This window comes from Macrotis lagotis, chromosome 1, assembly GCF_037893015.1.
Source record: "Macrotis lagotis isolate mMagLag1 chromosome 1, bilby.v1.9.chrom.fasta, whole genome shotgun sequence".
Taxonomy (NCBI): Eukaryota; Metazoa; Chordata; class Mammalia; order Peramelemorphia; family Peramelidae; genus Macrotis; species Macrotis lagotis.
The window spans coordinates 417,451,593-417,523,681 of NC_133658.1; the positions used below are offsets into that span (position 1 = coordinate 417,451,593).

General features: G+C 34.1%; 1 protein-coding gene and 1 pseudogene across 1 annotated transcript; one reads left to right on the forward strand and one right to left on the reverse strand.

Annotated features, from left to right (window-relative positions):
* Positions 1-20,411: 20,411 nt before the first annotated feature.
* Positions 20,412-54,737, reverse strand: LOC141504220 (heat shock protein HSP 90-beta pseudogene; annotated as a pseudogene).
* An 11,482-nt stretch (positions 54,738-66,219) lies between these two features.
* On the forward strand, positions 66,220-67,195 carry TUNAR (transmembrane neural differentiation associated intracellular calcium regulator). The gene has a single exon (XM_074230708.1). The coding sequence runs from the start codon at positions 66,220-66,222 to the stop codon at positions 66,364-66,366; it is 147 nt and encodes a 48-aa protein (XP_074086809.1). The 3' UTR covers positions 66,367-67,195.
* Positions 67,196-72,089: the final 4,894 nt, after the last annotated feature.

Genomic DNA, 72,089 nt, shown 5'->3' on the forward strand with positions numbered 1-72,089 from the left:
GCAAACAGGCTGGCCACATATCATTCATAGCTATTAACAAACAAAACCTGTCAATTAAGAGGTTTGTATATTTATTACCAATTTGTGTTCATTTGTCATTTCCCCCTGCAACTTATAGTCTTTTGTAAATCACTTTTAAAAAATCTGAGATTGTTTTAATACCTCAAAAGGCCAATGATTTTATTAGTTTGACTGTTCCTGCTGCCATTACTAAGTAACCCTAATTGCCAATTCTCACCACACCTTGCTAGGTGATTTTTTTTTCTTTTTTACAAGGCAATGGGGTCAAATGACTTGCCCAAGGTCACACAGCTAGGTAATTATTGAGTGTCTGCAGTCTTATTTGAACTAGGTCCTCCTGACTCCAGGGTCAGTGCTCTATCCATTGTACCACTTAGCTGCTCCTGGTAGGTGAGTTTTATGAGTTGCTGTGCCCCCAAACTTCGTCAACTAATGACTAAATTTCTAGTGACAAGTCCATTACTAAGACTCTCCCAAAGTCTTTCTAACTTGGGGGACTTTGATGAGCTAGTCTTCCTTTGGCATGGCCCTTTTGAGAACTCTAGATCACCTCTGTAGCATAATGAGGCACTGGAGCATTTAAGGGTCTTAGGCTAAATGAGCCATAGAATTTCAGATTGATTAATTCTGTGTTTTTTAAAAGGTTAATTGCAGAGGTTGATGTTGTTGCTCTTGTGTTAATGATCCATGTTTAGCTAATTTATATGTTAAATAGTACAACTATACTGACACCTTCATGCATAAGATATAGATTAAAATTATGAGTTTGTGTAATGTTATGTTAATTTCAGTGATTTATAAAAAAAAGTAAACAGTTTAATGATGAAATAATTGAAAGGGAGTATTTACTGTAAACTCTACTTTAGTTCTAAATGTAATTGACATAATCTATAAAAAGAATAGAGTTCTTTCTTTCTACATGATTCCTGATGTATTCTGTAATTTTTTTGAACTTTCATTCATTCAACTAATGTTTATTAAGGATCTACAATATGCCATTTACTGTACTGTGTACTATAAGAGAGAATAATAAAAATAAGACATGTACTTTGTCCACAAGCAACTTATATTCTAGTGGGGAGAAATAAGATAGGTATATATCTAACCTATTTAAATATATATATATATATATAATATTTAGGTTTATAAGATGGGTTTAAAAACTTAGGAGATCAGATGAGGCAAAAATCAAAAGTAGCTAGGGAAATTAGGAAAAACATATGGAGTTAATGGGGATAGCATTTAAGATACAGAAAATTTCTGTGGAATAGGGGTGAGGGTTAGGTAAAGTAGACTATTTCAAAGAGTACCAGGCTTGCAGCCAGAAAAAAAATGCCTTTGATATCAGACTGTATCTTTAACCAATTACTACCCTCTACTACAGGATCTTGATGAAGTCACTTGACCTTTTTGAGCCTCAGGTGCTGTAAAATGGCTCTGATATTTACTATGTGACTTTGGATATCTCACTTTTTTCTGACTTTCATTTTTCTTATCTGTAAAATGAGAGGGTGGATTATATGGTCCTTAAGCTATCCTCTTATTCAGTTCTGGTCATTGTGCTACTATTTCAGAGCATTTTTGTTAAGATCAAATAAGAAAAACATAAATATAGCACTTTTATAGCTTAAAGAGCCATATAAAATTTTTAGTGTTATCAATTTCATTTCTGGTGAACAGAAAATAGTCCTGATAAACTATAACAGAAGCCCCCCCCCCCACACACACACACATCTAAAAAACAACAAAATGCTTTGGTTACCATCATATGTGAATCAGGAATTAGCAATAGTCACATGTTTGTGTTTTTGTGACTAATTCCTGACTCATGTACCATAGTAGCCAGTCATTGTTTTTGTTTGTCTATTTGATTTGATCATATTTTATGATGGAATTTTCAGGGATAGACAATCATGCTACTAACATTGATGTGGCAAAGACAGGAACAACCCCTTTCCCTCGGCTTCATCAGATTCCAGAGTTAGAAAGAATTGGGGAAGGTATCTAGTCTATTGTCCTGTGAATAGTTTTCTTTTCTTATGGTTTTTCTGCTTCTGGTCTCTACTGTGGGGGAACTTACTTACTACCTTCCAATGCAGTCTTTACTATACAACTCTTTAATGTAATATGTTCTTTAGAATGAACTGAAACCTACCTCTATGTAACATCTAATAAGGGATTACCTCCCTTTAGAGATAATCAGAATTAATGCAATCCTTTTTGTAGAGTCAGTATAGCAGAATTAAAATAGTGATGGATTTAGAGTCATTGTAGCATCTTTATAGATTTAGGTCTGAATCAGAAACACTAGATGTCATCTGGCCTAACCCAGTAATGCACTATAGCAGCTACTACTGGCTGAAGAGCCCGCTGTCCTTGTGAGCATTTATAATTCAGAATTCAGTAAATGCTACAAACTTGGGCTTGGTTCATTACATTACTGATTGTTTAGATGGAGGAAACTAATGAAAAAAAAATGTTACTAATGAAGATTAAACTTAAAAGTGTGCTCTACATATATGTTTTTGGAGGTCAAACCTCGTCTAATACTTTTATTTAACAAATCTTGTTCGGACTAGTTGTATGAACCTTGGCAAGTCACTTAACCCCTCTAAATCTTTATATTCTCATCTGTGAAATGGGGATAAAAATGTTTATACTTTGTTGTGGAAGGGCAAAATACTTTTTAGACTTTAAGGCAAAATCTAGATGTGAGTAGTTTTCTTTTCCCACCTTAATCCTTTAAATAGTTTAAATCAGTTGAATTCAGAAAAGTTATCCCATTATAGGATGGGATCTGTGTTCAAACACACATATAATGTGTCCTAGGATGCCAGAATATGTGACAATTCAATTAATTGCATGTGCTCTGAAACCTCAGACACATTCTAGCTGTGTGACTCTGGACAAATCATTTAGTCTCTGCCTCAGTTTCCTCAAATGTGAAATGGGGATAATAAGAATAACAATATTCACAAGATAGGATTAAGCAAATAATATTTATAAAGCACCTAACACAGTACCTACCTAGCTGAATAAATGTTTATATCTCTCTTGTTTTGTATTTGTACACATATAGGATTAGGAGGTTCAAATATCTTTTTTTTTTTTTGCTATATGAATGCTTCAATGTAATTTAGGGATAAGAGGTAGAACATTAACAATGAAACTACCAAGAAAAGAGTTCTAAAGGAGATGGCATTTGATCTGAGCCTTGAAAAAAGTGAGGGCTTCTAACACCTGAAGGAAAGAAAGAACATTCCATTTATGGACAAGCACCCATTCAAATACTAGTAGGAAGAAAATTTAATTTCACATTCAAGGCATAACCTAGTTGGACCATAGGGTATGTAAAGAAAAATAATGTGAAACTTGTCTGAAAAGATAGGTTCGAGTCAAACTATGAAGACATTTAAATGTTAGTTTGTGTTTTGTCCTAGAAGACTTTGGGAACCATTGAAGCTTCATGAGCAGAGGAGTGATACAGCTGGTGTGGTGCTTTAGGAATTTCAGGTTGACTGCCTTGTGGTAGGTGAATTTGAGGAGGGAGAGACTAGCAGTACGAAAACTACTTCAAGAGTTCTTATTGGAGATGATTAAGGGCATGAAATGGGATGGTGGCCATGTGAGAGGAGAAAAAAAAAGAAATGAAAATGATATTGTGGGGATAGAATCAATGGCAAATTACTGAATATAAAGGGAGAGGGGATCACAAGGGGTAGTGAGGAAAAAAAGAATTGATGGTGATATAGAGACTATGAACCAATTTGGCTGGCAAAATGGTTTTTTGCCTAACAGACAGAGAAAGCAAATGAAGAAGAATAGGCTCCAGGGAAAACCAAGGATTTTTCTACTGCAGAATTTCCAACCAAATGTGGTTAAAAGCTACTGAGAGCAAGCCTCTAAATCCGAGACATTGCATTATTGGGGGTTGTTAAACATAAAAATGGATTACTTTAGAGAGGTTTGGGAATCTCTGGATGACTTTAAAAATGAATAATAATAACTTTTGTTTTTCCTATCAACTTTATCTCTGAATCTATCTCTCCCCATCCATTATCCAGTACACTATCCCTTTTAATAAAGAATACAAAAGTAAGGGGGGAAAAGACAGACCACTAAAGCTGATTAAAAAAATATTCCAGGACTAAAGCTCTATTTCTCAGTTTGCTTTAGGCAGTTTTCTGCAGGGACATAGATTAGATGATCATCTAAGTCATCTTTTGCCACTATAACCCTACTGTTTTATCTCTTCCAAATAAGTAGAATTATAGAGACTGACAAATATTATACATTTTTGGATCCATTTTGTTGTTGCTGTCACTGAATAAAAGAGAAACTGTGTCAGGTTTCTGAGTAAAAGATGTGAATATTTCTTTGCTCTGTTCTCGTTTGATGAATCTGCATGGAAATATTTACTATTTCTGAAAGGAAAGAAATGCAAACTCTTTGCCTAGATTTACCAGTGAAGTAAATTAAGTGAGTTGTGGGAAGGATAAATAGAGCCTTTTAGTTATACTGTACAACCCATGAAACCAGGGGTGGTTCTGGTCACAGAGCAATTCATCAATGTGAAAAAGATGACTACTTCCAAACTCAACTAGGTCTCACGTGTTAAAGAGAATTTTTTATTAATCCTGTTTTCCAACTTTGCCTTGGTACAGTGGCATAAGGTTGGATTTGAAACTGAAATAATTTACTACTAAATTAGTATAGTAAAATCCATGACCAGCAAATGTCCAGAGTGTTACCCCCAGATCAGATTAAAATGTAATTGGGAAATCTTTAACAAAATAAATTTAAAAAAAAACAACAACAACATAAATTATGTTAATTGGTGGTTTTCAAGATCCCTATATGGGCCAGCTGGAATTAATTTCAATTTGAGTTTGATACTACTGTCTTAGATCATCTAATGATTAACCAAATTAATATTTATAAGTATGTAAAGGAGACATTTTGATTCAACTGATCTTAACTACCTTTTCTGCCTATCTCCTGAGGAGGGGATTTCAATCCTTAGCAAACCATAAAGAAATTTTCAAACCCAAAGAGGTGTTCTCTGACACTTTTATTGGGCCTCAATTGGAGGTAAGTCTTCTAAAAGGTGGATCTGAGGATAAACAATAGTCCAGGTGTAGGGAAGAGCATGAACAAAGAAACATTAGGCAGGAGATGGAATCTCATGTAACTGAGAATAATCTGACTGGAATATAGGAGGACTCCCGTTCTGAGTTTAGGTGACCACAAATTCCACTAATATTTCAAGCCTTACCCTCCTGGAGCAATTGGACTTCAAGGATGGATTCACTACCTTTTAAGAAAAAAAACAACTAACTTCATGGAGATTTTGCAATCTTTAAAGAACAGGCATTGAATTTCAAACTTTTCAATAAGTACCTAAGGACTATATGGGTCCCTGGCAAAACCAGTGATAAGATCAATTTTAAATGTAGAGAGGAATAGATTTTAGCTACTGTATTATCCCCAGGTATCAGGGAGAATGATTTAGTGGATAAGATATTTGATTGAGAATTAGAGGACATGAGTTTGAATCTTGATGACATTACTTAGCAGTTAACATTGGAAAGTTCCTCTTTTCCATGGATCTCAATGTCCTGAGTTGATTAGGATCAATTTCTAAATTTTATTCTAGCCTCAAATCCTATGATATTAAGACATTTAACATCTATTACTCAGTTTCTTCATCTATAAAATGAAAAGAATACCTATTTGAAGCATATAGATCACTGGACTTGGAATCATAAAGACTTGAATTCTAATGCCACCACAGCCACTTAATAGCTGTGCTTTCCTGGCCAATTTACAGTGGCTGTAGTTGTTAACTATAAAATGAAAACAATATATAGAGCAGCCTGGCCCAGTGTTAGATTTAGAGTTAGAACACTCTAGGTTGAAGCCTTGCTTATGATAAAAACTTACTTTGCAAACCAAGGCAAAGTCATTTGATTTCTTAGAGGTCCCAGGCAATTCTCACATCTCCTTTCACAATTATAGAGGAGATACCAATGAAAGAAGAAGCCCCATTAAAAAAGAAAGTTCTCCAACTTGACCTCTAATGATGATAGCAAAGATCCAGTAAAAAATTATCTTTAGCATTTAGCTGACAGCATTTTAATGAGAACCAAAAGAAGGAATTATTCCTGTAAATTACTGCAAAAATTAAGGCACTAAATATCTCTGATGCAATTATTATTATTATTATTATCATTATCATCATTATTATTATTACTACTACTACTATTACTCTAACTGCATACTTCATAGAGTTGTGGGATGATGCTAAAGTACTAGAGAAAGGTGAGCTATTATTATTGTTTATTATGTGTACAGATGTTATATTGAATAGAGTAAATTGATGCTAATAGCTCATCACTTGGTAATAATAAAAAGTTTATAAAGCACTTTCCTTGAAGTTCTGCTGTAGGGCCATTTTTAAAATTTAGTATCCTATTTTTCAATGTAAAAATATTCAACAATCATTTTTAAAACTTTGATTTCCAAATTCTCTCCATTCCTCCCTCTCCACCTCCCCCCCCAACTGAGAAGGCTAGCAGTTCAGTATAGGATATACATATGAAATCAAGCAAAACATTTTCATAATAGTCATGTTGTGAAAGAAAAAGATTAAAAGCCTCAAGAAAAAGAAAATAAACATAGTATGCTTCAATATGTATTCAGATTCCTTTAGTTCTTTCTCTAGGGATGGATAGTATTTTTCATAATAAGTACTTCAGCATTGTCTTGGATCATTTTATTGCTGAGAATAACTAAATCATTCGCAGCTTATCACCTTACAATATTGTTGTTACTTTATACACAGTACACTTTGCATCAGTATGTTTTTTTCCAGGTTTCTCCAAGAATATTCTGTTCACCATTTCCCAAAGCAATATAGTATTCCATCACAATCACATACAGGTGGTCCAAACATTCCTCAATTGACTGGCATTCTTAATTTCCAACTCCCTACTACCAGAAAAGATCAGCAATAAATATTTTTGTACTTTTAGGTCCCTTATTACCTTTTGTTTTTTATTTCTTTTTGGAATACAGATCTAGCAGTAGCATTAGGTCATTTTCAGTCTTTTAATCATAGTTCCATACTGCTCTATAGGATAGTTGAATCAATTCACAACACCAACAATGCATCAATGACTTATTTTCCCCATATGCTCTCCAATACTTGACAGTTTCCTATCTTATTAGCCAATAGGTATAAGGTAGTATCCCAAATTTTTTTAAAATTTGCATTTCTCCAGTAAATAGTGATTTAGAGCATTTTTCCATAGGGCTATATAGATAATTTTGATTATCCAAAAACTGTTCATATCTTTTGATCATTTATCAATTAGGGAATGACTTTTATTTTTATACATTTGACTCAGTTCTCTATATGCTTGAGAAGTGAGTTCTTTATCTGAGAAATCTGCTTCAAATTTTTTTCATATTAATTATTGTCAACTTTATTTCTCTCCATCCTATTTCCCCCATTTATTCTTTTTTCTCTCTCCTTACACCCGACCCCACTCAAGTGTTTTGCTTCTGACTACTCCTTCCCCAATCTACCCTCCCTTCTATTACTCCCTCTTCTGTTATCCCCTTCTCCTCTTACTATCCAATAGGATTAGATAGATTTCTATGCCCAAATGAGTGTGTATATTATTCCCTATTTGAGTCAATTCTGATGAGTTAAGGTTTACCACTCCCACCCCCATCTTCTTCCTTCTTCCCTTCCACTCTAAAAAGGTTTTCTTGTCTCTTTTATGTGACATAATTTAACCTATTCTCCCCCTGCCTTTCCCTTTCTCTCAGTATATTCTTTTCTCACCCCTTAATTTTATATTTTAGACATCTTTCCTTCATATTCAACTAGCACTCTGTATAAACTCCCTCTAACTGCTCTGTGAAAGTTCTTATGAATTACCAGTATCATTTTCCAGTATAGGAATGTAAATAGTTTAATCTTATTAGGTTCCATATGATTTCCATTTTCTGTTTATCTTTTTTCTGTTTATTTTTAGTCCTATATTTGAAAGTTAAATTTTCTATTCAACTCTGGACTTTTCATTGAGAATGCTTCCATTTCATTAAATATTCTTTTTTTTCCTTTGAAGACTTATTCAGTATTGCAGGATAGGTGATTCTTGGTTTTAATGCTAGCTCCTTTGACCTCTGGAATATCATATTTTAAGTCCAGGATCCTTCAGTGAAGAAGCTGCTAAATATTGTGTTATCCTGATCTTGATTCCATGAAACTGGAATTGTTTCTGGCTGCTTGTAATATTTTTCTCTTTGACCTGGTCAGGAATGTGACTCTAATATTCCTGGGAGTTTTCACTTTTGGATCTCTTTCAGGAAGTAATTGGTAGATTCTTTCAATTTTTATTTTACCCTCTGGTTCTAGAATATCTTGACTGTTTTCATTGACAATTTTTGAAAGATGATGTCTAGGCTTTTTGTTTTTTAGGAAATTCAATATCTCTTCAGGGTCTATTTAATAGGTCAGTTGTTTGTCTAATGAGATATTTCATGTTGTTTTTTATTTTTTCATTCTTTTGGTTTTGTTTAATTATTTCTTGATTTTTCATAGTCATTGGCTTCCATTTGCACAATTCTAAGTTTTAAGGAATTATTTTCTTCAGTAAGATTTTTATGCCTCCTTTTCATTTTGGTCCTTCCCCTTTGAGGCATTCTTCTCCTCATCGATTTGTTATACCTCTTTTTACCAGATTTTCTTATATCATTTTCATTTCTCTTCCCAATTTTTCTACTACCTATCTTACTTGATTTTCAAAATCCCTTTCTGAGCTCTTCCATGGTCTGAGACCAATTTATATTTTGGACATAGGAGTTTCAACTTTGTTATCTTATCCTGGGTGTGTTTTGAACTTCCTTGTCACCATAGTAACTTCCTATGTGTCAGAGGTTTTTTTTCTTTTTTTTGTTAAACTTCCCAGCCTATGACTTGAATTATTACAATTATTATTGCAAAAAATCTATTACTTTTAGCTCTTTTAATGTAGGACTTTGCTTTCAGGATGGAAGGTATGCTGTCCCCCTGTACTTGAGGGGTTCTGTGCAGCTATTTTCAAGATAACACTAGATAACTGTAAGTTTTCACTTATTCCAAGATGGTATATAGAAAGAAAAGGGGGTTACTACTCTTCTGACCTATATTCTGAATGACCACAATCACTCTTTTCTGCTCTGCAACCGTGAGGAGAGTCCCAGCTACACTGTGGCCCCAAGATCCGATGAACTAGTGCTCTTCCTCATCCTGGGACCCAGTTGTGAGTATAGGCAAAACAAGAGTCCTGCCTCAATGTTAGTGAAAAGATCACTGTTGTCTCCTTCTGACCAGTTGTTCAACCCCCTTTCCATTTGAGGACTGACAACTCCCAAAGCAGTCTCTCCTCATGGTTTACTGGGGCCAGGTCTACATTTGATTGTGCTGACTTGTGACAAACCTTTCCTGCTGACCTTCTAAATTAACTTTGGTGTCTATGGATGGAGAGGTCTGCAGCTATTGATTCAGTTGCCTTGAAACCTACTCTTGGTTTTCTGGAGACCACTCTATAACCAATTTTTAAAAGAATATTGCAACTCAAAATGATTCAGTGACATGTCCCTCATCACAGAACTAGTGAATGAACAAACTCAGGTCTTCTGCCTCTAATACTTGTGGTCTTCCCATCATTTATCTCTCTTGTGCTCTCCCTGTTCTCCCACAAAAAAAATTATTTTTTAAATACTTTCTATATTAGGAGGAATATCCTAACCTTTACGTTCTTTCTCTATCCCCTCCCTCATAAAGGTTATATATTACCTTTCCCTTAAAAGGTATTGAGCCCAACCTGGAGATTTATTTGGCTCAGAGGACTACAAATTAAGAAAATTGATGTCATTTCCTCATCACCCAAGAACAAAATAGCCACAAGGTTTCAGGGGTGCTCTGATGTTTGTCTAAGAGACTGCATTAGGAGCTTCATTCAGCTGAATCAACTCAAGGGGCTCTAGATGTCCCTCCTTATAATATCCTCTTCCTGCCATGACTTAGTAAATATACTTTTGTTAACTGTTGGATAGCCTTTAAGTGTCTCATTGCAATATCAAACCTTAACTACCAGGGGAATGGTCTGAATCAGTCTTAGACCAGAATAACTTCAAATTCTGCTTGTGATTCACTTAGAGTGCATTCTGCTTATGTAATATGCACAGTAATAAATACTGAGGAGAAATGTTTGTAAATATGGATCATCTTCTTCATTTTCAAGTGCCTTTGGGTCATATCTCTTCCCCAAATGCTTTCAACTTCCACACAGGTCTCCACTTGTCAAAAGATTTATGCTTGAATTAGCTGACCAATTCCCCGGAGCTGTTTGTTGTCCTCTAGACTTCTTCCCACCCCTTAATTTCAGCTATTGAGGATATTATAAGACTTTCAAGAGAGAGTAATAGAGCTAATTGTTTTGAAAATGCCTGCATGACTATGAGGAGTGCAACTAATGTAAAAATGAGGCAGGCATTGACCCCATCATGATTCATAGAACTTTGCATCCAGTTTTTTCAGAAAACACTTTGGTACAGTCTCAAACTAATAATAATGCTGTCAAAGTAGCCCCTTACTTGAATTTGATGAGAGAGAGAGAGAGAGAGAGAGAGATAAACGGATAACTGGACAATAATAAAAACACACATAGAACCAAAAGAGACTTTAGATAGGATAAAATATTATCCATTCACTTTATGGGAGAAATCAAGTCCCCTAAGGAGGAAGTCACCTGCATAAATATACAAAACTAATAGCTTAGATAGAACTGGAACCCAGAATTTCAGATTAGCTATTCTCACTCTTCTGTGCTGCTTTCTCTAGTCTAGTCTCTCTAAAAGTTGAATAATTATGTACAGTCTGGAAATAGACATTAAGCATACTTACCATGGGTTTTATCTTATTGTGCTAAGCACAAGGGGTGAACATTAACATTGCAAATTTTCTGCCCAGAATATAATTTAATGGAAGAAAATAATAAAGTCACCCCCCCAATACTACGATGTGGAAGGCTCTTGAAAATCAAAGAAGTTGCCTCTCATAAATGACTAGATTGTGTTAGGGAAAAGGAGGTCCTCAGATCCTTAGGATTTTTGTTGGTCACTCATCCATAAAATTAACATCATGAGCTCTAAAAGCTCATCAATCTATATCCAACACTCTTGTCTATGGGGTTTGTTGTTCACAGTGACAAGAAGGTGAAGTAGTACTTTCTTAACCAGATAACAAAGGCAACAGGGTATAATAGCAAGATCCTTGAGGTATTTTCTGTCAGAGGAATTGGACTTTATTCCTAAATATGCTCCTTACTGTTTGTGCAATTTTCGGCAAATCCTTTTTCTGGAGCTGACTTTCCTCATCTGCGAAATAAAAGTTGGATTAGATGACCTTTAAGGTCTCTTCCAATAATAACTCAAATGAGCATCTGTGAGCTATGAGTTCCAGGTATGGTAATAAATATTATATTGTACTTCACAAATTTTTTTCTTTAAAATCAGTATGTTGTGTTTTGCAGATCAGGACAAACTTCATTTTATCTCCCTTTTAACCACCGAAAAAAAGGGGGATTCCCCAGATCACTGGGTAAGGATTCTGTTGTCCCCCCTTCCCACTGTACCCCCCACCCTAAAGAAATTTGGTCTTACAGAAATACCATCTTTTTTACATTGTCTATTTTCATATGGGGCAAACCACTGAACCATGATATGGATGAACCAAAATATTTGATTTGCTCCAATTCTGCCTATACTGTAATTTTTGCTGCAGCCCAACTGAACACATGCTACAGATGGGTCATTAAGTTGGCCAAGAGTCAGTCTACCTTAATAATTAGTCCTGTGATAGTGCTTTGTCTCAATTGGATATGACCTTTGAATGTTGTTAACACTATGGCATGTAAAAGACATCTGAATAAAATGTGGAAAAGCAGCCTATTTGCCTGGAAATCAGCTATTCATAGAAATTCTATCTCTTACATTGCTTCATTTTTTAAAATTATATTTTTATTGATATCTTTGTTTTTTATAAGGCCTAACTTTCCTTTTTTTTTGATTACCTCTGCCCCCTCACAGAAAGCTTTCCTTTATAACAAATAATGTTTTTTTAAAAGAGAGGAAGAAGGAAAACAAAATCCAGCAAAACCAGTTAATACATAGGAAAGTTATCTGACACTACATGCAATATCCTACACCTAAGACTTCTATCTCTTCAAAAAGGAGTAAAAAGAAGTTTCTTCTAATATCTCTTCTTTGGGTGTAATTTATTCTTTGTAATTTCAGCAACATTCAGTTTCATTTTTATTTTGCAATTGTTGTTGCATTGTTTCATGCAAGTCATCTAATGCTTCTTTGTATTTGTTGTGTTAGATATTTATGTCAGCATAGTAATATTCCATTACATTTATGTACCATGATTTGTTTAGTAATTCCCTAGTTGACAGACATCTATTTCGTTTCTAGTTTTTTTCTTTGTCACAAAAAGTTCTGCTATACATATTGTGATTCATATTGGACCTTTATTTTCTCTATGATCTCCTTGGGATGTATGTTTCACCATTTCTGGGTCAAAGGTTTGGGATATTTTAACTATTTTATGTGCATAACTCCAATTACCGTCTAGAATAGTTACCGCCTGTCTTTAAATAAGGGGGGGAAGCAAACTTTCTTATTTTCAAAAGCAGATCTTGTGACAGATATTAAAGATGAACGGAATTTTTAGGAATAGAACTTGCCTCTAAAATGCACTACCTTCTGCCAGTTGTTCTGTTATTTGTACATGTGTTTAACAAAATTTGAGGATATTAGTTCAGAGTCAGTCAAATGGACATTGTCCTTAAGCCCTAGGGTCTTTAGAGAGCTGGAACTGAAAGAAGCCAAATGAGAGTACTACTTGTTAGTTACTTTCTAGCTTTAGACATTCTATGCCAACAGGACAACATTGCTTGGATTCTATAGGTCGCATCAAATGCATAGAGCCTTCCTGTCTCCTTCTGACCAACCAATTGTGCTAATTCACTGCTGTTGCACTTTATGGAAGATGAATTCTTTGGTTGCCTCCTGTTCACTGTGATTGAGTACCAAAAAAATTTAAGTTTTAGAAGAATGATAAAGAAACCCTCTTGTTGTCCAGTGAATTTGCAGAACTGATGACTTAATTTGCTGCACTTTTGTTCAGTCATGTCTGATTTTTTCATGACCCCATGGACCATAGCATTCCAGGCCCTTCTGCTTTCCACAATCTCCTAAAGTCTGTGAGAGTTTTGAAGTATTGTACTGAAAATTGATCTTTTTCCAATTCAATGGCCACTGTTGTGTTTTCCAAATTGTTGACATATGGAGTGCAGTCCTTTAAAAGATCTTTTAGAATTTTTAGAATTTTTTTAGGATTTGCTCATCTTTTAGAATTTTATATAGCTCAACTGGAATTGCATCACTTTCACTAGTCTTACTGTTAGCAATGTTTCCTAAGGACCTTTAGACTTTATTCTCTAGGATGTATGCTTTTAGATCTGTTATCACAACATCATGGTTATTGGTGATGTTAGATCTTGTATAGTTCTGATTATTCTTGCCACTTTTAATCTCTTCTACTTTTGTTAAATCCCTATGACTTTTGCCTTTTATCATGCCAATTTTTGCATGAAATTTTCCCTAGATATCTCTAATTTTCTTGGAGAGATTTGTCTTTACCATTCCTTTGTTTTCCCCTATTTCTTTGCATTGTTTATTTAAGCAATAGCTTTTTGTTACTGTCTAGACTTCTGCATTCAGTACATCTTTTTCTTTTACTTTCTTTCCTTAGCTATTAATAAAGTTTTTATCAGACAGTCATTTTATTTTCTTGTTCTTTTTTTCTTTGTAGTTTTTTTTGTTGCTGTTTCCTGTACAATATTGTGAACCTCTGTCTCATAGGCACTCTTTTCACCAGATCTAATCCCTTAAATCTCTTAATTTGTTTCACTTAATATTGATAAAAGATGTTATTTAGGTCATATTAGGTCAACCATACAGTTTGATGTACTTTATTTGAAGTCTTATACCTTTGCATTTGAAGTCTGAATTTTGCAATAAGAAGCTCATAATCTGAGCCACAGTTAGCTCCAGATCTTGTTTTAACTGACTGTATAGAGCTTCTTTACAGCTGAGTATATAATCTATCTGATTTAGTATTGACCATCTAAGACTGACCATGTGTATTAGCCACCCTTTGGGCTGCTGGGAAAAAGGAGTGTTCGCTATGTGCAGCAAGTTATCTTGACAAAACTCTGTCTCTTCCCTGCTTCATTTTGTACTCCAAGACCAAACTTTCCTGGTACTCCAGTTATCTTTTGATTTCTTACTTTAGTATTCTAATCCCTTGTGATGAATTTGACATCTCTTTTGATATAAATTTTAGATATTGTCTCTATTTATAGAACTGATCAATTTTAACCTCTTTAGCTTCTGTGGTTAGAGCATGGGTTTGTTTTACTGTGATGCTGAAAGATTTGTCTTGGATTCATTCAGATATTATTCTGTCATTTTTTGAGATTATACCCCAGTACTGCCTTTCTCTCCCTATTATTGACTATGAGAGCCATTCCATTTCTTCTAAGGGATTCATGCTCACAATAGTAAATGTACTGATCACCTGAATTAAATTAATTCATTCCCATACATTTAAATTCACTGACATCCAAAATGTTGATGTTTGATGTTTGCATCTAGTTAACCACATTCAGTTTACTTTGGATCTTACATTCAAGTTTCCTATGCAATATTAATCTTTAGAGTATTGGATTTCCTTTTCATCACCAGATACATCTGCAGCTGAGTTTCCTTTTGGCTTTGTCCCAACTGCTTCATTTTTTCTTGAGTTAGTTGTAGTTGTATTTTCCTGTTCCCCAAAAACGCATTGGACACCTTCACACCTGTGGGGCTCATTTTCTGATTTCATTTTTCTATCATTTTTATATTGTCCATGGAACTTTCTTGGTGTAAATAGTGTCATGGTTTTGCCATTTCTTTCTCTAGTAGATCAACTTTTGTTAGAACTCTCTACTATGACCTATCCATCTTGGATAATCCTACTCAACATAATTCTTATCTCTTTTGAGCAAGACAAGTCCTTCTGCCATGACAAGGCAGTGATCCAGAAGGGACTGATAACTTGAGGACCTTTAGAAAAGGGATTGATTCCTCCCCAATATCTAATTTTCTTCAGTCTTCCTAGTGACATCAAGTAATTCTACGACTTCCTGTGAGAAGTAGAAGCAGTCAGGGTGGCTATATATGTGGCCTATTATGTATGATGAAAATGCAACTAACTCATTAAAAAAATTCCCTCAACTTGCTGCCTAGTTTCATTTTGCCATCTTCCAACTCTCTACAAGCAAATGGGTGACTTTCCATACTTGAAATATGCTATCTTGAAATTCTGTCTTCAAGGCTCAGCTCTGATATTGCAATCTAAATCAGTCTTTTTCAGATTTCTCAGCTGAATATGAAACCCTCAACAAATTTTTAAAAAACACTTTGTCTGAATTCCTGCTTTGTCCTTATTACATATGTGCATAAATATCTTCTGCTATCTTAAAGTTTCCTTAATTCCAGGCACTGTAGTATTTTTGTTATATTTAAGCACAATGGGGTGCATAACATAGAGTCTAGTGCATGTCCATTAGACATTAGACATTTAATGGAACCCTGAAGCTGTAATAGTTAGTTTCTTGGAGAAGTCCTGCCAGCATTCTCATATAAAATACTTGTCTTTGCTGTGCTTAATGTAGAAGAAATGGCAGCAAAGTTTCCAAGTTTTGTCATTCCTAAACTTGATGAACATAGGTTTTATGTTCCTTAAGAGACTCATAAATTACCATACTATTGGACAGAATTAATCTATCTCTTGGAAAATTTCAGGCTTCACCTACCCTGTTTACTATTATTTTAATGGAAAAAATGAAACAAAACAATAAAAAAGAAAAGGAAAAGGAAAAATCCTCAGGTACCTTAGAAAATTGTGTAGTATATAGAGCTCAAGAATTAAAACCAGAAACACTTTATTAGAATCATAGCTAGACCAGTGACTTGCTATGTGATAAGTGAAATCTTCTGAGAATCTAGGGAAATCTGGACTTTAGTCTTGCCCATTCCAATAGTTTCTTCCCTTTAGATTTTAATTTTCTTGTCTATAACATGACGGGGATGAACTAGAATATAATTGGTCTAAAAGGATTTTTTTTTTTTGCAAGGCAATGAGGTTAAGTGGCTTGCCTAAGGCCACACAGCTAGGTATTATTAAATGTCTGAAATCGAATTTGAACTCAGTTCCTCCTAACTCCAGGGCCAGTGCTCTATCCACTGTGTCACCTAACCACCCCCTCAAATGATTTTTTGAGCTCTAATGTTCCATCTAAGTATCCTTTCTACTTCAGATGAAACTTGTTTTCTTGCCTTCTCCTCTAGACACTATGTCACCACAGGAAATCAAGAACTAGGTCTCCAGTTTTTCTTCTGGGTAAAGGCAGCTACTATTTCTAGCTTGTCATTAAAATTAAAGACTGAGCATGAAGTCTAAGAATGCCAGAGATTTAAGAGATTGACTTTTAGTCCCATCTCTGATGTTGTAACCATAGACAAGTTAATTCTCCTCTCTCTACCTTAAAAAGGAGGTGTTCTAGATCAGAGATCCTAACCTTCTTTATGTCATAGATCCCTTTGGCAGTCTGATGAAACCTATGAGCTTCTTTTCAGAATTATTTTTAAAATTTATAATAGAAGAAAATACTAAATTTCACTTAGAGGTCAATCAAAAAAAGATATTTTTCCTATCCTGGTTCTCAACCCCCTTACAAATCTATTATAGACAAAAAGTCTGTGAACCCCAGGTTGAGAATCCCTGCTCTAAATTTTGTGGTTCTCTCTTAATTCATGCAAAGGTGATTTGAAATCTATTTTTCCTGTAGAAAAGGAGAAATACCTGGGGCAGCCATTAACAACTATAGTGGTCTAATAGATCAGTAAGGATTTCTTTAAAAATGCTAAGTGTTTTTCTTTTTTCATTATTTGAATTTTTTCAAAGCCTTTCCCATGGAACTCTGCAAATAATCACAAGAAAGAAGGAAAAGACTGGGACTTATGATTTTATTGGTATAGGGAACTCTCATCATGGGTGAGGAAACTCCCTCTATCATAAATTTAAACACTGTAAAGTTAACTGACTTTCCCAGAGTCACATAACCAAGATATGTCAGAAGCAGGATCTGCACTAAGATTATTTCTGTCTCTGAAGTCAACTCTCTATTGTTTATACCATGCTTCCTTTACTGGTAAGTACTGAATAGCAAAACGTTAGAATAAGAAGGGGCATTAGAAACAATCAATCCTAATTATCTCACTGCTATATCTTAAGGATGAAGAAACTAAGGCCAAGGAGTAAGAATGGATTTACCAGGTTTACACAGTTAGTGGCAAAAACACTGGCATTTTGATTTGAAGACAAGTGATCTACTATAAAGTGCTTTTTCCTCTATGCCACTTCTTGTGTGCTCTGTTGGACTGCAGAATGGCACATCATTAACAGCATGTTGTTCTCTTTTACTTCATTGGGGAGATGACCGACTTTTGAAAGAGGTCAGTGAAGATCACAGAAAACCCACAAGTGAAAGCAGGCTCAGATCTATTTATTCACAAGTGCTTTTTTTGCTGAAAATACAGAACTAAAGAAAAAAATTCTTTCACTATTTCTTTTTAAAACATGAGACTCATAAAAATCAGTACTTCAAGTATCTGAATTATCTTTTGCCCTCAAGAAATATTAAGGCAGGACTGGTAGAAAAATATGATGATATTGAAAAGGGTTGTCTTTTTATCTCCCTCGACCTCTTACCTAAAGAATGAAACATTTGGGACTAGATTATCTCACCAGATGATATAATCTCTGAAAGTCAATTAAACATTTTGGGGGGAACTGCAAAATCTTTTTCAGTAGATAAAAGTCTCACTCAGGACTAAGCACTTCAGTACAACACAATTCATTGTTTAATGAACAGTAAACAACTACCTTAATAAAAGCTTACATTTCTACTTTGTTCTACAGCATAATGTTTTCCTTTCAACAATTCTGCTAGGCAGCAATTCAGGTATTATTCTCCCCATTTTATAAATGAGAAAAGACTCAGAGAAACAAAGAGATTTTTTCAGCATCAAAAAGGTAGGAAAGAACTTTGAATTAAAATTCAATCAAATCCTGACTTCAAGTCCAGTGGTCTTACTATAATTCTACACTGCTATATTCTGGACTTCTGAAAGAAATTAAATTAAATAGTCCCACTGTATCAAAAGAGCTTTCTATCTATTTGGATACCAATAATTATTGTTCAAAATGGAACATAAGTACATTGAGTTAACTGAAGGGGTTGTGTGGAATCCAAGGAGAGAGAGATTTGAGAAGGAAAATTAAGGGTTATTGTGAAGAGAAATCATTGTGGAGATGGTATTAGAGCAAGGCCTTGAAGCATAGTAGAATTTTAAAAAGAAAAGATGAAGATTAAAGAGAATACTACAAGCATAATAAATGGGGTTAGCCCGAGACATAGATATGCATAATGATTGATACATAATAAGGGTTTAAACAGCACTTTTTGACTGACTGACTACTGGCAGATACATGTTCCACATGGATCTGTCTAGTATCATATAAAGGTTAATATTTTAACATATACTTTAGGCATAAATGGCATATTTATAAAATTTTCCGGTATTTGTTAGTTGGAGAATGGAAAATATCGATAAAGTTTAGTCAAGACATAATTCCTACTCATGTAGAAATTACAATATAATAAAAGGATAACGCACATAGATAATTGTTGTACAAGACTGTTGTTTTTCATTGTTTCCATCATGACTGATTCTTTATGAACCCATTTGGGATTTTCTTGCCAAAGATACTGTAATGGTTTGCCATTTCCTTTCTCAATTGAGAAAACTGAGGCAAACTGGGCTAAGTGACTTGCCCAGAGTCACACAGAAGTGTTTGAGATTATAAATGATCCCAGGTCTTCCTGACTGTAAGCCCAGAACTCTATCTATTATCCCACATAGCTGCCCTCATGATATTACAGGATAATGACAACAAAGAGGCCCAATCCAAGTGTAACATAACATCCAAAGAAGAAAGTTGACAAAGATGTAAAATCAGGATAAGCTTCATGAGGAAAGTGGCATTTGAGCTGGGCTTTAAGGCAAAAACTTAAGAACAGGAAACATGCCAAGTGCAGGCATGAGAAAATGGAAGCTGAAACATATCTAAAGTGTTTTCAGAAGATGTAAAGGAGTCAAATTTATTTTTGAAACATACACTCAAAGACAGCTGACCCGAGAGAATCAAAATGGTAGATAAAGATTCAGTTTGGAGATTTCTAGTAGAGTTCTATCAGGAGTCTGAAGGACAAACATGAAGAAATTTTACAATATCAATAAGTATTTTTGTGAAAGGATAGAAAATAGATAATAATAGAATAAGACAGGACAAAACTACACCAAAGTCAAGAAAGCTTAGAAAATGATGTTGCTAGAACTGCATGGGACTTAAAAGCATTGAGTGCTAGAATGTTGGCTTTGTATACAGGAAGACCTCAGTTCAAATGCTGTTTCAGAAAATTTTACTGACTGTGTAAGGCAAGCCACTTAAACTCTCAATTCCTAAGGTTCCTCATCTGGAAAGTGAGTATGTTGGATTCAATCAATTAGATAAAAAACAATGATAAAACAATTACTATGTTCCAGACATCATGCTTAGATGCTAGGACTACAAAAGCAAAAATAGTCCCTTCCTTCAAAGAACATACAAAGAAATGGGGGAAGCAACACATGGATAAATAGATACATACATCATAAACATAAAATAGAAGAAGAGTAATCTTAGAAGGAAGACTCAAGTGACCGGGTGAACTAGAAAGGCTTACTGTAGAAGGTAGCATTGGGGTGAGTCTAGAAAGAAAGCAAGAACATCAAAGTGGAAGAGAAACATGTAGTCCTTTTCAGCTCTAAATCTATAACCTAATCAGTTAGTACTTATTACAACTGACAATGAGATTATATAGTCTCTTTATATAAAACTTCATTCTCTATATTCTGAAACTTTATTTCAGAAAAAAACCATTAATAGCACCCAATACAGAGAAACCTACTCCCCAGATTGGGGGGGTGGGGGGACAGGAATCCTGTAAGCCCTGCCCTAATACATGGGAAAGCAGAGGGGAAAAAATCACTACTAGACAGTGAGAGATTGAGTCAGGAAGGACAAGATCTCTACTGCTCCTTTAGGAAAACACAAGGAACTATATAGAGGGTGGGATCTGATGCAGAAGTTTGTCTAATCTACCTACTTCATCTCCTTCAAGTAGAGGGATATCATCAGGAATAGCAGTACTGGATTTCTTTTTTTGCAAGGCAGTGGGATTGAGTGACTTGACTAAGGTCACATAACTAGAGAATTATTAAATGTTTGAGGTCCACCTGACTTCAGGGCTAGTACTCTATCCACTGCGCCACCTGTAGCTGCCCCTAGCAACACAGGAGTCTTCTGCTGTCACCTCATCCTCATCAGTGCCAAGGCCTAGCTTAATCATTGGTAAATATGATTTATGGGGATCTGGGAATCTTCAAAGGAGAAGACTGAAGGCCACAGAACTGACTAAAAAAGCAGCATCACCAGATCTTTCACAGTCTTGTCAGTCTCAGCCTTCTACCTGAGAGTCTCTACAATGAGTGAACTGGATTTATTTTCAAGTGTTTCTTGGTTATCATGTAACCCATTGTGGAATTGGCTCTCAATGCTTGTGCCTTCATGATACATTCCTTGTTGATTGTCCAGTCAAATGTGCTAGTCACAATGCAACAGAGAAAAGATATCAGTCAGTTAGAGATTGTCACTTTCTCAGCCTTCTTATCCAGAATTTCTTTCATATGCTTGCACAAGTTCTCAAATTTTGTCTTGCTTTCCTCCATTTTTTTCTTCATTCTCTAGAAGGTCTAACCCTTCATTAGTAAGAGAGACAAGGGCCTTCCTATTGCATGTAGTATTCATCAACTATCTCTGTCACATATACTACTTCAAAACTATATTTCCATACCCATTCCTCAAAAGGAGGATTGGCCATTTCTTCTTTACTCTCCCTAGTGATATAGTAGATGTGCTTTTAGACACATATTCAGACAAAGAAGTCATCTCATCTCTTGACTGAGATTTGTATTAACATATTAGTTCAGATAAATGCACTTCATGGATTGAGTCCTCATGGATTCCAAGTTTCAGGTTTTTTGAAAAGGTCTCATAGAACTTTCTGTAATTCTATGTCTTCTGCCAGTTCAGAGAAGAATTCTAGATACTTCTTGAAAATGTTCTAATGGATGACTTTCAAGATCTTACAGTGTTGGAACAACTCTCTGGAAATATTAAGGGGAAAATCCTCAGAGTCCAACACACTTAAGACAAAATTAAGATACTCAGCATTAAGTTCATCACAACTGTTCATGATGAACACAATCCATCCATCCAGCTTAATGTTGTTCTTTTTGTTTTCAAAGAGGTCAGTGGGAACCTGGTGGGGGTTTGAAGAGCAGAGCTTTGAATTCCAGCAGACCTTACACAGAGAAGTGCTTTACTGCCAAGTGATCTTCCCAATCATTGGTGAGGCTCTTACAAAACTTGCCATATTCCTCTTGGCTGATGTCATTAGATGTCCAGATGGGCTTGGTTTTGTTTATTTCTAGCTGTTCAATGAATTTCTTCATTATCTCAGGGTTTTTGGTCCATACCTTCATTTCCTTCATCAAATCTTCAATCTTCAGTTTCTTTTCACTTTTAGATGGCTATTCTTCTTTCTCTTTGTCTTCATCAACCTCATTACCACTGATTTTTTTCTCTTTCTTTCTCCAAATAAAGTGTGATGGGATATCCAATTAACTGTGAGTGCTTTTTTACAACCACCTTGACCCAAATTTCTTCCAGATACTCTGTTTCATCTTCTTTCAGATGTAAGATTACCATGGTGCCCCTACCAATAAGCTCACCATGGTTAGCATGGACTATGAGCCATCAGGACAAGATTCCCAGATAGATTATTTATCATTATTGTATTTAATGATAACAACTACTTTTTGCCACCAAGTAAGCAGAATATAACTGCACACCAAACTTACCAATCAGAGATGTCTGCTTCAGTCTGCAAAACCTCCATGAAATTCTTGTTGTCAGACTTGGCAATGGTTCCCAAATTATCGACCAAATCAGCTTTTGTCATGTCAATGGCAATGTCCAACAAGGTCAAAGTAAATTCCTGAGAGTTGGGGATGATGAGAATTTTCAGTTCTCTACTGCTGTCTGATTTAGAATGATCTGCCAAACTCTCATAGAGGATCTTTTCCAGGGCATCAGAGGCATTGGGAATGATTTCTTAAGGGAAGATTTCTTTATTGGATTAAAAGATGTTGATGATCAAAGACATAAACTGGGCAACCTCTGTCTGGAAGGCAAAAGTCTCCTCCTCTTCATGATATTTGTACTCCTTCAGACATCTTGAGTGGTTGTAGTTAAGAAGACTGGTTCAATGAAGTGTTGAGTGCAGTGATTCCAAAGACAGAGGACCACGAAGAGCTTGGCAGAGGAATGGGACTATATTCTCTTTTAAAAAGTTGGATTTTGGAGGGGAAAATGTGGTACATTTTGTACAATAGATGTCATTTATGAACACCTTTCTTTATCCTCAACAAAAATTTTACCATATTAATGTGGGATGGGAGAGATGGGCCTATGATTTTACTTGTTAAGGGTTTACTACTGTCATGGAGGGGCATTTACTTTAAAAATTATGGTATTAAAAAATACCATATGCTGGGGACAACAAGAAATTAAGTGACATGCCAAGTGTCATACAGCCTATGCATATATATATATATATATATATATATATATGCACAAAAATACATATATATACATATATACACACACTCACATATATACATACATACATATACCAAAGACTAGTCCTGAACTCAAGTCTTCCTAATTCCAAAACTAGTACTATATTCATTATACCCCATTACCTAATGATAAGTAAGAACAAAATAAATGCACAAACAACTTAAACCAAAAAATAGCCCATATTGACCAGCAACATGGCTATTTTAGCTGTCAAAGATCTTCACAACCTGATCCAAATATATCTTTCCAGCTTTATTATAAATTGCTTCTCTTCTCAAATTTTATGGTTCAGCTTAATTGGTCTTCTTGCTGTTATTCCTACAAGACACTCTATCTCCTACCTCATCTTTGCACTGGCTGATCCTCATGCCTTTATTTCATTCCTTCTTTATGTCCTTGAGCATAGTACCCCCTCATTCAAATCCAATTCATGTACTTATCATGGCATCACCTCCCTGATGTCAAGGTCTTCTTTGAGAATGAAGGAAAGATAGCAGCAGCAATGATACTTCATGGTCTCATTTTTAAGATTCTACCCAATCACTATCTTCTACATGAAATATCTCTTGATTCCACTAACTACTAGAGTTCCCTTCCAAATGATCTTGTAGTTATTTTACATTTATTTTGCATATACTTATACACATCAAGATCCCAAAAGATCTTAACAGGCTACAGAATTGGACTGAATCTAATGAATCAAAATTTGGAAAGGTTAAGTCTAAAGACCTCCACTGGTTACAAAAGTCACTTTCAGAAGTACAGGAGAAAAGCATGATTTAGACAACTATTGTGCTAAAGAAAGTCATAGGTTTTAGTGAATAGTCAGTATAATGATCAAAAATTTTGACCACAGAATCTTGGGATATATTAAGAGAAACATGTTGATGTCCAGTCATGTTTGACTTTTTGTGAATCCATTTTGGGTTTATTTATTTGTTTTTGTGCAAAGATATTGGATATTTGCTATTTCTTTCTCTAGTTCATTTTACAGGTGAGGAGCTGAGAAAAATATTATTAACTTCTCCAGCATCACACAGTAAATAAGACAGACCAGATTTGAATTAATGAAAATGTCTCCCTGATTCCAAACCCAGAGCTCTATTCATTGTACCATCTAGCTGCCTCAACAGGGATGGACTTCCTAGGTATAGAGAGATAATACTGCCACTCTACTCTGACAAAGTTCAGTTTCTGTTTGGACTACTCTGCCACTCTACTCTGAAAAGGGCCAGAACATGTCTGGATTACTGTGTTCTAATCTGAATACCATTATTTAATAAGGACATTAACAAAGTGGATAGTGTAAAGAGGAAGACTCATCTGTGATAGTAAAAACTCTCGAGTCCATCACATAGTATGATCAGTTAAAAGATCTAGAAGTGAATCATAGGTTTGTGCTATGAGTCTGGTGGACCATAGGAGAAGCAAGAGAATTGTACTTGTTGTTTGTAGGCTAACTTTAGTTCTGTATTTGTTGTTCATATTTCCTGTGACATAGAAAGAAAATTATCCTATCTCTGATAAATATTATTATATTTGAGGATACAATGGGATAAACCATCACACACCTGTATGTATATGTATATACATACATATATGTATATATGCATGAATAAATACGTACATACATATACCTTTAAAGGAGCTATTTTAAACTGGACTTTTAATATTGTCAGAAGCAACTTTAGCAGAGGGAAAATGAACCCCACAGAGAGATGAATTTTAGAGTGTTTTCCAGCATTGAATCTAGTTCCTGCAAATCTTAGACAATAGGTTTCTTTGAAGATTGAAAAAAGGCAGGGAATAGAGCATGGCTAGAAAAATAAAAAAAGGTGCTTTTTTATCTTGAATTTCCTGTTTTGAAGATAATGATCCTTCTCATCTCTTTCTAATATGACTACCAATCTCATCACTTAACTGAAATTTTTCTCCCCCAAGTTACTAATTTCTACATTGCCAGATCTAATTCTTTCTCAGTCCTCATCTTCCTTGATCTCTCTGCAGGATTTTATACTTTGATACCTCCTGGATATTCTCTGTCATCTGGGTTTTAGGAATAACACTCTCTCCCATTTCTCTTCCTATTTGTCTGATCACTTTTTCTGTATTTTTGTGGGGATAAGTATCTGTATCACATCCACTAACTATAGCATTAGGTTCTGTCTTGCACTCTCTCCTTTCTTTCTTTGGTCTCTCAATGACACTTTGTGGTCTCATAAATTTAATTATCACTTCTCTAGATTTCTTCTCTGAATTTCTATTCCACATTACCAACAACCAATTGGACATTTCAAACCACATGTCTGATAAATACTTCAAACAAAACTATTCTTCCATCTGAAATAGAACACATCTTCCTCTATCCCTCTAAACTTCCCTATTTCTGTCAAGGGGGTTATCATCCTAATGGACTCCTAGACTCTTAGCTTTGGCATTATCCTCCACTTGCCCTCCATAACACCCTCCATATCACTTGAGTTCTTATCCTTTTCACTACTCACACAGCATCCACTTTGGTTTAGGTCTTTATCACCTCTTGCTTAGACTATTGCGATGATATATTTGATGTCCCTGCCTTAAAATTTAGAGAAACAAGGAAACGCTTATGACCTGATATAGAATGAAGCAAGTAGAACAAAAGAACAAGAATATACACAGAATCCAAATGAAAAGACTAATAAAATGAGAAAATGCTGTGCAATTATAGTCATCAAGATTGACCCCAGAAAAGAGCTGAAAAAATGTTTCAACCATACTTTATTTCAGAAATAGAAAATTCTGAGTTTGTTATGTTGAATATACCAAAATTCCCAATGTGTAAATTTGGATGAATTATTTATTTTCTTTTTAAAAAGAAAAACTTACTAAGGAATGACCTCTTGGTAGGGATATGGGATAGGATGTATAAACAAAAATGGCAACTATGTATTTTTAATGATTCATACTTTTCCCCCATTCAAAATACATCCATTCTATTTCATATTTATTCTTCCCAAATGCTCTAAATAGATTTCATTGATTCATCCTTTTAATCCAAAATTTACACTCAAGCTTGTCAAGAAATCTCCCAGTGGCATGATGTACCAAAGGTGTTTCATGAATAGTGGTACTTTAATCTAATAGCAAGATATCTAACTTTATCTCTCCTTTCTGGAAATATCAGGCAATATAGACAGGTAAATAGAATATTTTTTTCACATTTGATTTATTTCTTTTTTTTATTCATTTTGAGCTTAAATATAAAAAGACAAAACATTTCATGTATATAATACATCACAAAAAAGATTTAATATGAAACTATGAATCTATTTCATACTATTTACTTTAAAAATATACATAAGGTATATATAGTATATATGTACATATATACTACAAGGTATATATGTAAATACTACACATCGCTTTCAAACTACTCTACTTTTTTCTGAGTTTTCTTTTGTTCTCCACTGTGCATTTTTCCTTTCCTCCTCACTCAACTCTAGAGGACACACCCACTATTAGATAATGATTGATATATATATATATATATATAAAATATATATGTGTGTGTGTGTCCATATGTATACATATGTAAATATATTTGTATGTATGTATATATACAAAACCATATTATACATACTTGCATTTATCTATTCTTTCTCTGCAGGTGGATTATAGCTCCTTTCATTGGTCCTTTCTAATTTATAGTACTCAAAATAAATAATCAGGGGCAGCTAGGTGGTGCAATGGATAGAACACCAGCCCTGAAGTCAGGAGGAGCTGAGTTCAAATCTGACCTCAGACACTTAATAATTACCTAGCTGTGTGACTTTGAACAAGTCAAGTAACCCCATTGCCTTGCAAAGACCAAACAGTTGTTTTTCAAACTTTATTGTTGTTACTGTATAGAATATTCTCTTGGTTCTGCTCATTTCACTCTTCATTATTTCATGTAAATCTTTCCATATTTTTCTAAAATCAAATAACTCATTATATCATAGCACTAGTATTCCATCACAATTATACATTACAACTTATTTATCCATTCCCCAGTTGATGGGTAACCCCTCAATTTCCAGTTCTTTGCAACCACAAAGAGAGCTGTTATAAATATTTTAAGTAAGTTCTCCTTTTTCCTTGATTTACCTCTCTAAATAGACCTGCATCAAAGGGTATATAGAGTATTATAACTCTTTGAGCATAATTGTATGATGTGGAGGTGAAGACGCACATCCTGTGATGTGAGCTTAAAATGAGATAATTGATATAATGCCCTTTACAAACATTAAAGTACTACATAAATATCATTTATTGTAGGTATTAGCATTATTCTACAGAGTGGTGATATCTTAATTCATCGAGTCTTCCCTTGCATTCTTGATGAGGTCAAACAATGTTTACAGACCAATACAGGGATGTGCTGGTAAATTTTAACAAATGAGAAAAATATAGACATATATACTTCCTAGTTTATCTGCATTGTTAATGCTTTCTATACTCCAGACAATCAACAAAACTATAAATCAAGTCCCACTTTATAGGGATTTCTGGTTTCTGAGAGGTAAATGACCACAATGGAAATTTAAAAATTGTTTTCAAGCCATTTAGAGCTGGCTCCAGCATGTCCTTGACCTCATTCCAAGTATGGGAGATGATTTTTTGAAGATACAGAGTCAGTCACTGATTAAGAAAAAAGCTATTGCAATAATCTATGGGCAAGGCTATTTGGCCCTGAACTCATGTGATGACTGTGTCAATAGAGAGAAAGAGTTGGGTGTGATAGATATTGTAGGGGTAGAAATAGCAAGAATTGGTAAAATGATATTAATAATAGTTAAATTTTATGTAATATTTTATAATTTACAAAGTACTTTATAAGTATTTTATCATCCCAACAGCCCTATGAGGAGGATGGTATTTCTCCATTTTGTAGATGAGGAAACTGAAGTAAACAAAAGTTAAATAATTTTCCCAAAATCATGAAGTTGTTAAGTTTGAGTCCAGATTTTAGAGTCTTCTTGACTTCAAGTCCAACACTGACGATTCATTGGGTATGTGAGGTGAGGAAGAATGAGGAGCTATGAATAATGTCAAGGCTATGAACCTAAGAGACTGTAAGTATGGTGATACTTTCTACAGAAATAGGAAAGTTTTAGGAAGGTGTATTTGGGCATAAAATAATGAGATTATATCCATTTGGAAGTGTTCAGCAGGCTATTGGTGGGACAAGAAGAAGGTTTAGGAAAGAGGACGGAGATAGATTTTTAAATCTGTGATTCCTATGCATGTATATGTAATGAGAGCTACTATAATCATACACAAAAAGAAAGAAAAGAGGACTCAGGGAAAGTCAGAATAATGCCCACATTATTCACATAACATTGTTGAGTGTTCTGCAAAGGTACTAAGAAGTAACAGTCCCAGAGAAACAGGAGAAAAGAGTGTTATGAAAACCTAGAGAAAGAGAATATCTAAGAGGACAGAGTAAACAACAATGTCAATGAAACAGTTCAAGAAAGATAAAGCCTGAGAAAAGACCATCAAATTGGAAAAATAAGAACTCACTGCAAATTTTAAGAGAGCAATTTCATTTGAATAAGGTAGAAGACTAGATTGCAAAATATTAAATAATGACTGAGCAAAACATTTTGTTCAGTTCTTGAAGCCATGCCTTATTTTTTAAATGTTTATTGTTGTCTTTTAAAGCCTATAGCAAGGGGCGGCTAGGTGACATAGTGGATAAAGCACCAGCCCTGGAGTCAGGAGTACCTGAGTTTAAATCTGGTCTCAGACACTTAATAATTACCTAGTTGTGTGGCCTTGGGCAAGCCATTTAACCCCATTTGCCTTGCAAAAATCTATAAATAAAAAATAAAAAATAAGAGTTTTAGCAAAAACTCCCCCAAAATATTTGTAACTATCCAAAAAGAGAACAGCTACTTTGAGAAGTAATGTACAACCCTTCATTGTAGGTCCTCAGGTACAGACAGAGCAATCAATTATCAGGCATATAATAGATAGAAGTCTTTTTCAGTTATGAATTGGAATATATGATTGCTTCTTCCAATACTGAGATTATACATCTCCATGAGGGAGATGATGCTATTCTCCTAAAGAAGGAATCAGGTGCAATTAGGCCTTAACATAATACTTTTCAGATATTTTGTATATCAGGGCTGTCACTCTGCCTGCATTTAAATGTATTATATGATTAGAAAAAGGTCTTAATTAAATTCAAATCACCAAGTACATTGTGTCTACTAGTGCTTTAAAATAGGAGACTGTGGAAGTTTTCCAGGTCATGTCATCAACAAGATGGTAGCCTAGGTAAATTCCCCAGATCTCATGAACTTATTTTCTTTGCTATTGTCATAGTCTTTATCAGAACATTCTGCAAAAGCAGCAGTCTTCGACTCTGCATTTCCCCTTGTGGAAGAGGTATTCAAATAGGATAAGGGGAACATGTTCTTTTTTTGTTTTGAAGAACATGTTCTTGAAGTAGATCACTAAAACGATCTTCATCCAGAGAACCAAAAAATAAAGATAACTGAACTAATTTGCCATTATATTTCTGTACTGCACCAGGTTTAAAGAAACGGGTCAAACTTCCATCATTCAGTCCCTCAGAAGCTACTTGAGGTAGAGGGTCTAAGGTTCATGAACGGTAAATTCCACAACACGAGAAGAAAACAGTTTTGGGATCCAACCCCTGAGATAGTCACCTGCAAAAGCAGAGTCAAAAAGTGTATATTAACAAAACCAAAAAGAAAATCCTTCAAAATTTTCAGAATTCACTTTGTTAAAAAAAATCACCTGTTTCTTTCCTCTAATCCTAATTAGTCATGCCAGAAATGACTAATTGGTAAACATGCTTAACACAAATGTGTATATACAATATTAACCTGATTGTTTGCTGTTGAGGGAAGGGGGTGGGAAGGGAGGGTGGAAGGAAATTTTGTAAATTAAAAATATACATATACATATACATATACATATACATATACATATACATATACATATACATATGGATAAATGTTGAAAAGCCTTCATAACATGTATTTGGAAAAAATAAAATATCAATTAAAAAAGTGTATATTAGGAGAACATTAGTGGAGAAAGAATGGAATTATCAAAGTTTTCAGGAAGAATAAAATTTAGTTAAAAATCCAGAGCATAAGAAGTTGAATCATCAGTGAAAATAGCCCCCAAGAAATCTAAACAAGTACAAACTTTTCTATATAAATATTGCATGACAAAGAAAACAGACCATTGCAGAGGATTCTGAATTTTAAAGGGAAAGCATCACAGGATGTTCCCAAATGCTTCAAGTAAGAAATAAGAATCTTGAAAGCTGAAATTAAATGGGAACCAAGGGCATCATTTATGACCTGTAGAACCTAAATTGTTAACAGAATAGAATAATTTATATCAACACTGGTAAATTTCTCCAAAGAAAGAAAAAAGGGAATAACAGATTAGAAATACAAAAAAAAATACTGAAGTAAAGGACAATCTAGAAGAAGAGAAGCAAAATGCAATACTGTTCAAAGAATAAATTTATCCCAGCAAATGCAAAACACATTTATCTTGTTGATAGGTTATACCATAAGCTTTAAGACTATCAGTCTCCCAAAGGAACATATCCAAAAAATTGAACAATGTAATGTAACAAATAATACAAAAGAACTGCTCAGGATTTCTGAAGACAGAAAACATAATGCAATCAAAGAATGGACAAATTGATTTTTAAATAGTATTTTATTGGAAAATAAAATACATAAAGACAATTTTTAGCATTACTTTTTAAAATTTTTGAATTCCAAATTATCTTCCACCCTCCCATCTCACCTTTCCCTGAGGTGGTAAACAGTTTCTATTTGCATTCATATTCCTTTAGTTCTTTCTCTGAATATGGATAACACTTTTAATCATGAATCTTTTGAAATTATCTTGAATCATTGTTTTGCTGAGAATAGCTAAATCATCCACAGTTGATCATCATTACATTTTTGCTATTATTGTAAATAAGTTCTCCTTGTTTTGCTCATTTTACTTTGCATCAGTGTGTATAAATCTTTCCAGATTTTTCTGAAATCATCCTGCTTGTTATTTATTTATAGCACAAAAGTATTCTATTACAATCATAATACTGCAGCATATTGAGTCATTTCCTGATTGGTGGGCATATCCACAATTATCAGTCCTTTGCCACAACAAAAAGAGGTGCTATGAATATTTTGGGACAAATAAGTGCTTTTCCCTCATAGATTGACTCTAGGGGAAAATAGAACTGGTACAAACTCCAACACATATTCATCAGATTTCACAATTCCAGGGACAAATAATAGATTCTACATGTGAACAGGAGAAAGACCTTCACATATAAAGGAAAGTAAATTTTAATAACAAAAGATTTTTCTGCCCCATCAGAAACCACAAAAAATCCTGAAATACTATGTCTTAAAAAACAAAAGTTTTATATGAAACTCAATATAGCATAGCCTGAAACTATGAACCTCTTCATCAATAAAAGAAAAAAGATTGACATGCAACAAGAGAAGCATTTCAAGCTTTCTAACACAATTGAATTGAGCAGATTATGTTTTGCAAACACTATTCATAAGAGAAACACAAGAAAGATAAATACAGCTGCCTAGAGAAGTAAAAAAAATGAAATTGATAATCCCATTTCTAGAGAGTATTAAAAGGAAGAAAACTAGAAAGAAAAAAATGATACCTATGTTAAAACTACAATAACACAACAAAGGAATTATTAAGAGTTTTCCCCCTAAAGGATTAAGAATTAAACTAAATAAGAGAAGTGATGGTGAAAATAACAATTGAAAAATTATATAATAAATATCATAACCTCTTTCCTTATAGGTCAATTCATCTTTCCTGTAGCCTAAGATGTATAATGGAGGGTTATATAAAAAAGGGAGAAGAAATTTATAAAATGAGAGACCTTTATCTGATAAATTATGAAAATTTTTTGCCAATACTTTTGCTTTCCCTCTGATCTTAGCTATATTTCTTTTATTTATATAAAACCCTTTTTAATTTACTGCAATCAAAATTATCCATTTTATGTAGTAAATTGGGAAGCAATTTTTACAACTAGTATTTCTGACAAAGGACTCATTTCTAAAAATATGCAGAGAACTGGATCAAATTTTCAAAAAAAAAAAGCCATTCCCCAAATTGACAAATGATCAAAGGATATTTTTAAAATGAGGAAATCAAAGAAAAACCATAGTCATATGAAAAATTGCTCTAAAACATTACTTATTAGAGAAATACAAATTAAAGTATCTCTGGGGTACTACCTCACACCTCTCAGACTGGCCAATATGATGAGGAAGAACAATGATCAATGTTGGAAGGGATGCGGGAAATCTGGGACACTAATACATTGTTGGTGGAACTGTGAACTCATCCAACCTTTCTGGAGAGCAATTTGGGATTATGCCCAAAGGACAACAAAAATGTGTATACCCTTTGATCCATCAATATCACTACTGGGTCTGTACCCTGAAGAGATTATTAAAAATGGCAAAAACATCACTTGTACAAAAATATTCATAGCAGCCCTGTTTGTAGTGGCAAAGAATTGGAAATAAAGTAAATGTCCTTCAATTGGGGAATGGCTTAACAAACAGTGACATATATATATATATATATATACATATATATATATATATATATATGTATATATATATATATATATACACACATACATCAGGGAACACTATTATTCTATTAGAAACCAGGAGGGATGGGAATTCAGGGAAGCCTGTAAAGAATTGCATGAATTGATGCTGAGCGAGATGAGCAGAATCAGAAAAACACGGTACATCCTAACAGCAACATGAGGGTGATGATCAACCTTGATGAACTCTCTCATTCCATCAGTGCAACAATTAGGGACAATTTGGGGCTGTCTGCAATGGAGAATACCATCTGTATCCAGAGAAAGAACTGTAGAATTTAAACAAAGACCAAATACTATTACCTTTATCTTAGGAAAAAAACTTATTTTTTATGTAATTTTGCTGTCTCTTATACTTATTTTCTTTCTTAAGGATATGATTTCTCTCTCATCACATTCAACTTAGATCAATGTATACCATGGAAGCAATGTAAAGACTAAGACTGCCTTCTGTGGGGGTGGGGGGAGGGAAGCAAGATTGGGGAAAAATTGTAAAACTCAAAATAAATAAAATCTTTCTTGAATGAAAAAAAGAACAAAATAAAACATTATAATCCTCCCCAAAATTATCCATTTTACACCTAATCTTACTCTTTATTTCTTGTTTATTCATAAATTGTCCACTTCCATAAGTCTGATAAGTAATATGTTCCATGTTCTTCTAATTTTCTTATAATAAAGAAGATATTTGTCCTTCATTCTCAAAGAGGACCATGGCATTAAGGAAAGTGATGCCATGACAAGCACATGAATTGAATTTGAGTGAGGGGGTGCTGTGCTAAGACACCAGTCTCACTTTCTCCTCCAGAGTCATCTGGGTTCAGGGGTTGGATATGGATCAGGACGATTGAATGCAAGGCAATCAGAAATAAATATGCAAAGTCACACAGCTAGTAAATGTCACAAGTCTGAGGCTGAATCTGAATGCTCTTCCTCCTGGCTTCAGCATCACTGCTGTATCCACTGCATTAACTAGTTGCCTTGTAATATCTATCTTTATAACTAGGTCACCTATCCATTTTGATCATATTTTTGCAAATGTTGTAAGATATTGATCTATGCCTCATTTCTGCCATACTGCTTTCCATTTTTTCCACTAATTTTTACCAAATAAATTATTTTTATCCCTAAATCTTAAATTTTGACTTATGTCAAATACTTATTTGCTGCTGAAAATTGCATGTCTACTGTATTCCTTTGATCTACCTTTTTTATATCTTAGACAAATAGCTTTGATAATTACTGCTTTATAATAAATAGAGTATAAGATCTGGTTCTGCTAAATTCCTTTGCTTATATTTTTAGACAGATTCTCAGATAAAGATCTCATATCTCAAATATATATATTATATATATATATTATATATAAATACATAAATTTTGTCAAATCTACAAGAATACAAATCATGCCCCAAATGATAAATGATCAAAGGATATGAACATGAAGTTTTCAGTGAAGAAATCCAAATAATTCTTAGTCCTATAAAAATGCTATAATAATTATTGAAGAAAAGTAAATTTAATAATTATTAAAGAAAAGTAAATTTAAAAACGTTAAAAATAGCATTTTACAGCTATAAGATTGGCTAAAATGATGAAAGGAAATAGAGACAAATATTGAAGGGGATATGGAAAAGCTGAAACACTAATTTATTGTTGGACAAGTACAACAGAAAGATAAACAACAAAGAAAATAGATAATTGAATAATCACTGGAGAAACTAAAAAGTCTTATGATGTCTTCTAAGTGGAATTGCTAAGGAATATAGGACTATCATATGTTAATGAAAAAGTTGCTGCAAATAAATATAAAAAAGTTTCTACCTTTTTTCTGCTGATTTGAAAATCCTTTACAGACATCATATAATAATAATAATACATTCAAACAATGAAAACAAAAAACAGAGACCCAGGTAAAATTTAACAATGGAATTCTAATTCATCAGTGAATCAAAGATCAAATAATATAAGCAATTAATTATTATGTGAAAGAAAATTATAATGACAAAAATAATAAGTCAAAAACTTTTGGGATACAGCTAATACAGTTTTCAAGGGGAAAATCGTATTAACAAAATAGGTAAAAAGGGATTAACAAATTGAATATGAATTTTGATAAATTCTAATAAAATTAAACCACAAAAGAAATAAAAGAATTTTGAAATAAAAGTCCAACCTAACAGAGGACCAAAGAGAAATGTTAAAATTAGTGAATATTAGAAAAGAAAATTGCAGTGGGGATGAGGACAACTCTTGGTCCTGATAGATTCTCTAGAAAATTCTATCAAACTCTTGGACAAATAATGCCAATATTATACAAATAAATCTCAAAAATTGAGAAAGGAAACACTATACCAGATGCCTTTTATGAAATAAATATAGACTTTGCACCTAAATCAGGACAGATTAAGCAAATTTGAGGAATTATAGACCAATATCATTAATGAATATTGATTCAATACATTTGTATAAATATTATTATATTAGAGAAATTCAGCCAAGAAATAACTTATCATGATCTAGTTGGATTTATACCAGAGTTATAAGGTGATTCAAAATTATGAAAATAATCAGCACATTTAATTGTATTAAAAACAAAAAATCCCCAAATTACATGATTATATCAACAAATATAGCAGTCTATAGTGAAAGGCATCCTTATTCTTCTAACTTTCTTATATCTATTCCATTTACCCAGAGTGCTGTCATTCTGAGAGACTAAAGAGTCTCAGAAAGCCTAGTCCAGTTGACACTAGATCTAATTTTCATCATATTCTCCATTGCTAATGTTTCTAACTCCTCTTATGATCTTACCAAAAAGATAATTAGTTCTACTGTAGTCTGAGTGAACATGAATATCCATTCCATCAAAGTTCAAGATCATTCAAAGCTTTTTTAATTTCTGAAATTCTTTTATAGATTCTCTAAAAGGAATTAATTGGGTGTGACTGGGTGTCACAGTGGATAGAGCACAGACCTTGGAGTCAGGACCTGAATTCAAATCCAGCTTCAGACACTTTATACTTAACTCTCTGTGTGACCTTGGGCCACTTGAACCCATTGCCCCACCAAAAATAATGAAAAACAATAAAAGCAATTAATTGAATGTGTTGGAAACTTTCTTCCAAATCTTTGTACATTTCATAGGCAAAAGTGCAGCACAGGGGCAATCTGTCTGTTGTCCCTATCTCTTGCCATTATAATCTGTAATAGTCACAGTAGAAAACATACAAGAAAAAGAAGGTAAACTATAATTCAATTTATCAAAATTTGTTAAGCATCTACTATTTGCCAGATCTGTGTTAGGTACCAGAGAAATAAAGATGAAAAATGATATGGCCAGGTCCCAATTAGTGTAAGTAATGAGTCCTCTGAAATAGCTGCATATATTCAGATTTTCACTATTCAAAGTTATAATTTTGTAAAATGTGATGATTAGTTCCATCCCAATGGAAATATGCAGTGCAGATCATGTAATGCAACTATTTCAGGAGAATTCATTATTTTCACTGAAATGATCAGAGCTGTAATCTCTGTCCTAAAAGACTACATATTCTCATAGCAGAAGCGGAATTTGTACGTATATCACCATAATGTGAGTTTAAATAGGATAAAGCTTTTGGTCTGGGATGATCAAGAGATGAATCTATGGAGCAGGAACACTTGAGTAGATACTGAAAGAGAAGGATTTTAATAGGTTGAAGTATGGATGGATAGTATTCCAGAAATAGGGCGCAGCCAGAACTAATTCCTGGAGACAAAATAGAATAAGATGAAATTGGAGAATATCTAGTCCTCCAGTTGGGCTTAGAGCATGGAGCTCAAAGGCAATTTGCCAGTCTACATATATTAGCTTATAATTTATGCTCAAGGCAATAACAAGACACTGCAGATTAAAAGAATTGATGAGAAGCCTCAAGGGTATAGTTTAAATTTTACAGCAGCTTTCCCTCTGAATTTGCATTGCACTTTATGTCTCTAACACACAATTTAACATTTAATTATCTGTTTTCATATATTCAATATTGTTTCATGTATTAGCCTTATATCAATAGCTAGTCCCCTAAACAATTTGAGCACAAGGATTATGTCCCATGTTTTATATTTCTCTTCTATCTCTCGATATTAGATGGGTAAAAGGTGATTATTAAAAAGTGATTGGGGGGCAGCTAGGTGGCACAGTGGATAGAACACTGGCCCTGGAGTCAGGAGAACCTGAGTTCAAATCTGACCTCAGACACGTAATAATGGCCTAGTTATATGACCTTGGGCAAGTCACTTAACCCCATTGCCTTAAGTAAATAAAATTAAAAAAAATAAACAGTGATTGAATTAGTAAGCCAATATCAATCATTTAGAGTTTATTTCTGCCTCTAGTGAGAAAAATCTTTCTATCTATACAGATTGGTAACTGTTCTACAATTTATAAACTTATTTTTCTTTTTTCTCCAGTTCTTCATTTTATTTTTTTCACATTCAACCAACATTATTTCAATTTTCATTTTTGTAAAAAATTTTCTTCCCTCCCTTCCTCCCCCCTTCCATAGATGGCAAGCAATCTAATATGTTATATATGCATAGTCATGCTAAACATATTTCCATAATATCATGTTGTGAAAGAATCAGAACAAAACAGATAAACCATGAGAAAGAAAAGACAACAAACAAATAAAAAAGTGAAAATAGCGTGTTTTGATCTATATTCAGACATCATAGTTGTTTTTCTGGATGTGGATGGCATTCTCCATCACAAGTCCTTTAGAATTGTCTTTGATCACTGTATTACTGAGAAGAGCTAGGTATATCTTAATTACTTATCACACACTGTCCTGTTCACTTCATTCATTTTCAGTTCATTTAAGTCTTTCCAGGGTTTTTTTTTTGATATTTGCCTTCTCATTATTTCTTTTAGAGCAATATAGTTCCTATTACATTCACTATATTGACTAAAAAAGTGTTTTCCAGTTTTCTGCATTTTTAATCTTCATTGCATTGATTCAGTTTGTGCAAAAACTTTTCTATTTAATATAATCAAAATTATCCATTTTGTATTTCATAATGTTCTCTATCTCTTGTTTGGACATACACTCTTCTCTACATCAATCTGACAAATAAACTGTTTCTTGTTCTCCTATTGGCTTAGGTGATTTACAAAACATGTTCCCATTTCAACCTTATCTTGATACAGGATGTGAGATGAAGGTCTTTGCCTAATTTCTGGTATAGTATTTTCCAGTTTTCCCAGCAGATTTTATCAAATATTAAGGTCTTATCCCAAATTAGATTAGTATAGATATTTATCTTTATGCCTTATGAACCTATCCTATTCCACTGATCTATCTTTTTGGGGTTTTTCTTTTTTTTTTTTTAGTAGCAAAAAATGTGGAAAGATTTTTATTAAAAGATGCAAACTAAAGAAAGCAGAGACAAGAAAATACAATAAAATAATTATGGCAATAGAAAAATCATTTAGAAAAAGCACAATATGGGTGAAATTCAATGATCAATGTTAATACCATATTGTCAAGTTTGAAGATTTATCCCTCCTTTCTTAGCAATTTCTAAATTAATTGTTTTAATAGAAATGTATTCAAGAAGGACCTGTTTCCTTTCCTCTGCCTCTCTAACTTTTACTGATTATCAAGATCCAGTTTAATTCCTGTATCTTCCAAAAAGTATTTTTATGATTTTAATATTTTATTTGTTTTCCAATTGTATACAATAGTAATATGTACCCATCATTTTTTGCAAGGCTCTAAATTCTATAATTTTCCCCCTCCCTTCCCCCCCAGGCTATCTGACAGTCTCTACATTGTTTCCATGCCATACACTGATGTAAATTGAATGTTATAAGAGTAAACATAAGAACAAACACAAACCCCCTCCCCTCCAAGAAGATGGAAAACCTCAAGAATAGAGAGAGAGAAAAAAATATATACTTTAGTCTGTGTTCAGATTCCAATGGCTCTGTCTCTGGGGTGAGTTGCTTTTCCTATCATAAGTCCACCAGAGAAGTTGCTTCAATATTTTTCCCTCAGTTGCTATTACTAGCTGTATTTCCACTCTATTTCTCCCTACTCTCATTTATTCTATTCTCTTGCTCCTTTCATCCTGGTCCTGTCCAAAAGTGTGTTGCATCTGAGTACTATCTCCCTCCATCTTCCCTCTCTTCTATCACTTATTCCCCCTTCCCTCCCCCCCATTCCCCCTCATCCCATCCCTTTCCTCCCATCCTTCTCCAGTGCAAGACAGATTTCCTCACCCTATTAAGTGTGCATGTCATTTCCTCCCTGAGCCATTTCCAATGAGAATGAAGGATCACTCATCCCCCCTTGCCTTTCCCCCTCCCCTCCATTGAAAAAGCTTTTTTTTGACTCATGTGAGATCTCTCAGCTACTTCTTCATCTCCTTTTCCTTCCTCCCAGTACTTTGACTCCATCCCTTTACCACATCATACCATTATATTCCACTCCTTCCTATGTCTTGTCTATATATGCTCCTTCTAACAGCTTATAAATGAGAAAGTTCATAAGAGTTATCAATATCTTCTTCCCATGCAGGAATACAAACAGTTCAACATCATCAAGTTCCTCATAGTTAGTCCTTCTCTTCCACTTCCTCTATGGTTCACCAGCATCCTCTACTTAAAGATCAAACTCTGTTCAGCTCTGGTCATCTTGTTAGGAAAGTTTGAAAGTCTCCTGTTTCATTAAAAATCCATTTTTTCCCCTGAAAGAGGATCTTCAGTTTTGCTGGGTAGTTGATTCTTGGTTGTAAACCAAGATCTTTTGCCTTCTGGAATATCATATTCCAATCCCTATGAGCCCTTAATAAAGTTGCTGCCAGATCCTGTGTAATCCTATGGAGCCACAGTAGTTAAATTGTCTGTTTCTGGCAGCTTTTAGAATTTTCTCTTTGATTTGGGAGTTTTGGAATTTGGCTGTAATATTCCTGGAAGTTTTTCTTTTGGGATCCCTTTCAGGGGGTGACTGATGAATTCTCTTGATTTCTATTTTACCCTCTGCTTTTAAGATCTCAGGGAAATTTTGCTGTATTATTTCTTGAAAAATGAAGTCTAGGCTCTTCTCCTGGTCTTAGCTTTCAGATAGTCCAGTAATTTTCAAATTGTTGCTTCTGGATCTGTTTTCAAGGTCAGTTGTTTTTCCAATGAGATATTTCACATTTTCTTCTAATTTGGGGGTTTTTTGGAAGAGTTTTATTTCTTCCTGATTTCTTTCAAAGTCATCAGCTTCCTTTAGTTCCATTTTGCATTTGAAGGAGTTATTTTCTTCAGAGAATTTTTTTATCTCCTTTTCCAGCTGTCCAATTCTGCTTTTTAAGGTATTCTTCTCTTCATTTGCTTTTTTGTTTTGCTTTTTCCATTAGGCCCAAACTGGTTTTTAACATATTATTTTTATCATTTTCTTCAGTATTTTTTTGTATTTCTTTCACCAAGCTTTTGATTTAATTCTCATGATTTTTCTGCATTGCTCTCATTTCTCCTCCCAATTTTTCCTCCACCTTTTCAAAGTCTTTTTTTTTTGAGCTCATCCACAGTCTGAGCCCATTTTCTATTTCTCTTGGAGGTTTTGGATATGGAAGCTTCGATTTTGTCATCATCTGAGTATGCGTTTTGATCTTCCATAGGATTGAAGTAATTCTCTGTGGTCAGATTCTTCTTTTTCTGTTGTTTACTCATTTCCTCAATCCAAGACTAATTTACAACACTTCCAAGGCTTTGAGGTTGTTGTTTTTTTGGGGGGGGACCCCACTAGGACCTTTATTCCTACAAGGTCATAGGCTCTCTAGCCAGTGCTTTGATATGTAGATGACCACAGCACTGCCCTCTGCCCTGAGGCTATAAGGCTGGATCCAGCTATCTTAGTATGGAAGCCCAAACCACAACCTGGGGCTGATCCGAGGGTAGGCAAACAGCAGAGTTCTACCCTAGGGAGAGCAGAGAAATCTTTGCAGACTTCCCTGACCCCTTACTGTCTCTGGGGGTGCAGGCTGCTTTCTCCTGATTCTCGCTGCAGGTTCTACTGCCAGTGCTCCTTACTCCATGCTCACCCAGGTGCAGCTGGTGATCTCTGGGCTAGGCTAGGCTGGGCTGGGCTTTTTTTCCAACTCCTGGTCCTGGTGAAACACACCTTTCCCATGGAACTTCTAAGTTCTCTTGGACTGGGAAAATGAATCACTCAGTCTTTTCATGGGTTCTGCCCCTCTAGATTTTGGCTAGAGCCATCCTTTGTTTTGGGGGGTTTGGGGGGGTCGGAGTTGTTGGGGAATGCTGCCTTCATGCTGCCATCTTGTCTCTGCCCCCCTATCTTTTTTGTTTCTTAACCAGTACTAAATACTATTGATGATTATTGCTTTATCATATAGTTTTAGATCTGGTCCATATTCCATTAAATTTTTTTCATTAATTCCTTTGATATTCTTAACATTTTGTTTTTCCATAATAACCATGTTATTTTTCTAATTCTATAAAATAATTTTTTTGTGATTTGATTGTATAACCCTGAAAAAGAAGATTAATTTAGAATTGCCTTTTGGGCCTATCTATGAGCTATTGATATTCCCCCCTTATTTAGATCTCACTTTATTAGAGTGAAATGCATTTTATAATTGTATTCATACAGTTTCTAAGTTTGTCTTGGCAAATAGACTCCCAAATATTTTATGTTGTCTACAGTTATTTTAAATAAATATATCTCTAGCTGCTGGGCTTTATTGGTAATATGTAGAAATATGATGATTTATATGAGTTTATTTTATATCCTGCAACTTTTCTAAAGTTGTTTCAAGGGGTTTTTTTTAGGTGATTCTTTAGGATTCTCTAAGTATATTACCATATCATCTGCAAAGAGTGAAAGTTTTGTTTCCTCTTTGCTTATTCTAGGTGCCTCAATTTCTTTTTCTTTTCTTATTGCTGAAACTAACATTACTAATTCTATTGGAATAATAATGGTGATAACAGGCATTCTTGTTTCACCCGGATCTTATTGGAGAAGTTCCTAGCTTAATCCCATTACTGATAATGCTTGCTGATTGTTTAAAATAGATACTCCTTTTCATTTTAAGGAAACCCCCATTTATTCTTTTTTATTTATTATTTATCTTATTTATTCTCTGAGGTAATCATACGATTTCTGTTAGTTTTGTTATTGATATGGTCAGTTATGCTGATAGTTTTCCTAATATTGAACCAGCTCTGCATTCCTGGTATAATTACTACCTGGTTTTAGAATATTATTCTGATGGTAATTTGTTGTAATCTCTTTGCTACTATTTAATTTAAAACTTTTGTTTCAATATGCATTAGAGAAATTGGTCTATAATTTTCTTTCTCAGTTTTGAGTCTTCATGGTTCATGTATCAGCACCATATTTGTATAATCAAAGGAATTTTACAATACTCTATTTTTAAAAATAGCTTATATGGTATTTAATTAATTTTTCTTTAGATGTTTTGAAGAATTCAATTATAAATTCATCTTCTCTTGGAGATTTTTTCTTAAAGATTTCATTGATGGCTTATTCAATTTCTTTTTCTAAAATGGGGTTAAATATTTTATTTTCTCTTCTGTTTATCTGAGTAATTCATATTTTGTAAATATTCAACCATTTCTCTTAGATTGTCAGATTTATTGGCATATAGTTGGCAAAATGGTTTTAAATTATTGTTATAATTTCCTTTTCACTGGTGGTAATTTCATACTATTCATTCTTGATATTGGTAGATTGGTTTTCTTCTTACTTTTTTTAAAAATCAAACCAAAGAGATTTATTTTATTGGATTTTTACACAAATCCAATTCTCAGTTTTAGTTATTAGTTTAATAACTTTCTTACTTTCTCTTTTACTAATCTCTCCTTTGATTTCAGAATTTCTAATTTGGCATTTAATTGGAGATTTTTAATTTGTTCTTTTTTTCTATCTCTTTAGTTGCTTGTGCAATTAATTAATCTTCTCTTTCTCTATTTTATTCATGTAAGCATTTAGAGATATTAAATTTTCCCTCAGAACTGCTTTGCCTGTATCCCATAAGTTTTGGTATGTTGTTATTGTCATTCTCTTGGATGAAATTATTGTTTTCAAGATGTGCTATTTAACTCTCTCAGTTTTTAGTATTAGGCTATTTAGGTTCCAATTAAATTTAGACGATCTCTCCAAGGTCCTTTATTACACATAATTTTTATTACATCATGATTTGTAAAGGATACAATTAATATTTCTGCCTTTCTGCAATTGTTTTTGAGATTTTTAATGACCTAATACATGATTAATGTTTTGTGTAGGAGCCACGTATCACTGATAGTGTCTGTTATATTCCTTTCTATCTATATTCTGCATTCAATTTTCTCCAGAGGTCTATGTTTTATAAAATTTTATTCCCCTCTTTAACTTCTCTCATTTATTTTGTGGTTATATTGTTGCTGTTGTTGTTTTGGGGGACTATACAAAAGAGGTTCCTTGATTCTTTCCTTTTTCATCTTCTGCCTTAACCACTGAGATACCTTGAGCATCGTAACCTCCCAACACTTTTTCTCCTTCTTCTTTTGGAAGTGCTTAATCTTGAACTCTTTGACTCATCTCTCTTCTACCCAATCTTTTTTTGTTGTTTTTTTTTTTAGTTTTTGCAAGGCAATGGGGTTAAGTGGCTTGCCCAAGGCCACACAGCTAGGTAATTATTAAGTGTCTGAGGCTGGATTTGAACTCAGGTACTCCTGACTCCAAGGCCAGTGCTCTATCCACTGCACCATCTAGCCACCCCTCTTCTACCCAATCTTAATGACTGAATGGACATTGCTCCAGTCAAATTGTGACTAGTTTTTAAAAAGTCAAAGTCTCCCACTGTATCTGGTTCCATCTCCAGTTGGTCCTGACCTATATCTGGCTACTGGATCCAGATGGCTCTGGAAGAGAATGTGAGGCTAGTTACTTTGCATAGCACTGCCACTCAAATCTAACTGACTTGTATGCCATGGCATCAACTCCCTGATGTCATGGTGTTCTTCAAGAACCGAAGACAAACAACAGGTTTATCTAAATCTGAAAAAGGGAGGTTGAGGTCCTGTCTACGTTTTCCTGTGACTTAACTTCTCCACTTGGTGCATAAATATTTAGTATTGATATTACTTCATTTATGAAGATGTAATTTCCTTTCTTTTCCCTTTTAACTGGATCTATTTCTGCTTTTTCTTTGTATGAGATTAGGATTGCTACGCCTATATTTTTTAACTTCAGCTGAAGCATAATATATTTTGCAACAGCCTTTTACTTTTGCTCTGTGTATATCTCTCTGTTTCAAATGTGTTTCCTATAAACAACATATTATAGATTCCCTTTGAGCCAAATCCAATGAGAGAAATCCAATCAATGCTCATTGCAATTTATAGTCTTAGAGAGTTGCCTTGAGCCTTGAGAGGTTAAGTGATTATCCTGTTCTTAATTCTAAGTCCAGTTCTCTATCTACTCTACCCCTGTTAAAAAGACTAGAAATACAAAAATAAAAAAAAAGAAATCTCACATTTTATCAGGCTAGGAGGAGAGCAATATGTATACATAATAAAAATAAGGTAATTTAAGGAGAGAGAGAACTATCTTGATCTAGAGATGAAGAAGAGAAAATAGATTCAATGTACAGAAGACTATTGGAAGAGAAGGGAAACAGAAGAACAAATTCTGTTTTAGGATGAGGTAAGAAGTCCAGAGTGCCTGAAACAAGAACTGAATAAAAGAAAATAAATGTTAAATGAAACTAAAAAGTTTGAGTTAATGGAGCCTTTAAATACCAATCTTAAGAGTTTGTGGTTTATATTAAAGGATTGAAATCATAGATTTAGAACTGGAAGTGACTCTGGAGGTCATCTACTCTAGTCTTTCCATGGTACATATAATGACCTGAGGTGGGAAAAGGTTAAGTCATTTACCAAAGATTGAATATAGGCAGCAATTAGCAAAATCAGGATTCCAACTCAGGCTCCAAACATATTTAAACTTTAGAAAGATTATTTTGGCAATTATTTGGACTATCTTTTCCCTCTGTTTTGTTTCTCTAGCATTTAGCAAAATGTTAAATACCTGTCATTTAAGAAGCATTTAATAATTTATTCACTGACTGATTACCTTCAGGAGTTTACAATCTAATGGAGGAGACGACAAGCAAATATATTATAAACAAGCTATGCATTTAAAAAGTAGGAAATAAATAAGAGATGGAAGGGTCTAGAATTAAGAAGGGTTGGAAAAGTCTTCCTATAAAAAAGGGATTTCTGTTGAAACTTGAAGGAAGTTGGGAAAGGCAGCAGACATGTTGAGTTTGATATGTTTTAGTTAAGATGTCTGAAAGGCCATTGGAGATGTGAGATTTTAGTTCAGCAAAGAGTTTAGGACAGGATAGACAGATTTGGAAATCATCAGCATGGAAATTATAATTAAATCTATGTGAGCTAATGAGTTAATCAAATGAAGCAGAATAGAGAGAGAAGGTCTAGAAAAGAATCTGTGGGACACTAGAAGGCATGGCAGAGGAGGATCACCAGTGATAAAGATTGTAAAGGAACATTCTGCTAGATAAGTAGAAGGAGACCAGGATCACACAATCAGGATATGGTAGAACTTGAACTCAGGGCTCCCTGACTCTCAAGTTAATTCTTTTTTCACAACATACACAAGCTTAGCCCAAATGGATAAGGAGTTCTTGCCATACTGCTTCTCTCTGAAAGATTTACAAAACACTTTCTTCACAAATATGTCTCTGTGCACACACACACACACACACACACACACACACACACAGAAACACATTTTCAATTAGATAGTGCTTATGATTACCATAACTGAGACCCACAGAAGGGAAATGATTTGCTTAGAGTTCAAAACTAGTAAGTAATTGAACTTTAGAGTGGTTTGGAATTATATAAATAAAATGACTAAGATGCCCATACTCTTTATCAATCAGACAGTAAATATTTATTAAACATGTACTGTTGTAGGCACTATGCTAATCTCTTAGAAGTTAGAGCAAAGTAAAAAATAGTCCCTGCTCTCAAGGAGCTCACAGTCTAATGGGGGAGACAACATCAAAACAACTATGTATCCAAAAAAACTATAAAAAGGATTAACTGAAAATGATTAACAGAGGGAAGGCACTAGAATTAAGTACTGAGGGAGGCTTTCTATAGAAGTTGGGATTTTAATGTCATTTGAAAGAATACAAGGAAGATCGGAAACATGATGAAGAGGGAGAACATTACAGATTTTCAAGGAATAATCAGGGAAAGTTCTTGGAGTCAGGAGATGGAAAGTCTCACAAAGGGCTGAAGATAAATGTGCAGGATGTAAAGATTAAGAAAATTGGAAAGGTATGTGGGAGAGGGGAGAGGGAAGATATAAAGGACTTTGAATGCCAAATAAAGAATTTTCTACTTGATTCTGGAGGTGATAGAGAGTTACTGGAGTTTCTTCAGTTTGGGGATGGGACATTAGGAGGAGGGACATGGTAAGACCTATGTTGTAGGAAGGTCACTCTAATATCTGAATAGAGGATGACTAGGGAAAAACATGCAGCAGGTAGGCCAACCAGAAAGCAATTACAATAGTGCAAGAGTGAGGCAATGAGGATTTTAAAATATCAGAGGGGGCATATATTAGAGATATTACAAAAGTAAAATCAATAAACCTTAGCAGCACATTATATGTGGGAAGTGAGAAGTAAAGAATCAGTAATAATACCTAGGTTGCAAACCTCAGTTGCAAGCAGGTTGGTGCCCTAGACAGGAATATGAGAATTGTGACATTGCTAGATATTAATTTTCTTTTTAATAAAAAATATATTTATAAAATATATTAATTGCATATATCTTAACAGATTTTTGTAAGGATGAAATGAGATGAAATAGATAGATAGATAGATAGATAGATAGATGATTGATAGATAGATAGAATCTGTATGTATGTATCTATATATATTACTGTATAAACTGTTAAATTCTACTAAATACTAACAATTATTATTGCTATAACTAGCATTTCTTTTTTTGGTTTTTTTTTTTTAGGTTTTTGCAAGGCAAATGGGGTTAAGTGGCTTGCCCAAGGCCACACAGCTAGGTAATTATTAAGTGTTTGAGACCAGATTTGAACCCAGGTACTCCTGACTCCAAGGCCGATGCTTTATCCACTACTCCACCTAGCCGCCCCTATAACTAGCATTTCTAATGCTGTCATAAGAGCTGATAATCTGACATAAACTGACAATGCTAATAATCTATATCCTTGTCTACCAATTAATTTTAGTAGCAAGACCCTTAGCATTTCTCCATTACAATAATTCTATTCTTACTTTTAAATAGATATTAACAAATTCAGGAAAGCTTTATTTATCATTATATTATTTTATATTTTGAACAGAAATAGGTGTTATAGTTTGTCAAAAGTAAGAAGTCTTGCACTGAAAAAAGGAATGATGAAAGGAATGGATTCAAAGAAAATTTGGAATGTAGAAAATGATAAAAGTGAAAGTGATTAGAATAAAAATAACAAGTTATATGACTGCAACATTGTAAATAAAAATAGATTTGAAAAACTTCAAGATTCTGATTATTTAAATGATCAATTATGACTCCAGAGGACTAGTGATATAGCATGTTGTCCACCTCCTGAGAGAGGGATGATGATGAAGAGTGATCCATACATTTTGATCATGGAAAATACATGAATTTGTTTTACTTGACAATATTAATTTGTAACAAGGGAAAATTTTTTAAATGTAAGCATGGGAACAGAGGGTATTTGTGATAGTGATATAAGAAAAGAAGCAAAATACATAAAAGGATATTTGAAATAATTACTCAAAAAGAGAAGCCAAATGAATAGGACAAAGGGCTATAGAGACATAAGAGTACAATAGCTTTGAAACTAATATGCTTTATACTTAAAAAAACAAACCTAAGAGATTTGTGAGTTCATATAAAATTGACATTTTCTGTTCTTTGAATATGGAGATATTAATTTTTATTGGTTTTGTCACATTCTGAATAAAATTTTTTAAGGAATCCTGATAGGGGCTTAGAGAGGAGGTTGTTATGTTATTTCCTATATTGAATGAATTAACTTACATGTAAATAGTTACCAAAAAAATTTAGTTGGGTGAATTAAATATTTTTGGCCCAGACATTTGACTTGGGTATGGAGAACTGCTGGTTTGAAACTCACTCAACAATGGAATTTAGTAAATTGTAACTTATGGTTTTAGAGGTTATCTCAGTTCATCTTGCCTCAGGAAAGTTAAAGGACTTGCCCTTTGTCACATAGCTAATATGTGTCAGAAGCAGAAATATATTTTTCTTAAGTATTTGGTAACCTTTCCCCCCCGCTTTTCAAGACACTGTGATTCAGACATATGGCCTTCTGTCATCCCACCTCGACCATTAAGAAAAGTTTCTCAACTCTGGTCCTAATGATTTGGCTGACTTAGAAGGGAACTTTAAGAGTTGCTTTGAACTTCATTAGAGCAGAAAGGATGCTACAGTTTCAGTTTTATTAGCACTCTTATTGACTGACCATCACTCTTCTCCTTATCAATCGCACATGTCAGGAGCTTCATTCAAATATCTCTATAACAGGATATTATCATCCTTTTCCCACAATTAGTACCTTGTTCTGTCATCCCCAAAGTGTCCTAAATTTGTTTGATGGAAGGGATGTAGAAATCATTCTATAATTCTCTAATTTTTCAGGAGAAGGGAATTGAGGATCACAGTGGGGAAATAATAGACTTTCATCTGGAGATATAATATTGAAGCCTAGATCTTCTGACTATATAAAGATAATAACACTTTCCCTCACTACTTCCCAGGGATATAATATTAAAGTTAAATGATATGCAATAGTGGAAAATATATAATTATTAGAAATTTTAAAATAGTTGTCATAGAACTATTACCTTGGGGAAGAATTGACTTGGTACAGATCCAGCTTATTGACTGCAGATGATAAAAGAATACACATTTAAACTTAGGCAGGAAACTTTGATCCCATTTTTAGAATAATGTTTTTTAAATGAATAAAGTAAAATAAAATAGAATTATCAAGGAAATCAAACTATCAAAATAATTTAAAAAATTATAGTCTTCCTGTGATCTCACCACAGACCCCATGTAGAATGCAGGTGAAGAACCTTTTTCCTGATGAATCCACTGCAATTGGTTAGATTCATTCAATAGTTTTCTGGTCACAGTCCATAGGTACTTAATCATCAAATATTATTATGTGTCCCACTCATTAATCTCTGATGCTTACAATCACTTTCAACGAATAATTGTATAATATTTGCCCTTATAAGAGTTTATTTTAACTTTCCCAATGCTATGCATAAGGTCTTGGTCTAGAATGTAAATTAGTGATCACAGATAAACTCCCAATGCTATGCATAAGGTCTTGGTCTAGAATGTAAATTAGTGATCACAGATAAATTCCCAAACTGGACCATTATGATCACTGTGATGTTCCTAAGATTGAACTAAAATTTATGTAAATCTAGACCAGGGACTATGAACCATAAGTAATGCTATCACTATGATTCTACAATATTTATATAATTCAGGATATAGGTTTTCTATGTGAAAAAATAATTCTTTAGTGTGAGTTACCTATAAAGGGGTAGAGGGGTGTGTATGTATATGTGTGTGTGTGTGTGTGTGTGTGTGTGTGTGTGTATGTATGTTTATCCATCTACTATACAATAAATGGATCTAAAATAGTTTTCCTTTAAATTTCACTTTAGGGTTTACAAAATCTTTCTTTTAATAACCCTGTAAAATAAATTTGTTGGTCTTATTCCCTTTTTATAGCTGAGGAAGGTGATCCTTGACTAGTCTAAAGGACATTCCCAAGGACAAATAAAGTTATTAGAGCTGTGGGCTGAACCTAGATTTTCTGATACTGAGAGCATTATCAGTAAAAAAGCATTTATTTAATTCTTACTATGTTCTTGATACTGTGCTAAGGTAACATGGGTACAAATATAAAAGTAAAACAGTCTTTACCTGCAAATAAATTATATTCTTTTGGGGGGATTTGACATATATCAGGGAGTTGTGACTTGGTTTAGGCAATCACAAGGATTATGAATGGAGTCATAGGACAATAGATTGTTGCTTCTTTCCCAGTAGCAATGTAATAGTAATGTAATTATTATTCCTTAAATAAGAAATGAAAATAGGGGGACAGAGCACAGGTTCTTATGTAGTTAAAGGGCAAGATACCAACACTGTCTAGGCTTTAGTATAATCCATATAATTCTGTCTGACAGTTCTCAAAGATTTTCAGATGAACTTCTACCTGTTTGGAGATAGAAGACACAGTCTCCATGTGTCCAACTTCCCTCATGGTCTATAGCTCTTTAAGATTTCTTGTTTTTATTCTAGACATACATCATTCAGACCTATACAATTTCCAAGTTGAACTCAATTACATATAAAGTTATAATTGCTGTGCTTCTCAGAGTTGCTAATGATGCAGAATTGTGTGGCATAGCTATCACATTGAATGATGTGAATCTGAATCCTAAAATATCTTGCCTAGTTTGTCCACCAGACCAAATCTAATAAAATAATCTAATCTAATAAGGATTAATGGAAAGATTTATATTTGGGTTCAAAAAATCAACTCTTTCAGTATAAAATAGCAAATTATGTTAGTTAGAAATTCATATGAAAAAGAACAGAGGAGTTTTAGTAGATTGCAAACTAAATAGGGCTCAGTGTTGTGCTACGGTAAACAAGAGAACTCCTGGAAACTTTGTATTGTTCAATCATTTTTCAGTTTTGTTTTACACCCTGTGATCCCCTTTGTGGGTTTTCTTTGCAAAGCTACTGGAACAGTTTGCATATTTTTTTCACAAGCTCAAGAAATGGAGGCAAAGAGGATTAAGTGACTTACCCATGGTCAAACAGCTAGTAAATGTTTGAAACCAGATTTAAACTCATTAAGATCAGTCTTCTTGACTCCAAACCTGTGCTACCTAGCTGCCCCTGTAAACTTAGACTGTTTTAAGAAAGATACTACTCTATGTCTAGGAACTTCAGGACCTATAATCTCATTGAACTGTATCCTCATTAGATCATATCTGTTTAGCAGTCCTGTATTTTGGGAAAGTTATTGATAGTTTGAAGAGTATTCAGATGAAGGCAATTAGAATGGTAAAAAAATCTTAACATCATCACTTATAAACTTTAGTTGAAGGAATTGGACTATCATGGAAGAAAGATTTGACTTATTCTATTGTATGGTCATAGAGGGGGGAAAAAGAAAAAGCAAACAATAATATTTTGATAGATAATTTTGAGCTTGATGTAAGGAAGGGATTCTTATCCAAAAATAAGTTGAGCTAGATATGACCTTTGAGGTCCCTTTCAAAAATGAGATTCTATGATTCAGTTTGAATTTTCCATATGCAGAGATGATGAGAGTTTTGTAGGCAAGGTATGGTAAAAACTCACCCTTCTGGTCATAATGAAAATCACATAAAAACGTAAATACTTCTGAGTAAGTTTTGATGGGTATAATACTCCAAAGCAAAATATTTATGAAATCTAGGCTGCTTATTCAAGGCAAGTAGGACTTATCTGGGTTAGTCAGTAAAATCTGAAAACTGTAAAACTTGCAATTACTGATGCTATAGAAAGAAAATTAGAGCTTGGCATAAGAAATTGACTACCAAGTCCCAGCTCTACTACTAGGCTAGCTATTTGAACTTGGATATGATATTTTTCTTCTCTTAGTATTCATCTATAAAATGAGGGAGTTTGGACTTTTATATTATCTCAGAGTTACTTCTAGACATGATATTCTGTGGTTCCAGTGCTATATGAAAATGTGTTTCAAGGTTGGAAAATGGGTTCATTTTATATTTGTACCCTCTGAAAGCATAGAGATTCATTTATATATTGAGCTAGAAGGGCCTTGTTGGATCACCTAGTCTTCATTTTATAGAAGAGGGAATTATGGGGCAGCTATGTGGCAAGGTGGATAGAGCACCTGACCTGGAGTCAGAAGTACCTAAGTTCAAATCCAGCCTCAGACAATTAATAATCATCTAGCTGTGCAGCCTTGGGCAAGCCACTTAATCCTATTTGCCTTGCAAAAACCTAAAAAAAAAAAAAAAAAAAAAAAAAAAAAAAAACAGAAGAAGAAGAAAAAGAAGAGGGAATTGAGCAAAGACCAGAAGTAATTTGTCTAAGGAGTCACAACAATAGTGAATAGAAAGCTGTGAATCAAACCCAAAGTTTCCAACTCCAAATTTAATACTATTTCCTTTCTGAAATGGTATCTCTCACCAAAGAAAACATGAAAAGATGAAAACTATGGCCTAATTAAGAAAGTACAAACAACTATATCTAGGACTGCTAGGTCATTTCCAAATGTTTCATATTCTAGATGATAGATGGTGGGAAACTGGCCAAGTCCATCGTGCCCTTTATTAATCCATTTCCAAGAGCTGTTTCCCTTGGACCTTCTTCAAACACTTATAATGCTAATACAACCAAGGACAATGATGTTAGTGTTCTATGAATAAAATAATTTTTTTTTCTTAATTGGACTTTGAAAAAAAAGGAAAATAGGAAACAGACCTTACTGAGAGTTTATAACAAAGCAAAGCCAGGGAGAGAGAAGAGAACATATAGAGAAGGAGTAGTAATAGGAACAGATTAGAGATAATGGGATTATAAATGGAAGTTAGAAATCATCCAATTCAACCCTTCATTTTACAGATAAGGAAACTGAGGTCTTGGGAAAATAAATGGGATGTATAAAATTAGATTAGACAGAGTACAAATCCTGGTGTGGTAACTTCAAATCCATTTAGTTTAAATCACTTGAAGATGAAGAAAGTTAGCTTCATATGAATAGATAATAGGGTTTAAAGTTATGAGGAATTTAAAATCAAGACATAATAGTTTAGACTCCTGCTTCTAAAACTTACTAGCCATGTGACAGACACTTAAATTGTCTGAGTCATAATTTCCTTATTATAAATGGTAATAATAATAATACTTTTGGTACCCACCCCATAGGGTTGTTTTGAGACTGAAATTATATATATGTATATATATACATATATATAGTAATTTACAAATCTTTAAACACTAAATTATCATTAATAATTATCCTTTAATACATATGACTAATACAGAACTCTATATGCAATTACATATAATTATTCCATTCTTCTCTTTTTTGATGGAGTTTAGTTGGAAATAGTTCTAGAAAATTAGAAATTAAGGGAATGACCATCAATTGAGGAATGGCAGGACAAATTGTGGTATGTGAAAGTGATGGAGTATATTGTTCTGGAAGAAATCATGAACAAGCAGACTTCAGAAAAATTGGAGACTCACATAATGCTGAATGAAATGAGTAGAACCTAGAACACTATATATATAGATAGATAGATAGATAGATAGATAGATAGATAGATAGATATAGATATACATATATATATGTATATATATATATTATATAAACAGCAACATTGCATAGTGATCAACTATGATAGACAGTTCTTATCAGTAGTTCAATGATCAAAGACAATTCTTGTTTTCTTTTGTTTTTTGCAAGGCAATGAGGTTAAGTGGCTTGCCCAAGGCCACACAGCTAGGTAATTATTGTCTGAGGTCAAATTTGAACTCAGGTACTCCTGACTCCAAGGGCTGTGCTCTATTCACTGTGCCACCTAGCCGCTCCAATCAAAGACAATTCTAAAGGACTTGTGATGGAAAATACCATCCTCATCCAGAGAAAGAACTATGGAATCTGAATGCAGACTGAAACATACTAGTTTCCGTTTTTAAAAATTTGATTTATGCCTTGTTATTTTTCCCTCTCATGTTTTTTCCCTTTTGTTTTGATTCTTCTTTCACAACATGAGTAATATGGAAATATGTTTAACAAAGTTTTATATATAAATATATATACATATGAATATCTATATCCGATTACTCACTGTCAAGGGGAGGGGAGGAAAAGGAGGGAGGGAGAAAAATGTGGAATTCAAAAATCTTACAAAAATGAATGTTGAAAACTATCTTTTCATATAGTTGGAAAACTAAATACATAAAGATATAGATAGATATATATATATACACATATAAATACATACATATACATTTATAAAAGTACTTATATGCATACATAGGGTAAGTTACTGTTCAACTATTTTTCCTTTGCTCTAAATTAAAATAGGGAATATTTTTTAAACCTATGTCTCTTCATCTCTCTAAGAATTGGCATGGGAGACCTGAAATGATCCATATCCCACTGTAGTTCAGAACTCCTGAGCTCAAGCAATGCACAAGCCTCAGTTTTCCTACCAACTTGGCTTGCAGGGATGTACCACTATGGCTAACTGTTCTAGGAACTATGGTACAGCTGGATAGCTTAATTGCTTCTTTGTAGTTTAATAGAAGTATTCTAAATAAATTCATTTTCCTTAGGCTCACTGAAAAAAAAAATCATTGCTACAATTGTAGTAGCAGACAGAAATGATTTGCACCTCATGAATGAGTAATAATGCTTGACAAAGTGATGCCATGACAAGCAAGTGTATTGGATTTGAGTGAGGGGCTACTGGGCTAAGCCTCTCCCCTCCAGAGTCCTCTCAGTCCAGTGGCCAGATATGGATCAGAACAACTGGAGATGGCCTTAGATGAGAGATAATCAGGTTAAATGACTTGCCCAAGGTCTCACAGCTAGTAAATGGCAAGTGTCTGAGGCCAGATTAGAATTCAGGTCCTTCCGACTCCAGGGTCAAACAATGTGCTACCCACAAGTGCCACCTATTTGCCCTTCCTGAATGAACAAGTGAATGAATGAATGAATGAATGAATAAATGAAAATGTATTTTATAACATGACATACAGAGGATTGGGAAGGGGGGATGGTAGACCAGGCATATTAAGGTGAACACTCACCAATCGATGCCCATGGTCACAGACAGATCTTTAATTCTGGACAGAGAGTTCATTCGGTTCTTATATTTTATTTTTTAGTTTTTGCAAGGCAAATGGGGTTAAGTGGCTTGCCCAAGGCCACACAGCTAGGTAATTATTATGTATCTAAGACTAGATTTGAACTCAGGTACTCCTGACTCCAGGTGGGTACTCTATTCATTGCGCCACCTAGCCGCCCCTGGTTCTCACATTTAAATGTTTCAAGAAGCATTTATTAAACACCCACTATGATCCAGTCTAAGTTGTTATAATAAACATTTTTCAAATGTTAATGTATTTCCTCATCATAAAATTCCTGTACAATAAGTGTTATTATTACCTCTGTTTTAAAATGGAGAAAACTAAGCTAGACAGAAAGTTTAAGGCAAGTCACTGTCACCCAATAAATATTTATTAAGTATTTACTATGGGTGAGGCATTATGCTAAGTGCTAGACTTAAGTGTCTTCATTTACTTAAGTGATCAACTCTGATTTACTAATGACCAGCTAGTAAGTGTCAGGGGGCAGGACTTGAACTTGGGTCTTCCTTGATTCCAGGCTGAGCACTCTATCCATTGCACAATTTAATTGTTCCATGATTTTGATCTCTCCTCTAGTTTTACATTTTGAGAACTTTTGATTGTATGTTGCACAGAGATTTTGTGGAAATGGTATGCTATTGTTTGTGGTCCGTTCGTTCAGTCATGTCTGACTTCATAAACCCATGAGCCATGGCATACTGGGTCCTTCTGTTCTCCACTATCACCTGAAATCTGTCTAAGCTCATGTTCATTATTTTCAGTCTCTAATCATCTCATCCTCTACATCCACTTTTCCTTTTTTTTTCATTTTTTTCACAACAGAGTCTTTTCCAATGAGTCTATTTTTTTTAAATTATGTGACCAAGTATTTAAGCTTCAATTTTAGTATTTCTTTCCAATTAATAGTCTGAATTAATTTCTTTAATTATTGACTGATTTGCACTTCTCTCAAAAGTCTTCTCCAGTATCACAATAAGAAAACTTTGATTCTGTGGTGCTCACCTTTTCTTAAAATCCAGTCCTTACTGTCACACAATACTACTGAAAAAGCCATAGCTTTAATTATCTTGACCTTGACTGGCAAGGTGATGTGTCTGCTTTTTAGTATGCTGTTCAGTTTTGTCATAGTTTCCTTCCAAGAGGCAGTATCTTTTAATTTCAAGACTGAAGTAGCCATCTGCTGTGATTTTTGAGTCCAAGACTATGAAATCTGACAATGCCTCCATTTTTTCTCCCTTTATTTGTCAGGAAGTAATGAGACTGGTTGCCATGATCATTTTTTTTAATGTTAAGCTTCATATCAGCTTTTATAAATCTCTTTCACCCCTCATCAAGAGGCTTCTTAATTCTTCTTCACTTTCTGCCATCCTAATGGTATCATCTGCATTCCTGAGATTGATGATATTTCTTTCAGTAACCTTAATTCCAGTTTTGATTTGTTCAGTCTGTCATCTTTCATGATATACTCCACATGTAAATAAAATAAATAACTTGACAATATAAAGCCTTATCATATTACTTTTCCAATTTTAAACCAATCAATTGTTCCATGTTTAGTTCTAACTGTTATTTCTTGCCCCACATGCAAGTTCCTCAGGAAACAAATAAAATACTCTCTAGTACTTCCATCTCTTTGAGGACTTGCCACATTTTATTGTGATTTGTGGCAATATCTCTTTAAATAATGTTCCTAAGTTTTTATGGATAAATGTTATGTCTGAGTGATTGTGGGTAATAATTATAATTCAGTCTATAATAACAGTGAGTTCATATAGTTTATTAGTTAATTTTCTCCAGATATTTTGTGGTCTATATATAAAAAAGACTTCTACATTTTTTTGACATAAGTGTGAATAATATCCTGGCCTGCACATAATATAGTATATTCAGTGGCCATGCTTAAGTAAGAAACGTGGAAGAAAATGCAGAATTTTTCATAAATATCAATAAAGTCAGGAATCCCACTCAGTATGATAGGATTGTCTTGAGAGAGCTATTGAAGAGTCATATAAAGGCATTGAAAGACTATAACAATATCAACCTGTGATGTAAAGTTGAAAACAATGAAATATTTATTAATTAAAAACAATAAAAGAGTAATCTAAGGAAACACATCTGGATAGAAATTCTGGATTCCTTTAATCAACTATTGGCAGCAAAAGTTAATTTATAGATTAAGCTAAAAGTAATAAAATAACAAGAATTAATCAATATGTTCATTAAAATTAATAGATTAAGATTAATGCAAAAATCAAAATAACACAAAGAATAAAATAAATGATTTGGATAAGTGGAACTTTAAGGATGCTATTATCATCAACATCATCACCACCAGCATCATATTTTTAACATGTATAAGAAGCATGACATTAGACTTAGAAAATTTAATATATAGGACTTTAAATATTATATACTTCACCTTTCTTAATTTAGGAAACTGAGGCTCAGTGAAGTTAACTGAGTTGAACATTTCCATTATGGCTAATTGCATAGCTCTAAAAAAGTCAAGATCTTTTTCTCTTTTTTCTTCCTTTTTTACAAATTCCTTTTTTTAAATATTATTGGTGTGTTTTATTTCTACATCACTTTCATTTCTCAGTATATTTTCCACCTTCTCTCAGAGAGTCATTCTAATAATAAAAAAGCACAATAAAAATTATCTTTTTTAAAAAAATTCATTTTGTCTCTAAATTGCAATCTTTGGGGGGAAGGGAACATCGTTCCTCTCCAGACTGAATTTCTTTTTGTATAAGAAAATAGGTTATAATGTCCCATATAATTACCATATCTAACATCATCTACACCCTTCTGTACTGGTAATCAAATATTTCCCTGAGAAGGAAGATATGTTCTTCTGAGCCTTCATTTTTTTCTTTTAATTTTTAATGTCATAGACAATGCACATATTATTTTGGGAGAAGAGGTTCTGATAATTTTGTTCTGTATCAATTCTTACAAATTTCCCATTCCCTCCCTCAGAATTCCTTATATTTGTCATTGCTTACAGAATAAAAAATTCTATTACTTTCATATACTAAAGGAATCCTTTTTAATCATTCTCCAGTTAAGTACCCTCTTTATTCCTAGTTATTTGCTTTATATAACCATTTTTACATATCATGTATTAAATTTTTATATATAGTGTAATTAGTATTTGTTTCTGTATTTGACTTCCTATAGATAAGTGCCCAATGTTGGGCACATTGGATCAGACATTAACAATTTAGTGATTTTTCTTGAGTAATTTCAAAATGATATACAGAATAATTGGGTCAATTCACAGGTCCACAATCAGTGTATTATTGCACATCTTTTCTCATAGCATTGGCCATAAATGTTCACAGCCTCTGTCAATGTGCTGTTATTTAACGGGTCTAGAGACAGAAACTGAATTTTGGTATAGAAGACTCCTGGTTGAGGGAACACTATAAATGCATTCTAAATACCTTATAGCCATAGGTTCCCGGGGTAGTGAGAAGCTAAATCATTTGCATACCCAAGGATAAGTCACTACACATACCAGGTCTTCCTGACTCTGAGGACTATCTACTTCCCTTCTCCGGAACTCTTGTATTCTCATTTTTAAAATGAGAGAATTGGAGTAAATAATCATGAATGCTATTTACAGTTCAAAATCAATGATTCTAGAAGGAATCCTGGTAGCTATCTAGTCTTACCCTTGCCCCCCATCTTCATTTATGGATGAAAATCGCAAAACCTCAGGTTAAAAGACTTAGAAGGGAATTTAGAAATTGAGTAAAGAATATCATGGGTTGGAGTATTCATTCATTCAACTTCCTCTGAAATCATTAAATTCAACTTCCTTATTATGCTGTTTTACATAATAGAACAGACTCTCAAAGAGAAGTGATTTATCCTCTTTCCTACGTTAAAAAAATAGGATGAGAACAACAATAGAAAGCATTTCACCTTTTGTATAGAAAACTTTGTGCAAAGCCCTCCGGTTCAGTTACTAAGATTATAGAATGGCAGATCGAGAAAGGCTCTTCGAAATCACCTAATCATGGTCAGATGGAAAAATAGCAAAAAGTGACCTTTGGGCATATTAGGAAGCAGCCTGTTGTAGTGGATAGAGTATTGGAATTGAAATTAAAAAGCAACAATAAAAGCAACAAAACCCCAGAGTTTGAGTTTCTAGTCATTTAGCTAAATAAGGCGTAACCCCTTTAACCTCAGTTTCTCCTCTGTAAAATGGGAATAATAATGGTACCTCCCTCACAGAATTGTTATAAGAAGCAACTGAAATAAAATGTATTAAGCATATCATGAATACTAAAGCACCAAATAAATGTTTGTTATAATTAAAATGATGTTCTGTCTCTGACACATGATGATTTTCGTGACCCTGAGCAAGTCAGTGGCCCAAATACCTCTCTAAAATACTAAAGTCCAAAAAAAGGAGCTGACCTAAATTGATAGGGGGGCTGGGGGGCGGGAGTGGAGTGTTGCACATTCAGATAATCCTTAAGCTAATGAAATCACAAATGCAGTCCTTATTCCTATCATTATTATTAACAAAACCCAGATGGAGAAAACATAAAAAATAAACTCCTTTTCAAAATAACTAAAAAATGCATTAATACCTGAAAGTTAAGACATAAACAAAATTTCTTTTATAGAAATAAGGAACATTTAAATATTTGGAGAGATATGCCCTGTCTATGCTTAGACTATCAATAAGCATTTATTAAGTGCCTTCTATATGCCTTAATACAATGTTTAAGTAAATCTATAGATAGGAAAGCATATAATTGAAAGATTATCATTTCTGGAGTCAAAATCTTGAGTTTAAATGTCACCTCTGATTTTGTGACCCAAGTTTTCCCTTCAGTTTCTTGATCTATAAATTAGAGGAGGGCTAAACTAGATGGCCTCTGAGGTCTTCCTTGATCTAAAGATCTCTTGATCTAAAGTTCTGTGTTGTGCAAGATGATCACATCATTATAACAAAATAATATTAATTTATGGATTTAATGTCATAGGTTCCTATCAAGAATCATAAAACCATTTGAATCCTAACATCACAGTCTCTGAAGAATTTACAGAGAAGAAAGAAATAGTACTAAATGAAACAGATTGGGAAAGATAGCCAAATTAGATTAGGTATGGAGAGAATAGACTGGTATTGGAAGCAAAACCATAATGAGGGCATTGAAAGATTAATATACAAGATATTTGGAGGAGAAGGAGATACCAAAAAAGAATAAGACATTTTCCCAGCAATTGGAGGTTACTCAGATTCAAGTTTGGAAAAGTTTCTCAGGGTATTAGACTCCCCATTCTCATAGTCATTGACACACGATCCTCATCACTACAGTCGCCAAAAAAGTTCATAAATATAGTAATAGTTATGACTCAAAAATCTGTGGGGTTCCACAAAAAAGAAGAAATTTTGAAAAGAAAGACTGTTAATTCTTGGAAAATCATAGCATGCATTAACAAAATGGTTTTTAAAAGGCCTTAGTAACTTATATAATAACTCCAGATGTATTTCAGTAGGAAAATTTTGGGCCTCATCAGAATATAACAAAGCTGCTCATTTTGTTTAATTCACTTCTGCAATCGGTATTGTTCCATAAAAAAAGTAAAACTTGATCTTCCTCCTCGTGGTCTTTCTCTCTCTAATGTTGTTTCTTTGATGTCAGTCTAATATTGCTTATATGTGAAATGGAGATAATTATACACACACTACCTATCTCATAGCATTGTTTTTTCTTTTAGTTGCTTTACCTACAAAAAAGGGTTAAATGGGCTATTTTTTTAAGGTAAGAAAGAGGATGTCACTTCTCTTTGAGAGTCTGTTCTATTATGTAAAACAGCATAATAAGGAAGTTGAATTTAATGATTTCAGAGGAAGTTGAATGAATGAACACTCCAACCCATGATATTTCTTTTTTGATTTTGGCCACTTTTTTAAAAATTAAATTTATTATTATTTATTTTTCCAAGTACATGCAAAGATAGCTTTCAACATTCATCATCCTTCTGTTAGGTTTTAAGTCCCACAATATTTTTCTCTACCTCCCTTTTTTCCCCTTACCTTTGAGTAATTTGATAAAGGTTATGCATACATAACCATGTTAAACCTACCTTCATATTAGACATGTTGGGAAATAAAAATCAAAACAAAAGGGGAAAAATCATGAGAGGGGAAAAACATAAAGCATAAAAGAAATTTTAAAAATTAAAAATCTATTACTTTGATCTGCATTCAGACTCCATAGTTTCTTCTCTGGATGTGAATAGTATTTTCCAACACAATTTCTTCAGAATTATCTTTGATCTTTGTACTACTGAGAAGAGCTTGATGACTTTCTTAAAGTCACTTAGGAAATTAATAGAAGAGCTATGATCAGAGATGAGAAATTACCCAGACTCTTTGCCCTCCAATTTTTTCTCATCAAACCTTACAGCAACATATCTACAACTTGAAGATGACATTGGCTTCTCCTGTTTTAATAGCCACTTAAATTCTTGAAGTTAATTTTTAGAAAGACTAGAACTATCTTAAAGTGATTTATCATCTCCTGAATTTGCATAGGCTGTAATTCAGTGATTATATACTAAAAATAATGTGAGTGGTTCATAAGATAACAGGGAAGATCACTATAAATATGCAACATAAGTGATTTTTAGAATTACATAATGAAATGTTATTTGAGATCTGAGACTAAAGATTGTTACCAGATTTGGGGATCAAGGAAAGCAGAATTTGAAACAGGATTTAAAGAAGAATTTTTTTTAAAAAAATTACCTGTAACATTCATCTTTTTGTAAGCTTTTGAGATCCACATTTTCCTACCACTTTCCCTTCCCTTCCATCTCTCCATGGCAGTGAGTAATCTGATATAGGTTCTACATGTACAATCTTGTTTCACAAATTTCCGTGAAAGAAGAATTAGAACCAAAGGGGGAAAAAACATGAGAAAGAGAGAAAAAAACATAAAAGAAGTTCCTAAAAATGAACATGAAATGCTTTGTTCTGCAGTTAGAGTTTGTAATTTTTTTCCTCTGGATATGCATATAATTTTCTTTCTTTTTTTTTAGTTTAGTTTTGTTTGGTTTTTTTGCAAGGCAAATGGGGTTAAGTGGCTCACAGCTAGGTAATTATTAAGTGTCTGAGACCGGATTTGAACCCAGGTACTCCTGACTCCAGGACCGGTACCTTATCCACTGTGCCACCTAGCCGCCCCTGCATATAATTTTCAACACAAGTCTTTTAGGAATGTCCTTGATCTCTGAATTGCTGAGAGGAGCTGAGTTCATCATAGCTGATCATCTCACAGTGTCGCTAATAATGTATACAATGTTCTCCTGGTTTTTAAAACAGAACTTCTTAACTTTTTGTCATGAGCATTGTAATTAAGTCTAAGGACCCCATCTCAGAGTAAATACTTGAAGGAAATGCTGAATTTCAGATTTCACTTAGAAGTTACTGAAAATAAAAATGCAGTATTTTCCCCAGTTAAGTTCATAGACCTTTTGAAATCTATCCACTCTCCTTGGAGGCTTCGAGATGCAAGGTTACAAAACCTCTCCTTTACAAGATAGGTACCTTTGATGGATAACAAAACCAACTCCATTGTATGCCACTCTGAGGAGAATCCATCTGCCATCCTTCCATTTAGCAGCAATTTCTTTCCATTTTCTAGTTTCATATTTATGTCAACATTAATATGATACAGTTTCCCAAGATATCCCTTGTTAATCACCAGACAAGAATATCACGTCAAAGGTATCACCATTTCAGCTAATATCTACTCATGGATAAAGAACTGTTGATATTAGCATCCTCTGCTAACATTTTTACCATATTACCATCCCCCCCCTTTTTTTGGCAAGACAATGGGGTTAAGTGTCTTAACCAAGGTCACACAATGAAGTGAGTATTAAGTGTCTGAGGTCAAATTTGAACTCAGGTCCTCCTGACTCCAGGGTCAGTGCTCTATCTCTTGCATCACTTAGTTGCCCCTTCAATGTCTTCTTAAGGAGAAGGGGTTATTAATGTAACTTGAAAGAGATTAGGGATTTTAAGGGAGTTAAAATCTTGCTAAGGAAAGAGCTCTCATGGTAAGTGTTTCTAGGCTGGCCCCAGTCACAATCTTGATATTAGGGATAAGGAGGTAGATACTACTTTTGGACCCCCACCTGAGTTTGGGAAAGATAAAAGATTTCCAAGATCATTAGTTCCAACCCTGGACAATAGCAGATACATCTAAATAAGGAAGCTGACCTGGGAGGATGTAGAGTACTCCACAACTTGACACAAGACAAGAAGGAAGATAACTTATTGAAGGGAAAATAGTCACAGTCTGAGAAACAATCAGGTGGATGGAAATAGGTCATGTCACCTGGAATCCCTGGTAGAAAAGATTTTGCTGGGATTTGATAGGGTTCTTCTTATCTGGGTCAAACCAGACCAAGCAATAAGAGGAGAGTGGCAATTATGGGATCTATTGGGCAAGTCAAGGTTCATGATTGCTGCTAATTTATACTTGTTGAAATTTACCATAAAGTAAAGGAGGATTTTAGGTCATTGTTTAAAGCCTGAATTGAGGGATTTGGGCTTATCTGAGTTCTTCCTTTAGTAGTCCAGCAGGCTACTGATACTCTTTTTGTTTTGTACTTAAAGAATTTATTTATTTTGAGTTTTACAATTTTCCCCCTAATCTTACTTCCCTCCCCCCACCTCCCACAGAAACAATTTTACAGTCTTTACATTGTTTCCATGGTATAATTGAATGTGATGAGAGAGAAAACATATCCCTATAAGGAAGAAACATGAAGTATAAGAGATAGCAAGATCAGACAATAAGATATCAGTTTTTTTCCCTAAATTAAAGTTAATAGTCCTTGGTCTGACAATAAGATATCAGTATTTTTTCCTAAATTAAAGTTAATAGTCCTTGGTCTTTGTTCAAACTCCACAGTTCTTTCTCTGTATACAGATGGTATTCTCCATTGCAGATAGCCCCAAATTGTCCCTGATTGTTGCACTGATGGAATGAGCAAGTCCATCAAGGTTGATCGTCACCCCCATGTTGCTGTTAGGGTGTGCAGTGCTTTTCTGATTCTGCTCATCTCACTCAGCAACAGTTCATGCAAATCCCTCCAAGCATCCCTGAATTCCCATTCCTCCTGGTGCTACTGATATTTGTAGATAGGATTAAGGGCCAATTTATATTTTTACTTGTTTGAGGCATTGGAGTAAGATTTGAGTGGAGCTGAAAATGTTTTATTCCAGGTTTCCTGTTTCACATGCAAAATTTTGGAGTAACTTGATAGGAAATAAAATGTACTTGGAATGGAAGTCACTTGTCTCAACAGAAATAATAGAAAAGAGTACTCATCATTCTGACCCTTTAGGGACAATTTTGAAAGTACATAGGGACTTCTTAAAGGCCTTCATTTTTTTCATTATGATCCCTGACATCTTTTTCCTGGCTTTCTCCTATGATTGGAATGCTCTCATTTACTACTGACTCCCAGTTTCCTTTAATTTCCAACTAAAATATCTTTTTTATTGGAAGTCTTCCCTAACCTCTCAATTCTAGTGCCCTCCCTCTATTCCTATTTAATATATATATTTATAAAATATATCTTGTATATATTAATTTTGACCTTGACTTTCTCATTAGATTGTTAGTTCTTTGGGGGAGGGGGGTGTTTGGAGGCAGTTAATGTAAAGTGACTTGCCTAGTGATTAGGGTCACACAAGCTAGTAAGAGTCTGAGGCTGGATTTGAACTTAGGTTCTAACTCCTAACTTCAGAATGAGTGCTCTATCCATGTAGCTGCCCAGATTGTTAGCCTCTTGAGGGTGGTAATTGTCTTTGGCCTTCTATTTGGATGTCCAGCACTTAACACAATGCATGCAAATAGTGGGAGCTTAATTAATATTTATTAAGTATTCAATGCAGAACTTTTTTTAGTCTTTTGAATACTGATCAACAGGTCAACCTTCTGAATTTATTATTCTTTATAAAACTGATTATTTCTCACCTAAAAATCAAGGGTAGGGGTGGCTAGATGGTGTAGTGGATAAAGCACTGGCCTTGGAGTCAGGAGTACCTAGGTTCAAATCCAGTCTCAGACACTTAATAATTACCTAGCTGTGTGGCCTTGGGCAAGCCACTTAACCCTGTTTGCCTTGCAAAAACTTAAAAAAAAATTAAGGGGAGGTTATATGAACACTGAGGTTCCTTCTAGATATAGTTTTATCAAAACAGGAAAGGAAACAGAAACAGAAGAGAAAGGAATAAGCTCAAAAATTCAGGGGAAGTTTTGAAAGATGTAAATTAAATGATACTAGCTGAATATGACTAGTATACAGGCAAAAGGAATGAAGTACTAACTGTAGAAAAATAAACAAGTATGAAGAGTGATGCTTTCATTCCAATAAATAAGACATTTTAGTTAGAGATGCACAATATAAAGAATTATATGGAAATACTTTCAACAGACTAAATTCGGTTGAATCACAGTAAATTGAAAATATTTTCAGACACAAGTCACTCCCCATTTGTTTTTTGTTATAGGAGTAATATATTGTATAAGCAGTCTTGTTGTCAAGGCCTTACTACCCCTGCTATAGTTACTCCCAAGATAGTTAAAGGGGTGTTCCCAATATAAACCTATCAATGACCTGTGACTTGAATCGTCAGTACCCTAATCTTTTAACAATTTCTGTGGCCAGGACATGTTAAATAAACATTATTTATATAGTGACATTTAATGAAGGGACTGTACATAAGTACATAAGTACATAACTCCTGAGAAAACAACTTTAGAGGAGTATCTGACTTACTGTGTTATAGCATTTAGATATTTTAGTCTTCTCATTCAGGAATGACAAAATTGAGGTCAGATTCTTAACTCAAGTGACATGTCCATAGTCATATGAACAGTGAAGTAGTAGAATGAATGTTTGATTAGTTATTATATATAATTTTAATAAACCACTGTTTGTTTAGTATTATATGTTTTTTATGAAACATGGCATGAGAATGGAAGAGTAGATATATGGTTGACTACAAAATTAAGGAGACTTGAGTTCAATTCTCAATTCCAAAGTGGGAACCATTAATATGAATTCTCAGTGATACTTCTCTATACCAGAGAAGTGATAAGTTCAAGACTATGTGTGTGTGAGTGTGTCTCTATGTATGGCCAAGAAATATATGTCTCCAGTATCGATTCCTCCCAACTTGACTCACTTCCTCCTTCCTCTCTTAGCTTCCACCATTACTTTCAGCCACTCTATATACCTTTGTATCCAATATCCTTACAAGGCCTAATTGTAATTGTGAAGTATGTTTAGCCAAGTAATATCCTTTGCAAAAGAGTAATGTCCTTTGATGCTTCTTTATAATTCCAGGTTAGCCTAAGGAGGAGGATAAAGACATTTGCCACCAAGATGGTAATCACTAGTGGTAATGAAGAAGACAGAGGCAGCCAAGAAAAGGAAAACAAAGAAGAAAGCATCCTAGCAATGCTAGGAATTATTGGGACCATCCTAAATCTCATTGTCATCATCTTTGTGTATATTTATACAACTTTGTGAAGGACAGAAAAGGGAGAAATCTTTCTGCTGAGACACCACAGACTCCTGCAGGGAAAGAAATTGGCTGTGAAGTGGAGCTTAAGCACCATAGCTGTCCACATACTGCAAGATCAGATGATGCTTTGAATTTTTCAAACAGGTTATCAACAGAACACACCAATCTGCAAATAGCAGACACAAAAGCACAATGGATTCAGTGAAACTTGTCTGAACAGCATTAAGAAAAACTTCTGCGTGAGGATGGATCAAAGAAGAAGCCTCATGAGATTAATGGTGTCAAGGAGAACAGTTCATTAATAATAGTTGAAAAGAGGAGAGCATGTCAACAAAGGACCATGTGAATAGAGATTGTGTCCTTCCAAAAATCAACACTGTCTTCATTACTGGTCAAACTTTTTGAGCTTCTTTGCCCCATAACTGAGAAGCCCATTTAGTAGGAGTGAATTTGGAGCAACTATTTATCAACAATCCCATTAACCATGTGTCCCAGGCTTTGATACTGAGAGGAGGGGGGGAATAATTTATTTTTCTTTTTTCATTCGCCTGACATATGTATCAGTTCATGCTGGTGTTTACAAATCTCTATTTTTAATAAATGTGTGGGTTTTTTTTAGCATGGACCAAATATCTGGAGAGGTTCCCCTTGGATGGCTAAAGCTTGATATAGTTTTATGAAATGATTCTTTGATGACAAGTGTCTCTTCCTCTAGAAATTATGACCCTATTTATTACCTCTTTAATCTCTGCTATTTCTTTTGTTCCAAATCATTTTTAAATAGTATCAACCTCAGTTTTTGTTAGTGCATGAATTCATATAAAACAGTCTATGGTGAGGCTTTTTGTGGAACTGTCAGAAATATGAAAATATCATGGGCATGCAGACCTGAAATGCATGCTATCTTGACTGAGGATTATGCATGAACAAGGCCTGTATGATGGGTCAATCAGAGAAAACACTGAAGACTGGTGGGAGAAACATGATTGTGTTTGAAGAGCCAATCTTTAATTGGACATTTAAAAAAGAGACAGAATAATCACATAGAACATCTAATTCCTAACAGAGTTTTTACAATTCCATTATTGCTACAATCAGTTTATCATATCATGATTTAAATGACAGATAATTGAGATGTCAGTCAGATGTTTCAGGCAAGTACAAGAGGAAATGGCAAAAGTAAATAGGCAAATTTTAAAATGGAGGTAGTCAGCCAGACCCTGCCAATAATCTCCCTGAGAGGTCTCTACTCATCATGGGGCATATATTATCTCACTCAGGGGACCATTTACATAAATTCTCTTCCATTGCATTAAATGGTACCCACTATTGCCCTGACATACACTTATAAAATACCTGATTTCACATCCCAAAAACTTGTTCTCTGATAGAATTTATATGTATTGACACTAACTGACTCATCTCTCCTAGTATATAAATGCCTCCCTAAGATTGGCGCCTAAAGTTGTCTTCCACATAGGTGAAATTGGCAATCACTGACATAGTGAAATTTTTAGGCAATAAGGAAGTGCTTCTGCTCAAAAAAAAAAAAACCTCATTCAGCACATATTATATGCCTGCTACTCTACCTTGGGAGGCAGTTTTTCCTTTGGATTCTTTCCCTAGGCTAGATTTTTTAAATGCAAATACTCTTGAAATTTTGCACATGAAAAGGATTGAACTAAATAATCTCTCACTCTAAGATTCTATGATTCAGTCTTCAACGAATTCATATACTAAAGTGTTAGTGATTTTTCTCCTAACAAGTGCCTGGGTGATATAAAACAAACTAAAAAGACAACAAACAAACAAACAGCAACAATAACAAACAAAAAAATCCATCCTTCAAAATGTAGTAGAGGAAAAGATCCAGAAAGGGGATGTGACAGGCTTAAAAAACAAACTTCACCTACTTCACAATTTTACCAAGGGCTGACTTCCCAACCCAACCTCCAACCCAAACCCAGGGAACAATATAAATATTAGAAGAATAGTATGAAAATGAGCAGCAGCATTCAAAAAAGACTGATTAGAAATAGGACTGAATGAGAAGAGGAGAGACATGTAATATGATTATGGAAAGTCTATGTAAAAATGCTGAACAGCAAACTACAGAAAAAAATAAATAAAGGTGCAATGGGAAAAAATAACAACTATGCATATCATGATTTTTTTTTCCACACAACTCTCATGGGTCAGATCAGCAATATTAGGGCTGTAGTAGGGGAAAAAATCACATCTCAAACACAGGGCATTTGGACTAGATGACCTCTAACATTCTTTGCTATTGATTTGATAATGATTTTCAATTTCAACTTACATTCTCACATGGGTTTCAATTTTCCTTTTTCCTTTGAAAATTTCAATTGTTAATTGAGTGACCCTTTTTAAATTAAGTGTTGAGGGGTTGAGGGCCAGGGAGGGCTTCTTTCTGTTCACTTCAATCAGAAGAATTTAAGACTTAATAAGCTTAATTTGGGAGAGGTTATTTTTTGTTTGGGGGTTTTAACCAGAAAAATACTACTTCTATCTGAAGAGTCTATGATAAAGAAATTGTCTTACCTAAAGTACTGACTGACCAATTATAGGAGAATGTCCAATAATAATTTTTCTATAATAACAATTGCTCATTATTGTGGTAAATTCCATTTTATAAAGCAATTTCACACAATCACCCTTTGATGGTAATTAAAAAAACTGAAGCTTATAGAGGAAAAATTACTTCCCCAACATTTCATCAATATTAGAATTGAGACTAGAGTCATTAGTCTCTTTCCATCATGGTTTGTTTTATCCTTCACATACACACACACACACACACACACACACACACACACACACACACAAACACACACAATTTTAGACCATGTCCTTAATTGTAGTAAAATTTATCACAAACCAGACACACTGATTGACTCTTCTGTTCCTAAGAAACATTATTATAAACAACTAGTATTTTAATCACACTTTTTAAGATTTACAAAGCACTTTGCTCATAACAATCTGGAGAGGTAAGTAGTACCTATCATCTTTAATTTGCAGATGAAGAAATTGAAACCCACAAAAGGTAAGTGACTTCATCTAGCTCGTGTTAGCGTCTTTCCTCTCTAAAAATCAATGCTTCCCCCCCACACACACACCTTTTTATACATCTCTGTCAAGATTGTGGAAGGATCTAACTAACCCTTCCATTTATCTGGCACAGGGAAGGATAGAGTCCTTATATCTTCTGTTCAGGGCCATTCTTTGGGAACTGGGAACCTTGTTGCTTATTATCATCTTCAGGGATGGTGCTCCTTCTTTTCCCTTTATCCTGAAGGAGAGGCAGGCAAGCTTAAAGGGACAAGCTAGCCACAAAAAACAGTTATGGCCTAGTCTGACCAGATGTGCTAAAGTTTCACTAATAATTTGGCATATCTTACATGACTGTCATTAGTTACATATAGACAGGAAACAAATGTAGGCATACCTATACAACTTTTCTGTTCACTTTGGTGGATTGACTATGCCTGCTAACATTCAAATCAAAGTTTAATTTTAAAAAGTGCCTCAAAAATCTTGAATATCTTCAGGTCTCTCTGTTTTATTTTTGTGAAGGGAAACTGTAGCCATTCCATGAATTTTCATCTAGCAGATTGAAGAAATGTCTCACTCACTTTTTGGGTTTATCAGAGATCAATGATAAGCAAAGCTGGTTGCATGAAAGAGCTCAGGATAAAGTTAGAAGACTGGCAAATCCTTTCATCTCTAGTATTAGTGTTGCTGGAATTTCCTTTTATATACATGGGACCAGAAGTGTGACAAATTATTTCTTTTTTTTACATGCAGAATCATGTTAAGCATATTTCTACATTAATCATATTGTGAAAGAAGAATTAGGACAAAAATGAAAATTCATAAGAATGAAAAAACAAAATAAATTTTTTAAAAAGTGAAAAATAGTATGCTTTAATCATAATACTTTCTCTGGATATGAAGGTGCCTAACTCAATGAATCCCAATAGATTCCATTTTTTGATTTCAGCATAAGCCTTCTAACATGTCACTGCTTCCTAAATTGATAAACTGTTTTTTTTTTCACTTAGACTGGATTTGTTGACTGATTGGTATCTAGAAATTGTTTCTACTTATCTTACTCTTTCGAATGATTTTTTCCCTGTATCTAATATACTTGAATGATGTTTTCAGAGTATGGAACACTTTGTTAGTTGCATTAGTTGGAGTTGAACTATGAATCATAACCTTTTTATATTCTTGTCATTGTCATCACTACTTCCACTACCACATTATAGGAATTAAACCAAAACCAGAAGTTTTTAGTATAGTGAGATAGTCTATATAGCTACTGCTGGGTCTATACGTGTCCTTTAAAGTATTCCTCTTATATACATAGGACCATAAGTGTGTCTATTTTTTCTTTTTTTTTAAAACTTAAAGAATCATTTTAAACATATTTCCATATTAGGCATGTTGTGAAAGAAGAATCAGAATAAAAGAGAAAAAAAAACATGAGAAAGAAAAGACAAAAATAAATTTTAAGAAGTGATGCAGTGATGACCTCTCAAGATCTGGTTCTGAATTCTGCAATCCTGATTAATGATCCCTCCTTCATGAAAATTCCAATGATACTCTGAGTGAATGTCATAGCACTTTTAGTCAATCAGAAAATAATTGGTTAAAGCAAAGGCATTTAATGAAATATCATAAGAAAAATTTCAATAGAACATTCTCTCCTAAACCCAGTACACACTCCCAGTTCTATATTCACTATCAGTGTGGAAGATGTACATGAATAGGAATCACTCATGAGATACACATATATATGGAAAACAGTTGGTCAAGACACATATATGGAGAAACAACTCATATATCTGACATTGCAGGAGCAACTATGTCTTTTGCTGCTAATATTCCATTCTCATTGGACCTGACTTCTTTGGTGTGTGGCATCCCCAGTGGGAGCATCACTCTAATAGTCTCCATGGGTCTCATGATGACTCCTAGTAAGTGCTGAGCACATGCTCTCAGCTAGGCTTTGCTCTGCTGATATCAGCACCAGTCAGCTGAAAACTTTAGTCATAGTCTGTGACTGTGAAAGAGCCAAAAAACCAAACAACCTCCAGGGTGAGTTAGTCTTTTCTTTAAAACCCCCACATAGCCTAGAGCTCTCCTTTGAAGATAACCATATAACTTGGAGCTAGAGTTTCCCAAACTCCTCTTTAGTTTAGCATGCAAATAAATTTGAGCCAGAATAAAAGTTCAGCTAGGACAAAGTCATTGTTCTCCACTTACCTAGCTTATCTTAAAATTGTTATGCATATCTGTCAGCAGTCACTCCCTCTTGCTTAGATGCAGTATTTTTGACCAGGGGAAAAAAAAAACAACCAAAACAAACCCAAACCTTTATGCTGTGAAATACAAGGCAGTGAAAAGTATTATGCCAACAAATAATTAACTTGTACTTTTCCAACATCCCTGAAAAAAAATTATTTTGTGTCTTCTGCTATCCTTGTATGGATAACAACTATCTCACAAACTTTGTATCTAGTCAGAAACTTTTGCAATATATTATATATTCTGTATCCTGTACATTATGCCAAATTGCTCATTCCCCAGACATGGACCAGTAGTATCTGGCCAAAGAAGCATACAAACAATATTGTGATAATAATGTTGCCCAAATAAGGAGCAACCTATCTTTGATTACCTCTGATGTGATTCCCTAAAC

What these genes read in the sequence shown, in the direction of transcription:
- TUNAR (XM_074230708.1), top strand. Translation starts at nt 66,220, where the DNA reads ATGGTAATCACTAGTGGTAATGAAGAAGACAGAGGCAGCCAAGAAAAG.